The sequence below is a fragment of the Hyaena hyaena genome, unplaced genomic scaffold (genome assembly GCF_003009895.1).
Source record: "Hyaena hyaena isolate Hyena2069 unplaced genomic scaffold, ASM300989v1 scaffold_55, whole genome shotgun sequence".
Taxonomy (NCBI): domain Eukaryota; kingdom Metazoa; phylum Chordata; class Mammalia; order Carnivora; family Hyaenidae; genus Hyaena; species Hyaena hyaena.
In genome coordinates, this window is record NW_024080687.1 from 4,082,022 (window position 1) to 4,152,012 (window position 69,991).

At 48.2% G+C, this 69,991-nt stretch overlaps 3 protein-coding genes across 18 annotated transcripts in view; 1 reads left to right on the top strand and 2 right to left on the bottom strand.

Annotated features, from left to right (window-relative positions):
* Positions 1 to 9,064, bottom strand: part of TJAP1 (tight junction associated protein 1) — a 24,336-nt gene extending 15,272 nt beyond the window's left edge. For 9 of the 14 annotated variants that reach the window (XM_039231187.1, XM_039231190.1, XM_039231182.1 and 6 more), the window contains exon 1: positions 8,401 to 8,781. The gene's annotated coding sequence lies outside the window, so the exon portion shown is untranslated. The other 5 variants (XM_039231180.1, XM_039231186.1, XM_039231185.1 and 2 more) reach the window with 5 other exon arrangements.
* A 15,990-nt stretch (positions 9,065 to 25,054) lies between these two features.
* Positions 25,055 to 29,895, top strand: DLK2 (delta like non-canonical Notch ligand 2). 2 transcript variants are annotated; one of them, XM_039231204.1, is made up of 6 exons: positions 25,055 to 25,260; positions 25,757 to 25,886; positions 26,163 to 26,226; positions 27,208 to 27,338; positions 27,781 to 27,925; positions 28,985 to 29,895. In XM_039231204.1, exons 2-6 carry the CDS (start codon positions 25,811 to 25,813, stop codon positions 29,718 to 29,720), a joined length of 1,152 nt encoding a protein of 383 aa, XP_039087135.1. In that variant the 5' UTR covers positions 25,055 to 25,260; positions 25,757 to 25,810; the 3' UTR covers positions 29,721 to 29,895. The 2 variants fall into 2 exon arrangements, with proteins under 2 accessions (XP_039087135.1, XP_039087136.1); XM_039231205.1 differs by lacking the exon at positions 25,055 to 25,260 and having other exon boundaries at positions 25,472 to 25,886.
* ABCC10 (ATP binding cassette subfamily C member 10) lies at positions 29,824 to 50,560 on the bottom strand. Of its 2 annotated transcripts, none has more exons than XM_039231203.1 (22): positions 50,404 to 50,560; positions 49,927 to 50,098; positions 45,882 to 47,100; positions 44,330 to 44,557; positions 43,546 to 43,702; positions 43,154 to 43,263; positions 41,463 to 41,542; positions 40,656 to 40,827; positions 39,218 to 39,316; positions 38,639 to 38,828; positions 37,781 to 37,858; positions 37,408 to 37,602; positions 36,846 to 36,999; positions 36,471 to 36,660; positions 34,336 to 34,679; positions 33,860 to 34,029; positions 33,225 to 33,385; positions 32,650 to 32,903; positions 31,358 to 31,503; positions 31,176 to 31,273; positions 30,601 to 30,713; positions 29,824 to 30,306 (listed from the first exon to the last, which is right to left on the bottom strand). In XM_039231203.1, the coding sequence occupies exons 2-22, from the start codon at positions 50,085 to 50,087 to the stop codon at positions 30,153 to 30,155; spliced, it is 4,473 nt and encodes a 1,490-aa protein (XP_039087134.1). In that variant the 5' UTR covers positions 50,088 to 50,098; positions 50,404 to 50,560; the 3' UTR covers positions 29,824 to 30,152. The 2 variants fall into 2 exon arrangements, with proteins under 2 accessions (XP_039087134.1, XP_039087133.1); XM_039231202.1 differs by having other exon boundaries at positions 49,927 to 50,216.
* Positions 50,561 to 69,991: the final 19,431 nt, after the last annotated feature.

A 69,991-nucleotide genomic window follows, 5' to 3' on the forward strand; every position in this document is an offset into this window, starting at 1 on the left:
TGGCTTAGAGATGTCAGGGAAGACGGAGCTATAGTACTGGAGTCCCCGAACCCCACAAGATGTGACCCATGCAGCAGCAGGAGAGGAAAGCTACAGCAAATGTATCAGGAAACACTGTGCTTACGGAGAAGGGCAGCATGTTGGCGAGGAAAAGCAGGATTCCCCTTCTGTCAGGAAAGCCCTGCAGATGATGAGATGACTCAGGGCAGAGGAGAACAGCGACCACCCTGGTGCCACTTACGGGCCTGGCCCTTCTCCCAAGCTCCGGTTAATCATTCCCAACTGCCAACTCCTTGGGCTCCCTGTGTTACTCTGACAATAGCTCAGGAGCTCCAAAGGCTAAGGCCTGACCACAGAGGGGGAGATAACCATCCAGAAGAGAAGACAACTTCCTGTAGGCTCTGACCTCTTCCCTAGACTGGGAAGAATGAATGCATGGCCGTTGACAGGCTACCTTCAGAATCCTCACCCACAAATAAGACCAAAAAACACCAGCTGGGTCTGGCTTGATTTCAAAACACAGAGCAGCGAAAATCCGAGGAAACTCAAAGTTCCAGAAACCAGGACGCTCTCTGCATTGAAACAGAGCTTGAGAAATCAGGTACATTTACACTCTTCGCAGCCACAGATAACAGAAGAGTGAAGGGGAGAAACACAGGGAGACAGAAGTGGTGAGGCCCATGCCAAGTTTATAACCATCCCGATTCCCACTCAAGGGCACTCCTGCCAGACGACTTCACCTCAGAATAAAAAACAACCCCTCAGATAACCAGGGGGCCTGCTGTGGAGAGAACCTCTAGGGAAGATTCTCTGCCCCTTCCAAGGAGCCAGCCCCAGAGAAAGGCCCCATGCTGGGAAGGAGGCTACAACAAGGGGCTGGGGGTGGGGGTGGGAGCGCACCCTCCTCCCCAACTTGTTAGGTGAGCAGAGCAAGCTGAAGAACAGCATGTACCGCTATTGAGTCTTGTTTATTTTACAAAAGATACAAGATGAGGAATGTCTAGAAGCACACAAAAATGATCAGAAGGATACATGATAGCTCCTGGTCTCTGGGAAAGGGGCTTAGACAGGAGCCTGGGGGAAGGGAGAGAGGGTCCTTTTACTTTTTTGGTATATTTGTCCATATGGTTGGTGTTTTCTACAAGGACATATGCTTGTGGTGAAAACACAGAATTCCTAGACAAACAGGACAAACCCCTCCATCTGCCATGTGTTTTTACCATCCCGAAAACGCTTCCCTTTCCATCACACGTCCTTTGATCCTTGTGGCCTAGTGAGGCCCACAGAACAAGTGGCGTTCTTCCATTCTGAAGGGAAAGGACACGTGACTTCCCCAAGACCACAGACAGAACTGGAAGAGAACGCTCTGTGTCCAATCCCAGGGCAAAGCTCCCTCCTCTAGGGAGCCAGAGGAAAGCCATGACAATTCTGCCCTGATGGAAAGGCTTCTGAGACTGAAGTCCCCATGGGCTCACTCACCTGTGAGGGTAAAAAGAGGTTCAGTACCCAAAATTGCCAGCCCAGCGTTTGATCCTACCATCACCTGAGCGAAGGGCACCGCAAGGCTAGCACCATCTAGTCTGCTTCCCACCAGGTGGCCCCTGCCCTCAGGGAGTTCCCCCCACGGTTCACTGGGAAAACACAGAAGCTCTTCACAAATAGGCGGCACGTCCTTTACAGATGCCAAATGTTAGACAGCCGGCACCTATGAGATAGTAACTAACAAAGAAGAGGTCCCACTCTCCCACTCATGGCCAGTCCAGGAGACTCAGCCTCTTTGAAGCCTAAAAGCACACAGCACAAGCCAGTCCTGCTGGCTCGCCCAATCTCCTCTCAAATCTGCCAAACATACGATGCTGCCTACCGGCCCTGCCGAGATGCCATCAGCGAAGAGGTGCCACACTGCAATGTGCACTCCCACACTGAGGGACAAGGAGTGAGCCCGCGGAAAGCCCTGTCCCTCCACTTTCAGCTACAGGTCTCATCCTTCTGATTGGTCTAGGCATTAACAAGGTCGTAGTAGGCCCTGGCTGTGAGTGTGGAGCACACCTGGACAGTACGAGCAATACAGCCAGAAAAGCAAGCAGGTTATGGGGCACGAATAGGAGCTTAATGAATAACAAAGAGGATGCGGGCAGCCAGCCTTTAGAAAATAGTGATTAGCAAGAAAATATACTGGAGCTACTTCACCTCTGCTTTTAACCTTTCCTGCTGGATGTGTTATTAGAAGATAACAAGGCTAAAAAAAAGAATATAAGGCTGAAAAGGGAGAAAGCTGAAGCCAAGCACCTGGAAGATGGTTTAACTACATTAACTTAACTTTGGAAAATAATTAGTAATGCTATTGCTAATACTATTACCTTTTGTTTATGCAGGACCTTCCTTCCTAAGAGTTCAAAGGGTTTTGCCAGATGGATCCTATCTGCTTTCTGTTTCAAGAAGGAGGGAGGGTTTGGGTCACACAATAACCAGGACTGCTCAGTACCTACTACATAGGGCCCCTAAGAGGCTTCCGAGATGAAAGATCTTACCCCAAGTGGGGGAGAGACAGGTTAACGGCCACTTGTATTACAGTGTGTACGCCTTGGAGAGCCTGGAGGAGAGACTCCTGGCTGCGGCAGGGGTTCAAGGACCAGCCAAGAAGGCTGCCCTTATAAACTCACACTGGAGCGCCACCTGGCATTACACAATGAAGAGGTCTAGACCTCTGGAAACACACTCCTTTGGTGTTTGTTGGGAACTGGTGCCCTAAGAACTACCCCCATGAACTACACTAAAAACAAAAAGGCAAAAAGAAGGGACAGTGAACTCCCAGCTACCAGTCCTGTTTCTGGGGAGCATCTGAGTTAAGCCTGTTCTGTGAAACAAGATCATCAAAGCCCTAAGAAAACTAGGGCCAAGACGTCTAGCTTCCTGAATACCTAGACGTGTTCTACCAGCTTCATCCAATATTTTTCAATCCATAAAATACCAGGGAACATGAATTCCTTAAACAGCCCATCCAGTCATCCACAGACTTAACTACATTACAAATCTACCACCTACCCACCCCCACCTGTATCCACCAAGGTCACCACCAATTCACGTGTAAAGGTGACCCATCAGAGGAACAATTACAAACACAAAAGATGGAGAGAAGCACCAACTGTTTTTGCACAGGCTACTCATTGATGATGTCCCCAACCTCACCTTTTATTATTGCTTCATCACAGGAACGGAGACTCTCTCAATTTTACTCCCACCTCAAAATGCTCCTGGCTACCTGGCAGAAACCAAAAGGCTGATTCTAGCTTGAATAAAACAAAGCCTTTGCTTATCCGTTGTGTTTTCCAAAATGGCATTCATTTATTCAACAAATACTGAGTATCCTTCACATGACAGGCCCTAGGCTACATGCTCAATACTCCTACAAAAAAGATAATGTCACCCTCATTTTATAGGGGACGATACCAAGAATCCTATCAGTCAAGCAACTTGCCGAAGTCACACAGCTGGTAAGTGCCAGAATCAAGATTTAAACCAGGCCTTCCTCAGAAGTCAGACTGTTTCCCACCCCTCTCCCTCATCCCATGATCAGGGAGGGACCCTCCTCTACAGAGGGTCAGCTCGGTGACAGAGGCCAACAAATAAACAGAGAAATTACTACACAACATAGCTTATGCCAGAACTGACACTGCTCACACAAAGTGCTGTGGGGGCCAAGAGAAAGAAAGGAAAGCAGGAAGTCTTCTCATTGGAGGTTACACAGGCGCTGGGCCAGCCTTAGGGGATAAGCAGAGTTTTGGAGACAGTGAGCATTATGGAGGGAGCGAAATGCACAAGCAAAGAAGAATAAAGTAAACGATGGCCATAACAGGCCCAGGAGCAGTGGGACATTTAGGAGCAATGAAGCACAGGACAGAAGTGGAGGTGACAGCATCCAGGCCAGAAGCTGGAGTCTGGGCCAGAGTGTAAACAACCTTCCTGCATGCTGAGGTAGAGTGTGGACTTTATCCTAGACAAGGCAGAAACCATGGCATTTTAAGGGAACAGAACATTGTTTTTCACAGGAAAATAATTCTCACAGCAGCTTGGAAGCTAAGACTGGCCGCCACATTTCATTCATTCTCTGTGCTCCACCATACTGTAAAGCGCCTATTAAGTGCCCCACACTATTCTAAATGGTAGAATACAATAATGAATAAGACCTAGTCTCTGTGGTCAGGACACTCACAGCCTGGTGAGAGTCAGACAAGTAAACAGACAATCATAACGCAGCCTAAGTGTTAAAACACAAGCACAGAAGAAAGGCAGGAAAGGAGTGAGGCTCCCCATACAAAGTGACATTTGTCTAAAGGACAAAGAGGTAGGTGAAGGGTGGAGGGGGAATGCATCCCAGAAGGGCCAGCATGTGCAAAGGCCCAGAAGCTAGAGAGAACAGGTTCAGAGAGCTGTTAAGAGGCTGAATCCAGGTGAGAAACAAAAACCTGTTTTACCCAGACATCCTCAGCACTCAAAACATGGTGGTGAGAATAAGGTAAAGGGATTAGATGCAAAGATTACACATGATTAAGGGGTCTTAAGAGAAGAAAGTGACTTTAAGAGTGACAAAACCAGAACAGTAAAGGCAGAGAACTGGCTCCAAATCTTATCAACCTTCACACCGCAGTTCATTCATTTGCAAAAATGAGATCTGAATCCAGAAAGTCTGAGGACTTCTAACAAAACACAAAGGTGTAGGGACACCTGGGTGGCTCAGTCAGGTAAGCATCTGACTCTTGGTTTCTGCTCAGGTCATGGTCTCGCGGTTTCGTAAATTCAAGCCGCATGTCGGGCTCCGGCTTTGCGATGGCAGCATGGAGCCTGCTTGGGATTTTCTTTCTCTCTCTTTCTCTCTCTTCCCCTCTCTGCCCTTTCCCAACTGGAGCTGTCTCTCTCAAGATAAATAACCTTAAAACAAAAACAAAAACACAAAGGTGTACTCTATAGAGATTACACGTTTCAGCATGCTGACTGCAGCACAAATCGAGATAAAGTACATTCTCCTGAGATATATGACTCCTCAGGTGATGGTGGACGGGAACAGACACTGACAGATACTAACTCCAAATATGATGTGCCATAACAATAGAAAAAGGTCATCTGGGGGCTGGGTCAGAATTCCCAGAAAAAGCCCTAATCTGGTCAGACTTCAGGCGCGTGCCTAGTCTGGTGGCAAGGTGGAGAGTCATTTACTAAAGAAAAAGATGGGCCCTGAGGGCGTATTAAATAGACAGGACATGACTCAGAAGGAGGGGAAGAGTGAGTCTTAAGTGCAGGGCAAAGGAAAAGCCAGTCAATCAAGCTTTGGGCACACCTCTGCCCCAAGGCTACACACCAGACTTCAGCTTGGCTGAAAGGAAAGAGAGGAGCCTGGCCAGGACCTTCCAGAACTACACAAGTTTCAGCAGAAGCACATCTGTTTTCCATTTCCCCTCAAGCTGGGGGGAGGGAGGGAAGGGAGTGGGTATTTAAAGTGCCGCCTTTTTTTTTTTCTGTAGTTTGCTACCTGCTATTTTTAAAACAAAGATGACATCCAGATTGTCTATGAATTCAACACTATGGTTACTTCAACTGTTCATGTCAGTAATCAAAGTCAGAAATGAGCCTTTTATTTTTGTCTACATGAATACACACACACCCCTTTAAGGTATGCTAAGAGTGGATCCTCATGTCAGTCTGCTCACCCAACCCAGGCCCAAGGTTTTCCAAAAGACAGTCACCAAAGCTGAATCATGAAGAGAGAGTCCAGATTTGGCTAACAAGGCAAAGGCTCCCTCACCACAGCCCCTGCAGCGGTTTTTACCTCTGGGGAGAGAGCTGTGATGAGCTCAGCATCTACAACATTTTTTAAATAACTAAAAAAAAGTTTACTACAGTCTAACAATCATGACAAACAAAAGCTACAAAATGCCACTGGGCATATTTAATAAACAGTTCACTTCATACCAACCCCCACTCCCCAAAAAAGCTCAATTGCTGAAGCCAGACAGTCAAATCCCAGCTCTGCCCCTTACTAGCTGAGAGACCTGAAACAAATTAACCACTCTTCACCTCTATTTGCTGATCTGTAAAATGGGGACAATGAAAGTATTTTCTTCATAGGGTCGTTATAAAAATCAAATTAGTTAATACATTTAATGCACTTCCAACAGTGCCAGACACACAGAATGTGCTCAGTAAGCACTGCTATTATTATCGCTCAAATGCAAAGATAATTCTTTTTTTTTTTTTTTTTAAATGTTTTATTTATTTCTAGGAGAGAGAGAGAGAGACAGCGTGAACAGGGGAGGGTCAGAAAGAGAGGGAGTCACAGACTGAAACAGGCCCCAGGCTCTGAGCTGGCAGTCAGCACAGAGCCCGACGCGGGGCTCGAACCCACGAACCGTGAGATCATGACCTAAGCGAAAGTCGGACGCTTAACCGACTAAGCCACCCAGGCGCCCCTCAAATGCAAAGATAATTCTAAAGCCTCACAACTTCAAACAGGAAACCATGGGTATTTTAACGTCACTTTAAATAGTTTGATGAAGATGATCTCGCTACATCCAAAAGCTAGGCCCCATTTCTCTAACATCAAGACAGCAGCCCAAACCAGGACAGGGCCTCCACACAGAGACACCAGGTTCAATCGTGAAGCAGAAGTTAGTACTGAGATCTGACCAGAACAACAACAAATATGTACGGGGTGTCAGTCGCTGTTCTAAATACATTAATGTATTTAGATTAAGGTTGTCACCTTATGAGATGGGTACTCTTACCATCTCCATCTGATTGCTGAGAAAGCTAAGGTATAGTGAGCTATGCAATTTCTTTTTTTTTTTTAATTTTTTTTTAATGTTTTATTTATTTCTAGCAGAGAGAGAGAGAGAGAGAGACAGCGTGAGCAGGGGAGGGTCAGAGAGAGAGAGAGAGAGAGAGAGTCACAGACTCTGAAACAGGCTCCAGGCTCTGAGCTGGCAGTCAACACAGAGCCCGACGCAGGGCTCGAACCCACGAACCGCAAGATCATGACCTGAGTGAAAGTCGGACGCTTAACCGACTAAGCCACCCGGGGGCCCCTGAGCTATGCAATTTCTAAAGGTCACAGAGCTACAAATGGCAAAGCCAGTATTTGAACTTGGCATTCTGGCTCCAGAGTCAGTGCTCTTAACCTCTATGTTTATGCTCACCACAGTCCTTGCTGCTCAGTTCCCAAGGGGGCATCCACAAATCATCCTTAGAGAAAGTTCCCAACCTTCTAGAGTCACAGTTAAATAACATCAGTTCTTCAGATACCTGAAGGTATTTGAGTTGGCCTGTAGCAAGCCTTTTCTTTTTTTTCTTTTTTTTTTTTTTGCAGGGTGGGGGTGGGTGGGGGGGAGTAGGAGATGCTTAGTGAGGAGTCCTGGATCAAATGAGACCTCCCAATCCAATCATGCAGCAGATAGCAGTCATGAAATAAGCTTTGGTAAGACCTGTCCCCAGCCTTGGCTTGTGCATAACCACAGGGCACAGAAGGAAGTGAGGACCATATTCATGGCACTTTGTGGCTCCAGACCCCTTCCCTTTCCTCCAACCCCAAATCCATCGTCTCTTAAGCATGCTTAGTTTGGTTAGTGAAACTGATTTTTTTTTTTATGTGGTTTGACAGGGAAAATACAAGGGAAGAGAAGAAAACTATCAGAAAAGTTCTACAATCCTTTCCTTCCAACACTACACTGATCCATTCTGTAAAGCAGCTCTCAAATATCAGGGATCTCAGGGACAGAGATTGATATAATAAATATTCTCAGAGCCTTATACAAGTCAATTTGACCCCTTACCATAAACTGATCCGGGCTTCTCCCTAATCCCCACCTGATTTTCCTTCTCCACTGACCCCACCTACCCACTAAATCCACATTCCCAAAGGAAACACTAATGAGCCCTTCTTACAAAAAGATGAAAAGTAGACTTGCAGCAAGAGTGAATTCATGAGTTGGTGACAGGACATAATTAGATTTTTTTTTCTCATGACTCCCCCTGCCCCCCATCCATCACCACAAATCTCTACTTCAGGTAGGACGACAAACTGAAGACGTGATGGGAGACTTAAAGTTTCATACAGTGAGCATGTAGGAAACTGCTTGTGACAGGGATGTATTAAAGTACTTTCTGCCTGATCTCTTGGCTCCTGACCATGTTCATTCGCACAGGCGAAGGCACACAAGGCTCAATTCTACACCCAATTCTCAAAAATCACCATACAATCTAAACAGAACACTAATTTACAGACTACGGGCAAAGGGTAACCTCTACAGAAGAAAGCCCTTTTCAGATTAAATGATTCTTAGTATCACTCTGAACTCATGCATCCTGCTTGCAAGGAGCATGCCAGCCTGTCACTGGAGGCCACCTTACCCGCTCTGGGGTTGAGCTGGGGCAAGTCGCTATCTCTTCTTCTTTCCAAGCAGGCACTGTGATTTCTTCCAGTCCCTGGGACCCCTGAATCTTCAGCTGAAATTGGGGCAGATGCTATAGGAACTCTGGAAAGGCTGATCTAAGTCTGGAGAAGGGTCATCTGACTGGCTTTCGTTCCCTCCTCACCAAACCTGCCCAGCATCTTCCAGGTCTCTCTTCTCCCCTTCCCCACTATCCTCCTCCACGGGGAAGACTTCTTTCCAACCGGCCGGGTACAGTCGGGCCTCGGCCACAAGCTCCAGACTTCTTTCTTAATTCTTGGTTAAGAAAGTCCCCTCCAATTCGTGACTGCTTCTTCAGGGCCTGCACGCCTACTTCTGGTTCCCCTGCGCTAGACCGTTCCCCCAGGGCCGCCCCTGGATCCTAGGCCCCCTCCCCTCCGCCCGTCTCCCTCTTTATTTCTTTCCGCCTCCTACCTTCCCCCATTCCATTTCCTCTTCTTAACCCCGGAGCTAGTCCCTCCTCCGCCCCTACTCCGAGCTAGTGTTCCTACGATTCCCCCCAACTCCAGCCTCCCGACCCAACTACTCCAACCCCACAACAAACTTTCTGCCGCTGCCCGCTGCCTTCAAGCCGCCATCTTGCCGCGGGGCAGGCCGGGTAGTGGCCACGGCCGCGGGAATCCCCACGCACAGGGCGCCGCGCGTCATCAGGGGCGTGGCTAGGGGCGTGGCTTCGTGATGAGGAATTAGGGCACCAGGTGATGAGGAAAGATGGGGATCTCCTCAGAATAAGGTTTAGAGGCCGGGCGGGCGGAGAAGGAAGGAGGTGTCAAGGGTAGGGCAATAGCGGGAAGGGTCAGGAAAGATTCTGATACTAAAGGGGAAAAAAAAGAGAGAGAGAAAACACAAAATTATGGTGGAATAGTATTAGCACTGGTTCCCCGTCATCCGATGGATAAAAGCAGCTTCTCAGTTTGCCACGCACGGAGGTCGGTGTGACCCACCCTCTTCCCCTTCATCAGACTAATTTTCCACCTCTCCCAGAGACTTCAGGTTCCCAACTGTCCTGTGTTTTCAGGCCGTTAAGCCCTCAAAGGGTCCAAGCCCTCTCCTCCCCTATTCTAGTCAGGTCTTGTGACTCCCATAGCCCTCAGCTCAAATTGTCACAACCTCCAGAAAGCCTTCCCCAAGCCCCAAGACTGGATTTGGCGTTCCTTTTGCTGGGCATCCCTAGCCACTTGCACATAACTTCATTGTAGCTATCCTATGCCATAATTATTTAAAAGGTGCATCCATCACTAAGCTGCTGCTCCTTCAGGGCAAAAACTGTGTCCGATTTTATGTTCATATTTCCTAGCAGGTGCCTGGCACACAGTAAATGCTTAATGAATAAATAGCATGGCATCCTCGAATGCACTAAGCATACTCGGGGCTTTTTAGGTTTGCTGTTCCCTGTGCCTGGAATGTTCTTCCTCCAGATATTCACTCCCATTAGTATCTCTGCTCAAATGCCAGTGTCTTAGAGAAGTCTTCCCTGGCCACTCGACCTAAAACAGCATCCCCAGTCACTCACCATTATCCTGCTTTACTGTTTCCTTTCTCAGCACTCATTATCTGATATTTGTTTATTGAGCATCTCCTGCTACAATGCAAACTCCAGAGATCTAGGACTTTTTCTCGTTCATCGTTGTATCCTCAGTGTCTGAAACAATGCAAGGCATAGTATGTGCTTAATAAACATTTGTTGAATGAATACATGGTATGGAGAGGAGTGATAGAGGGATTTTGGAATGTCCTGGTGGGGAGGAGGGGTTGAAAATACTACAAAATGGGGAAATGCATGGTTGGAAGTTACAGACCTCCAAGACCAGACTTGGCCCTATCAGGAATGGTAGGAAAGACAAAAGCCAGGCTCGGCAAAGGAGAGAGGGAGATGAGAGCCATGTGGAACTCTGGAGGTGGGTACTCAGGGAGCAGAGCCCTCTTGGGAAAGCCACAGTTCAGGTAGACAGAATGGGGTGGGCTGGAAGCCGAAGTTTACTCAGATCTAAAGACAACATCCACCCCAAGCCCTGGCCTCTCTTGGCCAGATGGTTCCGGAGAAGCCTTAGCATCTGTTCCTCTGTAAATTATCCAGTGCTCCCTCCTGCCTGTCCTCTCTGGTGACAGCTGGAACAATTGTCCAGGAATTCCATCTGCTCTCTTGTCCTTCTCCCCTGCACAGCTCATCAACATTTCAGAACGGAGAAGTATCCCATTTCCCTGGGCCTAGGGGTGGGAGCCGGGTCTGTCCCTTAATGGAGCTGGCCTCAAGCCCTCAGTTCTCCACCAACACACACAAATAAAACCTTGGCAGAGGCTCTCAGGGTTGATCATGTTTATTTGCCCTTCTGTCCATACTTTTCAGTCCCATACAACTTTTTATTATTGTTAAATTAATAAAATTACACTAAATGAATCAATCATATTGGTTCTTGCAGAGCTTAAAATAAGGACTCCCAATCATTATATATCTCCACATGTTTTCCCCTTAAATTGCCCATACAGTACTTTGAAAATGTGACATTCATTGCACTCCCAGAGCACAAGCTCAATGTTATTGTTGTTGTTGTTTAAATATGACTTTTACCGTTTTACTAAAAGAAATATGTCTGAAAGGAAGAACGGAGGAAGTTGGTCTTCTTTTTTAAATAGGTACAACTTTCAGATTCCCTGCTCCCCCTTTCCAAAAATTGTGTTGGGGTCCACAGCAGGAGGGAGGCCCGTGAATTCTCAAGGAAACAAACTTATGGTATAAAATTTGAAAAGTAATCCAAGTTTATATTTTGTAAACAGGAAAATTATCAATAAACGTGAGCATACCTCTGAAAAGAAAGGGAGCCACGGTCCTCCACAGTGTCAAGCTTTTAGGATAGGGGAGATTAAGTTCTTTTTACTATGAGGCTGGTCTACCTCATCACTCCCCACTCTATGGATGTAAAAATACAATGTATGCCTATATACTCATTGAGCCACAATTATGTCATTGTTCACCATCACACAAGATACCTGTGAGGAAGGGGGTGAAGATTACAGACCCCTTCTAGGCTTTCAGGGTTTTACGAACTAGACGCAATTTACAGAAGAGTCAGGTTCACTATGTTTTGATGGCAGTTTTCATATGGCTGTGCCTTGGTGTCCACAGGGCTGTGGGGCCCATCTGTACAAGCGTGATCGAGTATTTCCTACCACATGATCCACCTAGATCCAAGACAATTCTTTCTCCTGATTTCTTTTATGTAGACCTAATTTCCCAGCTGGAAGGGACGTGTTAGTGCGGAGCCCAGGGTTGGCCTGACAGACTGCATAGGTGCAGAGGGCCTTGGGCTAGGACTGCCATCTTGGACAAAGACAGCAATTTGATCTCCAGGTAGTGGAGGAAACTGTTGGGGAAAGACTTGAAACTGTCCAGGGCTCAGCCCCAGAGTCTTTTGAACTGTTCGTCATCAGAGCTAGAAGGGCCATAGGCCGTATATAGCTGTTTTGGTTGCAGTTGACATTATCTACTAGTAGTTTGATGCCTGTATTCTTAATTATGACCCTGATTGCACATGCTGAACCATGTTTACATGGTTTTTTGGAGAATGATTTAAAAGCTTCAAGAGGTGATAACTTAGCGTGCTTCCCTAGATTTAAGTTAGACACATTTCCTGAGGCGCTTGAGTGGCTCAGTTGACTAAGCGTCTGACTCTTGGTTTCAGCTCACATCATAATCTCACTGGTCATGATCTGGCCATTGTGTGTTTGAGCCCTGCGTCAGGCTCTGGGCCACCAGTGTGAAGACTGCTTGGGATTCTCTCTCTCCCTCTCTCTGCGCCTCTGACACACTCTCTCAAAATAAATAAACTTTTTAAAAAAGTTATACACATTTTCTAATTCTTCTGTTAATAGAAATCCACCACTGCCACCCTGGTGAATAAGCTTTTATTATAGATTAATTGTCTTTTCCTAACTCAGGATATTGAATTTGATGGGAGCCTAAGAAATATCATTTTAAAGACCTTGAAACGTGGTGGGATCTTGAATTCTTTAATATTGTTAAAGCCACTTAACTCTTGGAAAATACATAAGGGAAGCAGAAATTCAAATGAATATTTCTACACCCTGGGGTGCCTGGGTGGCTCAGTTGGTTAAGTGTCCAATGTCAGCTTGGGTCATAATCTCACAGTTTGTGGGTTCGAGCCCTACATCGGGCTCTGTGCTGACAGCTCAGGGCCCAGAGCCTGCTACAGATTCTGTGTCTCCCTCTCCCTCTGCTCCTCCCCAGCTCATGCTCTGTTTCTCTCTCTCTCTCAAAAATAAATAAACCCTAAAAAAATTAAAATATATATATATACACATTCCATACATTTTATATGACACAAAGTCTTATTTTCTGGCTTCTAGTGGAATCTTACCTTTCCCAACTCTAAGTCAGGGATTCCCTGGGGCAGACTTTGGGACTCTCCTTTCAGACTTTGGGTACCCTGAAATAAAATCCTGTGCCTCCCCTCTCAGACTTCAATTTTGAGTCCTGGGGAATCTCAGAAAGTACAGAAGAAACAGCTTATCTCTGTCTTCTGGATGGTGTCAGGACCCATTCGTCAGGCCCTGGTTCACTCTGACCCATTAGGGGCTGGACAGGTCTGGAGCCCCTGGTCTCTTTGTTGAATCAGCACTTGAAACTTGGCCTTGAATGCATGTGCTACCCCATAGACTGAGCAACTGTTTATACATGAAAGCTTAAGAGAGGAGGCTCAGGTTCTAGAAGCAGCAAATAAATCTCTTTTAGCAGCTGCTGGAGGGGCTGGAACATGACCTGCCTGGGCTATTGATGCCTCTCTCACCCCATCATGGGCATTGGGTGGTTCCAGGGTAGCAAGGACTTTACAAGCGTGTGCATGTGAACAGTGGGTACTGTTATACTTTACACCCACAGCTCTGGATATGGGTAAACCTCCTGCCTTTCCAGGCCTGTGCTCATGTGTCAGCACACTCACATGGTTCCAAATGGACATGTTCTTTCTCTTGACATTTCTAAAAAAATTTTTAGCGTTTACTTATTTTTTTAGAGCATGAGAGAGAGAGAAAACTGCGAGGTCAGGGAGGGAAACAGAGGATCAGAAGCAGGCCGTGCACTGACAGTAGAGAGCCCAAGGTGGTGCTCAAACTCACGAACCGCAGGGTCATGACCTGAGCTGAAGTTGGATGCTTAACCAACTGAGCCACCCAGGTGCCCCTACATGTTCCCCCTCTTGACATTTTGGACACTAGCTACAGGACTCCACACTGGGTTCACCAGCAGGCAGAGTATCCCCCCTCTGCCATTTTTCAAGTAACCCCAGAGCACACAGTCAGTATCTACCTTGCCCAGCTTCTTTCCTTTTGTATGCAGGTATCTCCTGGTACCCCAAGCATGGCATCCCAGGGCCTGCGACATAGCATTCCAGCCCCTGAGGCACACAGCAGACCCTGCCAACACACACACACACACACACACACACACACACACACACACAGTCACACATGGCCAAAAAGTGGGACACAATGACTGGTTTGGATTTTCTTTTTTTTATGTTTTATTTATTTCTAGGAGAGAGAGAGAGAGACAGCGTGAGCAGGGGAGGGTCAGAGAGAGAGGGAGTCACAGACTGAAACAGGCTCCAGGCTCTGAGATGGCAGTCAGCACAGAGCCCGACGCGGGGCTCGAACCCACGAACCGTGAGATCATGACCTAAGCGAAAGTCGGACACTTAACCGACTAAGCCACCCAGGCGCCCCTGACTGGTTTGGATTTTAGCCCTTGAGCTGCCGGCTCCGACTCGTGCTGTGAGGTAGGGGTGGGGGTGGAGGACAGGGAACAACCAGTGGGGAGGACATTGGTTTTAGGACCTAAAGGTCCCTGCTCTGGCAGAAAGTATCAATGGAGGGTAGACTATTTGGATATGCCTGACTTCCTCTCTGCACCAATTCAGCTCCCACTTTCAGCCTCCCCTTTTTGGGCCGGTGAGACTGGCTCAGAGAGATGGGAGTAGGACGAAACAAACAGGTGGGTGATTGGCCCTTAGTTGGTGAGGACTAGACCCAGGCCTGCACGCCCCCAGGTCTCCCTAAGGTCCAGAGCCCTCAGGTGTGTCTGGTCCCCCTTGATTTGAAGTGTATGGCAGTAAGTGGGTGTGCCTGCCCTACTAGACTGTAAGCTTCTTGAAGGCAGGGTCCAACACTTTTTTCAATCATATTAATTCATTTGCTTATTTAACTCACGTGTATTGAGCTTCTGGGGTCCCCTCCTAACCTCTGGCCACACTGCTTATCATCATGCCAGGCTCTGAGAGGGATGAGGAGAAATATTTGTAAGTGGGTCGATGAATGTGTGAATGAATGGCTGCCTCCCCATGCGCACCATTCTCTTCTCTCTGCACCCCCATTTGGTGTTGGTAATACACAAAACTCGTGTGGAAAGGAGGCTAGGGAGAGACGAGGGTAACTTGAGAACCCACTCCTCAGGTGATCAGCAGAGAGGCCATGGAAGATGAATCCATGTGGCTGGGAGCCCTGGAAGAAGGATTTATTGGCAGGTACTCAGGAAAGAAATGCTAGGAAAGTGGAGAACCCCACAGGTTTGGGAGAATGGGGTGTTCTAGAGCAGTAGTTACTGTTCATGTCTGGGATGAAACCCAGAAATGAACCTCCTATGTCTATCGGCACCCCACCCAAAACAGAGGCCACTCTTAAGGTAGGCTTAGGAGGACCCCAAAATGATAATCCACTGCCAAAGTCCTCCCTAAATTGTATTGCGAAGCCAAAAATAAAGCTAAGATTCAGTTAGCATCAGCCAGAGGGCACTCACCACCACATAGCCCATGCCAGTCACTTCTCTCAAGATGAGGACAGGGCTTAAGAACAAGATCTCTGAAGTAGGCTGTCTGGGTCTTGACTCTATCACTTAACTAGCAGTATGAACATAAGTAAATGACTGAAGTTCTCTGTGCCCCAGTGTCCCTGTCTATAAAATGGGTTAAGCATAACGCTGTTGTGAGGCTCAAATGTGTCCATGCATGTAAAGTGCTTAGAACAGTGCCTGGTGCAGAGGATACCCATCTATTTATCAGCAAGAACCTTGGGGCTCAGAAAAGCTGGATGTCTCCCAAAGGCCACCCAGCTATGGATGATGGAGCTAAGATCTGAAGCAGCTTGTGGTACACTTGCCTGGACATCGCACAGCCTGTAGGGTAATAGGAGGCATCCGGGGCTGCTCTGAGCCAGGGAGTGAGATGGCAAGGGTGGTGTGAGAACATTTATCCGCAATATGCCTGGCAGAATGGATGCACCAGAGAAAGGGGAGGGCCTGGACCTGAGAGACCATGTAGGAAATGCTTGTCATGTAGTGAGGAAGGTGTTAATAAGTCCTGAGGCAGTCGGATAGAATGAACCCAGGACCACAGGAGGAAGACCCAATGACACTAGGTTGGCAGCCGGAACAGGGCAATTGGAAAGAGAGGAATTAGGGGTGGCCTTAAGATTTTAAGCCTCAGTTATCCAAAACATAATGAGGTCTCTGACAGAAACAGGTGACTGGTCCTGGGGGTTCTTGGAAATTCAAGCAGTGAGACAAGCTCTTTCCTGGGTCATTGTTAAATGAGGGAGGAAGCGTGAGTTAGAAGCAGTTTTGCAGAAAAAAGGGGGGAGGGGGGCGCCTGGCATGTGGGTGGCTCAGTTGGTTAAATATCTGAATTTGTCTCAGGTCATGATCTCATGGTTCATGAGTTTGAGCCCCGCATGAGACTCTCTGTTCTGACAGCAGAGAGCCCACTTTGAATCCTGTCTCCCTCTCTCTGCCCCTCCCCTGCTTGCACAAGTTCTCTCTCTCTCTCTCTCAAAAATAAATAAACATTTTTGGGGGGCGCCTGGGTGGCTTAGTCGGTTAAGCGTCCGACTTTCGCTTAGGTCATGATCTCGCGGTTCGTGGGTTCGAGCCCCGCGTCAGGCTCTGTGCTGACTGCCAGCTCAGAGCCTGGAGCCTGTTTCAGAGTCTGTGTCTCCCTCTCTCTCTGACCCTCCCCTGTTCACACTGTCTCTCTCTATCCTAGAAATAAAATAAAAATAAAAATAAATGAATAAATAAACAAAACATTTTAAAAAAGCAGTTTTGCAGAGACTAAATGCTGCCTTTTATATCAAGGGGCTTCCATCCCTAGTTGTGGATGGATTCTCGAAGATACTGGATCAGATACAGTTGCTAAGAGACAAGCACAGCTCAGAACAGCCCAGTTCAACTTCCCATCGTTGCTCTTATTGCCAACCCCCTCCCTGCTCCAGGGCAGGAAACTGACTTGACCAGGGACCCGCAAAGCCTCAGCAACCACTCACCCCAGGCCCCACTCCCCCACCACCTGTTCACATACCTGCACTTTCACACTCACTATTCTATCCTTACAGCCACCCTGAGAGAGAGTAAGGCTGGTATTATTCTCCCCATTTTACAGATGAGGAAACTGAGGCTCCAAAATATTATGAGACTTTCTCAGAGGTCACACACTCGATGTCCATCAGTGGCCAGATTTCAAATCCCATTCATTTTCCTTCAATACACCACACCTCCACTTCAAGATATCTCAAGCAAATTGGGTCCAGAGCAGCCCACTTCTTTTCCCAACAGATCCATAGACATCCCTTGGTGTCCAGGGCTGTTTGCTTCTCTCTGGAAATAATAGAATGGGGCATATGACCTAGTAGTAATGGGTGGGGGTGCGGGGTAAAAATGGACATTGGAGGGTGTGGTAACATTATAGATAAGCACTAAACATCAGTGCTGGAACCACTCTTGGAGATCACGGAGTTAATGCCTACTGTTTACAAGGGAAACTTAAGCCCTGAAGGAAGGGCCCACTGAATACTTCTGACATTTTGACAGCCCTTTGTTCCAGTTATTTACCATTGCATATAACAAATTACCTCAAAACTTACTGGCTTAAGACAACGATAATCTTTTATCACTCAGGTTCCTGTGGATCAGGGATTTAGGAAGGGCAGTTCTGACTTTGTCCCTCGTGCATGCAACTGTCGTTAGTCAGTGGCTGGAGCTAAAACAGCAGGAGCTGGAGCACTCGAGGACTGTTTGGGCCTCTCTCTGTGGCCTGTCCGCTGGGGCTGGTGGGCGCTTCCTCATAGACCAGTGGCCTCACATGCTTTACACGCAGCCAGCTCAGATCTCTGAAGGCAAGTGTCTCAAGAGAATCACATCAAACCTGGATCATCTTTTGTGACCTACCCTAAGAAATCACACAGCATCACTGCCACCATGTTTACAAGACCGATTGAAGTCAAGGAACAGAGACACAGAACCTTGCAACAGATAACCATCTCACGCTTCATGAGTTTGACCCCCAAATCGGGCTCTGCGTTGACCGTGCAGAGCCTGCTTGGGATTCTCTCACTCCCTCTCTCTTTGTCCCTCCTCCCGATTGCTCTCCCGGTATCTCTCAAAATAAATAAATAAACTTAAAAAAAATTTTTTTTAAGTCACATTATACGGAGAGCATGAGGGGTGGGAGATCTGTGGCAGCTATCTTTGGAAAATACAGTCTGCCACCCCAATGCACAATTGCCTAAAAGAATGACGCAGGAGCAATTAGACCTGTGTCTGACACCTGGCTTCATCACTCACTAGTTCTGTGTCCTTGTGGAAGTCGCCTAGCCCTTCTTATCTTCTCCCTCATCCACAAAATTGAAACAACAGTAAGGCCCGTTTGCAGGGCTGTAGTGAGGATGCAATGGAAGGCCTGGCCCAGAGAAATTTTGTTTTTTCTTCTTCCAGGTTATGAGAAAGCAGGGAGCACACCATCAGCCTAAATCCTTCGTCCTGCCCATGAAATAGACTCAACTCTCAATAAAGACAAAAACTAAGGCAAATAAGAGTGCAAAATCAGTGCCCAACGATACAGGACGTGAAGTGATAGATAGAGAGCTACTTAGAGCAGTAAACAAAACAAAGCTGGGCCCCTGGCTGGCTCAGTCAGAGGAGCATGTCACTCTTAATCTCGGGGTCATGAGTTTGAGCCCCATGATGGGTGTAGAGATAACTTACATAAATAAATAAAAGTTTTTTTAAAAAAATCTTTAGGGGAGCCTGGGCAGCTCAATCAGTTGATCATCCAACTTCGGCTCAGGTCATATCTCACGGTTCAGGAGGTTGAGCCCTCCATTGGGCTCGCAGCTGTCAGCATGGAGCCCGCTTCAGATCCTCTGTCTTCCTCTCTCTGCCCCTTCCCCTCCCCTCAAAAATAAAACAAAACATAAAATTTTTTTTCATCTTTGAAGAAAAATAGCAACCAAAAAACAAAGCCCTTGCCCTCAGAGTGGAGGGAACCAGTCCATATATAATAGACGTGTATGCCAAGTAGCGAGAAACGTTGTAAAGAAAAATAAAGCAGGATAAGGGAAATATGCCAGGGGGGAGGGTGGGATTATTATATAAGGTGACCAGGAAGGGCCTCATTACTACAATGAAACTTGAGCAGACAACTGAATGAAATAAGGGAGTAAGCTATGAAAATATCTGGGTAAGAGCATTCCAGGCAGAGGAAACAGCTAGTGCAAAGGTCCCGAGGGAGGGGGCATGCTTGATGTGTTCAAGAATCAACACAGAGGCCAGTTTAGCTGGAGCAGAGTAAAACAAGGCGAATATAGGGGATAAATCCAGATGGGATCCACTGGAAGCTTTTGAGCAGAGATGTGACATAATCTAACTTCCATCTTTTAAATAAACTTTATGTTCAAATACATTTAGATTTAAAATAAAGCTGCAAAGATAATAAAGACAGTTACCATATACTATTTACCCAGATTCTCCTAGTGTTAACATTAGACACAAATTACTATGGTACATTTGTCAAACTGGAAAAGCCAACAGTGGAACCTTAGTGTAGACTAAACTCCAAATTTTACTCAGACTTCACCAGTATTTCCACTGATGATACTTTTCTGTTTCAGAATGTGATTTAGGATACCACATTGCATTTTGCTGGCTTCTTCTTTTATCAGGATCACCCCGGCTACTACACAATAATAAAAGACTCATTAAGGAGCTGTTCCTGTAGTCCAGGCAAGAGATGATGGGGCTTGGACCAGATGTCAGACGTCAGATCATGAAAAGTGGTCAAAATCTGGATGAACTTGAAGGCAGAGTCAATAGGATTTGCAGGATGTGGGATGTGAGAGAAAAACAAGAGTCAAGTATTATGCCAAGGGTTTTGGTCTAAAACACGGAATAGATGGAACAGACTAACATAGGAAGCCTGTTTGAGGCTGCAAATCAAGAGTTTGTATTTGAACATGCCTGTTGGATAATGCAAGTGGAGGTGTCAAGTAGGCTGTCAGATACAGGAGTCTGGATTTCAAGGAGAAATCCTGGCTGGAAGTAGGAACTTGGGAAATAGGAACTTAGCTTATAGCTAGCACTTAATTAAGACTCCGTTAGGCTGGATGTCATCATGATGGGGTGAGTGAAGACAGAAAAGAGTGAGTGAAGTTCTGAGGGTTGAGCCCTGGGGATGCAGAAGAAATTGGAAAGATGGGGAAAAAGCAGAGAAGACTGGGGGAGAGGGCACAGCCATTGAAGTAGGTGCAAAAGCCAATGAGAAGGATCCTAGAAGCCCAGGGGCAACTATGTCAGACGCAGCTTACAGAGCCACTGAAACGAAGCCTGAGAAGTCATCATTGGATTTGATAATGGTGAGGGCATTGGTGACCTTGACAAGAGTAATTCTGGTGGAGTGGTGGGATGAGAGGGTTCAAGAGAAATTGAGAGAAGAAGAGGTAAAGACAAGAAGCAAAGAAATTTTTTTTAAGTTTATTTATTTTAAGAGAGAGAGAGAGAGCGAGCCCACGCAGGGGAGAGGCAGAGAGAAGGAGAGACAGAATCCCAAGCAGGTTCCACACCATCAGTGCAGAACCAAATGTGAGGCTCGAACCCACAAACTGTGAGATCATGACCTGAGCTGAGGTCAACAGTCAGATGCCCAACCGACTACGCCACCCAGGCACGCCAGACAAATATTTTTGAAGAGTTTTCAGTAAAGGGGAGCAGAAAAATGTTGCTGGAAGAGAACATGGGATTGAGGGAGGACATTTATTTATTTTAAGATGGGACAGAGGTTGACGGAAATGATCCCATAGCAAACTGCTGATGCAGAAGAGATAGGGAGAACTGGGGAGCCTTGTAGTTACACAGGAGAAGGATGAGAACTAGTGCCCGGGTGGAGGGGCTCACCTCGTCGGTAAGTACGTAGGCAGCGCATCTATGGTAACAGGAGGGATAGGAGTTTATGGAAACAGCTGCATGTAGGCGGTAGAAGCATGTAGAAATTCTCTTCAGATTGCTTCTATTTTCTCCATGAAGTTGGAAGCAAGACCACCAGCAGAGTGAGGAGAAAGGAAGAATGGTTGGAGGTTGGAGGAGAGAGGAGAAGGTAAAAACAGCTTTCGGGGAAGATGGGAGAGTGCACAGAACGGAGGAAATGCGGGAGCATTGGTGGTTAACACAAAGGATCTTTGAGGGGCATGAATTTAAGTGAGACCACTCAGCCTGGTTTTCCAGCACGGTCCTTTGTTCCTTGGGCTACTTGGGTACAGGCTGGAGAAGCCACAGGGGTGGGGTTTTGCTGGATGAATGTGAAGGGAGACAGGAACCAGGAAGTTGGTGTGTGCAAGGAATTGGTGATAGTGATAGATCGCAGAATCAGAGCAGGGTAAGGAGGGAGAGCTGAATGTGATGAGCAACAAAAAGGAGATAGTACCAGTGAATAAGAGACAAGGCCAACTTATTCACAGGAGACACAATGCCTGAGGTCCAGGTTACTTTTAGGGGTCTACAAAATGTTTTAATTTTATTTTAAAATTAGAAGAAAAGATGAATATAATAACAATGAGTACACAATAATGAATCCAGCCAGGATTGTGTTCATCTTTATACCAGTGCAATCATAAAATATAATTTTTATTTTTATTTTTATTATTTTTTAAATATTTTATTTATTTTTGAGAGAGAGATAGAGACAGCATGAGCAGGGGAGGATCAGAAAGAGAGGGAGGCACAGAATCTGAAACAGGCTCCAGGCTCTGAGCTAGCTGTCAGCACAGAGCCCGATGCGGGGCTCGAACTCACGAACCGTGAGATCATGACCTGAGCCGAAGTCTGACGCTCAACAGACTGAGCCACCCAGGCACCCCTTAAAATATAATTTTTAATACCCTTTTGCAGAGGGACCCATGAGGATGAAGTGCCCAGAACCCACAAAAATTGTAATGTGGCCCTTATAAGTGATCCCAGCGGATCCAATTCAATACTGGTGGAATGCATTTGTAATGGCAAAAAAGTAAACATAATCTAAATATCTAGAATTGTTTGAGTCCTGGTACTAAAGGTCAGGAGCTGAAAACAGAAGAGTTGATAATAAGAAAGCATGGTACAGGGTGCCAGATTGGGTCAGTCAGTAGAGTGTGTGACTCTAAATTTCAAGATCATGATTTTAAGTCTCATGTTGGGCATGGAGCCTACTTAAAAAAATAATAATAATATATTAATTTTAAAATAAAGAAAGTATTATATTTAAAACTGAGATTATAAAGTATGTGAAGCTACTGATAGTATAAAGGTTTTGATGACCATCCTTCCCATTGGTGGAGAAGAAATCAGGAAATGGAAGCCATTTTTATCAGTTATCTATTGCCATATTAATGAGCTACTCCTAAATACAGTGGCTTAAAACAACCACCATTGGGGCACCTGGGTGGCTCAGTTGGTTAGGTGGCCAACTCTTGATTTTGCCTCAGGTCACGATCTCATGGTTTATGAGTTCGAGCCCCAACTGGGGTTCTGTGCTCGCAGTGTGGGGGCTGCTTTGGATCCTCTGTCTTCCCCATCTCTGCCCCTCCCCCACTTGTGCTCTTCTCTCTCTCTCAATAATAAATAAGTGTTAAAACAACCACCACTACCACCACCATTTATCTGCTCATAGTTTGGTAATATGGGCTCAGCGCAGTAGTTCTTTTGTTGATCTTGCCTGGGCTCATTCATGTGGCGGCTGTCATCTGGATGCTTGACTGGAGATGGGTAATATGACCTCATATGTCTGGTGGTTGTTGGCCAGGGCACCTCAAGTCTCCAGGGAGCTTCTCAAGTTCCAGTAGGTCAGACTGGACTTCTTTACATCATGTGGAAGTTTCTAAGAGGGCAAAGAGGCAAGCTGCAAGGTCTCTTGAGGCCCAGACTCTGGGGACTCACACAATGTCATTTCATTAGTCGAGGCAAGTCAGAAGACCAGCCCAGATTCAAGGGGTTAAAGAAACAGACTCCACTTCTTGCTGGGAGGAGCAGCAAAATCACTGCAAAGGGTCATGTGGGACAGGAGGAAGTGGAGTGGCCATCTTTGCAAACAAACTTATCACACTTGTTGGAAGAATTGTCTATGTGATACTGAGCCATCAAGAATCACCAAGAATTTGATGCCAGTGGGAGTAAAGAGAGTGGCGACAAGCCAGGTGCTAAAATCTTCAAAGCGCGAGGGAGTAAGCGAGTTATGTAATCTGATGCCATGGACTTCAAATATCTGTATTGTCTCATTGGTGAATGTCCATGAATTTCATTAATGAAAAGGAACTGTTCATTTTTCACAACCTCTTTGACTCACTCATCCATTTAGACTCCATCTTAAGAAAGGAACTTAACCTTGGAAAAAACTGTATGCGTGAAAATTTGTGGTGCTACTATTTATCTGGGAGCCATATTCCCAGTGTGACATTGATGCCTGGCAGTAGTAGTAGCGCATAGATGCTCAGTAAACATTTGTGGAATGAATTCATAATGGCAAAAAATGTGTAACCTAAATATTCAATAATGAGGGCTAGATTAAATAAAAATTGCGGTATATCTATTTAATGGAATACCATGCAGCCATAAAAAATTATACCTTTGAAGCTATCATTATATGACACACAGTTTAAAAAAAGCAGGATACAATATTGCAGGTACTATATAAAAACATCTGGACAGGAAAAGTGTTCAAAACAACAGTGGCCAGGAGGATAATGGATGATTTTTCTCTTGACTTTATTCTAAAAGTTTTTTAAACATTATTGCATTTCTTTTATAATAATAAAAAAAAGTACGTTTTCATTGTGGAAAAGGGGAAATGCTTCAAAGCATCAATAAGAAAAAATAATCTCTCATTCCATCATTCAGAAAAAAAAAATCACTGCCAACAACGAGATAGGTTCTGCTTTGTTCTTGCCCCCCTCCCCCCAGCACACACACTTAACATATTCTTAGCTCTCTGGACGTCTTTGGACTCCAAAATGTGATTTTTTAGTAGTCACATAGTGTTTACATACCATAATCTATTTGGCCTACAGTGTAGGTCGTTTGCAATTTTTCACGGAAACAACAACAGCAACAACACTTAAATGAATAATTAGAGCCATGGCATTACTTAAATTCAGAAAGCTCCTCAGAAAAGAGATGATCAGAGTTTCGGGGAAGTTGCCTAGAGAGATGGTGTGGGTGTGGCTGTTACGTCCAATGGAGGCTGCAAGAAAAATTCGTCCCCGGGGGGCTCCACCCTTGTGTTGGGGGTGTCTGTAGGCAGCTGCTCTACTTGGGCTAGGGACTCCTCCTTCCAGTGTTTTGAAATTAAAGATGGTGAAATCTTGAGCTGAAGCACTAGAAGATGGGCCACGGCGTCCTTGCCCTCTGCCCTCTTGCCCTTCAAGAACAGGAAATTGTTTCCTTGCACAGGTGTCTCTGCGCCATCAGCCTGGAGTGGTCCTTCCCCCACCCCCAGATTAACTGTCTCAGTGTGAGCTCCGGATTGGGCAGTTGACAATTAGCCTGAGTTCAAGAATGGATATGACCCGAGTACAGAAGTGGGAAGTTGCTGGGGGCACATCTACAGAAGTCAGGGGCGTTCCCAGTCCCAGTAGTGGTCGTAGAAAGGAATGGAGCGGAAAAGACAGACTTGACGGAGGGAGGGATGGAGTGGGGGCGCGGTGCGTCAGGCTGATCCTTAGATTAGCAAGGGTCAATCCTGGAAGGCTGTGGATGGCAATGAAGAAAAGCGGAGGGCGTGGAGGAGGAGTAGGGCAGACCGACGAAGCAGGTGATTGATGTAGGATTTACAAACGGAGGAGGCGTGGGCTGGTGACAGGAGGAGGGCCTGGAGCCGCAAGGGTGCCCTGAGCGTACATGGGATATAAAAGAGAAGCGTGATGGGAAGCTGACTGGCGAGAGCAGAGGTGGGGCACTGGGTGAGGGGCGCGGGTCAGGATAGCGGGGATGCAAGATGGGAGAATAACGGCTGTGCACATTTGGCCGGCACTTGGCAGTCTGCTTCCATCTAGATCCCTCTAATTTCCTCCTTTCGTTGAAGAAAGCGAGGTTCGGAGAGGTTAGGTGGCAGCGGTGGGTGGAGGCCCCGGGGGGCGCGGGGGCGCCGGGGAGCCGGCGAGCGCGGGGGCGAAGTGTGCGCCTTGCGTCGCCGGGGGTGGGCGCCCTACGCGGGCGGGTGGGGGGCGGGCCGGCGGCAGCTCTGGGAGGGGGAGGCGGGCTCCGCCGGCACACGCCGCCCCTGGCAGGCGGCCTGATCGCTCGCGAGGAGCGGCTGCAGCCGCTGCCGCTCGGGGCCGCCTTGAGCCCCAGATTCCCGAGCGCTCCGCTCGCATGGCAGCCGCCTCGGCGCCCGTCCCCGAGGCCCGCTAGGGGCGGCCCCGCGCCGCGGCCCCTCGGCGGAGCCCGTCGGATCCGGCCCGGCTCTGCGTCCCGGGGCGCGCTGCCTCCCAGCCCGAGGTGAGCACCGCGAGCGCAGGGGCGCGCAGGGCTAGGGGCGCTCTGGGGAGTCCAGGCCCCGCGCCGCGGCGGAGTCGAGCGCGGCGAAGATAGGAGGGGAACGTGGGAGCAAGTCCCGGGGCGGGAGAGGGGGGAGGTGAGGTGAGGGGCGGAGACTGCTCGCTGCCCGGAACCGGCCCCCGCGTCCCCTTCGTGCCCAAGGCCATCTCTCGGCGCTGTCCTCGTCCCCGCGGAGTCCTCCGTGAGGACTGCGTTCACAGCCCGGGCCCCTCCAGCGCCTGGACCTCGCTCGGCGCTGCCCATCCTTCGCTTCCTTCCCACAGAGCCCGCTCTCGGGCTCCTGTCTCCAGTCTCCTCGCCTGCTCAGTCTTCCCCGCCTCCGCCCTCCCGCTGCCCCCCACCTCCTTCTGTCCGGACGCCCCTCTTCCTCCTCGGCTCCCATCACTTGGAACCGGAATCCAGGTCCGGCCGCCTCCCAGCCTGTGCCGTCCCACAGGTGTCCGCAAGTCCGGCCGTCCATCCGTCCGTCCTCCCGGGGCCGGCGCTGACCATGCCCAGCGGCTGCCGCTGCCTACATCTCGTGTGCCTGTTGTGCATCCTGGGGGCACCCGTTCAGCCTGCCCGAGGTGAGCGCGCCCCCGGACTCAGGTCGCGGCCCTGCCCGGCCATCTCTCGCTTGCGCGTTGACCTCTGCCGGCCAGAGACGGCACTGCAGCCGCTCGACCCTCGGGGTTGGCGAGACCTAGGTAGTCCCGTTGCGATTCGAGGAGTCTCTGTTCCGCCTGAGCCCAGAGCGAGCCCACCCAATTACTGAGACCCCTCGTCCTCCAAGCCCCGCATCTCAGGGAGACGAACCCTAGCCCCTCCTACGGGCTCACTCCTCCTACGTCAATCTCTTGCAGCCGATGACTGCAGCTCCCACTGTGACCTGTCCCACGGCTGCTGCGCGCCTGACGGCTCCTGCAGGTACCTCTGTCGAACACGTGCTCCCAAACTCCTTTGCTCCCCATTTCCCAGCAGGCCCACACCCACAACCAGGTCAAGCCCCATGGCAGAATGTCTAGGGACTTAGGATCCTCCTGTTCACTCCCTATCCCCTCATGGCCATAGGGCAGACTGGCCAGCCTCTCCTTCACCCCCAGTTCTTCTCTGCTTTGCCTCTCTTATGCTTCTTCTCGCTTATGCCTCCCCACTTTTTTACTCTCCCAAGGCTGATCCAGGAATTCTGAAATGTTCCTCAAGATACTAGGAGGAACATCTGAAGCTTGAGAGAGTTTGGAGATTGGAGCCCATGAGGAAAGGGGGTGCGGAAGATAACGATATAAAGAGAATAGGTTTAGCCTGAGAAAGAAAGGCTGCGGAGGGTTGCTGGGGCGAAGCACTCAGGAAAGAGGATCTTTCTTTATGAATCTGAGTAATTGACTCACTGGGGTGGGGGATGGGCAAATCCTGTAGCAGGAGAAAAGTGTTTCTGCACATAAGGAAAAATGAGCTGACAGGGCAAGGTGCTGGCAGTGTTTGGGCCACTCTGAAATAGTCCAGACTTAATAGGATGGGAAGATAGTCCTGATGACCTTTCAAGGTCACTCTTTTTAAACCATTTCGGAGCACCTCAGACATGCCAGGAATGGTACTGGGGTTATTTACAAATATCTTCATTTCTTCCTCAACCCATCCCTGCCAAGCGCATCTCCAGTTTACAGATGAGAACACTGAGGCCCAGAAAGGTTAGACAAAGTGCAGAACGAGGACTTGCATGCTGGTGTCTGATGGTCTGATTCGTATGTGTGTCTGATGACCCTGTACAGCCCTGCACCTACCTGGGATAGGCCTGCTTTCCCTTTAGGGGCTCTCACATGTCCCGTTTTCTAGATGCTCCGGTCCTGCCTCCTCCATTTCCTCAGATCCCCCTACCCAGATCCCTGCCCCTGTGCTTCTCCCCATCAGGTGTGACCCAGGCTGGGAGGGGCTGCACTGTGAGCGCTGTGTGAAGATGCCTGGCTGCCAGCACGGTACCTGCCACCAGCCCTGGCAGTGCATCTGTCACAGTGGCTGGGCAGGCAAATTCTGTGACAAAGGTAGGGGAGTAGAGAGGTTAGTTGTTGGGCTGGGGACCCTGTGTGTCTTAGGGGAAAATCCATTTATCAAGTACCTATTGTGTCTGGCTCAAACCCTCAAATACGTGGGATTTAATCATCTTAGACTTTATAATACCTGTTACCTAAATTGGGCCTCAACACAATCCTGTGAGGTGAGCGAGGCAGCTGCCGAAAATGTACTCGTTTTACAGATGAGGAAACTGAGACCCACAGATGAGATACAACTTGCCCAGTCACTTTGAGACAGACCGGCAGTGCCAGGGCCTGACTCCAATTCAGTGTTGTTTCCCCGCACTACACCATACAAGCTCTGGGTGGGTTTGTAGTGCGAGTCACGCCCACAGAACTTTGGGTGGGGCCTGGGCAGGTCTGGGTGCCAGGTATGAGGGGTGATCCCAGAACCTTCCCGATCTCTCTCCAGATGAGCACATCTGTACCACGCAGACCCCCTGCCGGAATGGAGGCCAGTGTGTCTATGACGGGGGCGGTGAGTACCACTGTGTGTGCCCACCAGGCTTCCATGGGCACGACTGTGAGCGCAAGGCCGGACCCTGTGAGCAGGCAGGGTGAGTGCTGGCCTGGGGGGGTAGTGGGAGGTTAGGGGAAAGTCTGGTGACAGAAGGGAGAAGGAGGACTGTAGAGAGAGTAGTGGTGAAGTATTAGGGCTGAGGGTCTGAAGTCCCACATGGGGGCACCTGAGGACAAAGCCCCAGCCTGCCAAAGTGTCTCCGGTTCAGTGTTTCCCAACTTTTTGGGTCCCATCTGAACTGCTCCCCAAAAAACAAAAACCTGCAGGAGCTGGAGGTATAACCATCAATGTGTGACTGCTCTGGTTGGGAAGGTGAGTGTGGGGAGGTTGAGGACCTAGGCCTCTCCCTGGGGAAAGCTGGCATGCAGCCCCTAAAGATGTTCCACGCAGCAGCCTGTGCCTCACTGTGAACTGAGGAAATGGGGCTGCAGGGCTGGACTTGTCCTCATTTCTGCCTCAGGCCTGAGAGCCTACGCGGATAATAATAGCACTCTTGTCTTCCGCCTGGCCTTCGTTTGACATTGGATTATCTCATTTAACTCTCACAGTTTGGGAAGCTGGGTACTATTCTTCTCACTTAAAAAAAATTTTTTTTAATGTTTTATTTATTTCTGAGAGAGAGAGGGGGAGAGAGAGAGACAGTGTGAGCAGGGGAAGGTCAGAGAGAGAGGGAGACACAGAATCTGAAGCAGCCTCCAGGCTCTGAGCTGGCTATCAGCACAAAGCCCGATGCGGGGCTCGAACCCACAAACCGTGAGATCATGACCTGAGCCGAAGTTGGACGCCTAACTGACTGAGCCACCCAGGCGCCCCTCTTCTCACTTTTTAAAAAAGATTTTATTTTTAAGTAATCTCTACACCCACTGCGGGGCTTGAACTCACAACCCCAAGATCAAGAGTTGCATGTTCTACCACCGGAGCCAGCCGGGAGCCCTCCTATTCTCATTTTTAGAATGAGGTGTTCAAGGCTCAGAGAGAGTGGCTCAAGGTGACATAGCTAGCAAGGGGGTAGAAGGGTGGCAGTGGTCAGGATGCTGACCTGGGCTACCCTGCAGATGCAAGTTGCCATCAGTGGCGTCTTTCACCCCTACTGCAGCTCTCCATGCCAGAATGGTGGGCAGTGCCAGGATGACCAGGGCTTTGCCCTCAACTTCACCTGCCGCTGTTTGGCTGGCTTCGTGGGTGCCCGCTGTGAGGTCAATGTAGACGACTGTCTGATGCGGCCTTGTGCCAATGGTGCCACCTGCCTGGACGGCATAAACCGCTTCTCCTGCCTCTGCCCTGAGGGCTTTGCTGGACGTTTCTGCACCATCAACCTGGATGACTGTGCCAGCCGCCCATGCCAGCGAGGGGCCCGCTGTCGGGACCGTGTCCATGACTTTGACTGTCTCTGCCCCAGTGGCTATGGTGGCAAGACTTGTGAGCTAATCTTACCAGTCCCCGATCCTGCCGCCACAGCGGACACGCCCCTGGGGCCCACCTTGGCTGTGGTGGCACCTGCCACGGGGCCTGTGCCCCACAGCGTGGGGGCAGGTCTGCTGCGCATCTCCGTGAAGGAGGTGGTACGGAGGCAAGAGGCTGGGCTAGGTGCAGCTAGCCTGGTGGCCGTGGTGGTATTTGGGGCCCTCACTGCTGCCCTGGTCCTGTCCACTATGTTGCTGACCCTGAGGGCCTGGCGCCGGGGTGTCTGCCCGCCTGGGCCCTGCTGCTTTCCTGCCGCGCACTATGCCCCAGCACGCCAGGATCAGGAATGTCAGGTTAGCATGCTGCCAGCAGGGCTCCCCCTGTCGCCTGACCTGCCCCCTGAGCCTGGAAAGACCACAGCACTGTGATGGAGGTGGGGGCTTTCTGGCCCCCACCTTCACCTCCTCGGCTTCTCAGACTGGAGTAGGCCTTTCTCGCCACCCCTCTCCTGGGGTACACACACTGAGGGACCTCAGCCTCACACCAGAAATACTATTTTTTTAATACATACACTGTAAGGTGGAAATGTTATCAAATAAAACCATGAAAGTGCGCACGGGCTCCTTTGCCAGAGAAACCTGCCTGGAGTCCCAGCTGCAAGAGGGCCAGAGCAGAGGCCTCGCTCCAGGGAAGCCTCAGCACTGTGTTCCCCAAGAAAGCACAGTTTCCAACTTCCCTTTTCCCCTCTGGGAAGTGAGGGAGAGGTAGAGTCACAAAGGAGACTGTAAACAAGAACCCAGCACCTCTGCACCCGCTCCGGGGTGGGGAAGACTGTAGGATGGGGCTCAGGCTCAGGGCCCTCAGGGAGAGCAGCGGGACCCCTGATGGCTGCTCTGCAGCAGCTGCTGGAACAGTGAGTGGGGCCGGCTGCGCAGGGCGGCAGGGGAGTCCAGCTCCACGACCCTCCCCGCTTGGAGCACCAGCACCCGGTCAGAGTTCAGGATCGTGTTGAGCCTGTATGGGAGAAGGTGGTCAGTGGGGGGTGGGGTAGGGTGGAGGACAAGGCCCTAAGGAAGAGAGCTGACCTGCTTGTCCCTCCTCTCTTCCCCTGGCCAGCACACGTCTGTTCCACAGACGTCAGCCCCTGGCCGGAGATAGCCTCGGACAATGTCCTATGTAAAGGAGCTGAGATTCATGGGGGATTGGAATCTCTAGAGCCCTGATCCCTGGGGTCCCTGAAGGAGGGGAGGCTCTGGGTTCCTGTCACCATGGTCACTGATTAGATTCTCGCTGTGGACATGTGCATACCTGTGGGCGATGGTCAGCACTGTCTTGTTGGCAAAGCGTCTGCAGATGGTCTCCTGGAGTAGTTGGTCTGTCTTCTGGTCCACACTTGCCGTGGCCTCATCGATACACAGGATCTGGAACACGTGGAGAGGGTTGGGGAAGAAAGGGAGGGAGAGGGTTAGCCTTGGCTCCTACCTATGCACCATCCCTCCTGGCCAGGCCCAGCCCAGCCTACAGCTCCCCACCTCCAGCTCTAAAAGGAAAAGTGTCTTAGTCTTTTTTTTTTTTAATGTTTTATTTATTTCTAGGAGAGAGAGAGACAGCATGAGCAGGGGAGGGTCAGAGAGAGAGGGAGTCACAGACTCTGAAGCAGGCTCCAGGCCCTGAGCTGTCAGCACACAGCCCGACACGGGGCTCGAACCCACGAACCGCGAGATCATGACCTAAGTGAAAGTCGGACGCTTAACCGACTAAGCCACCCAGGCACCCCGAAAAGTGTCTTAGTCTCTTGAAACCTCTCCCCAACTCACTTCCTCAGCCTGACTGTCTACTGCCTTCTTCCTGGCCCTCTTGAAGATCTCCTCCTATTGCCTTACCTTGGCATCTGTGAGGAGAGCCCTGGCCAGACACAGCAGCTGCCTCTGCCCCAGGGATAAGCTCCGGCCTCCCTCGCCCAGCTCACCGTCCAAACCACCTGCAAGGCACACCATCCTCACCCCCAGGGCCTGGGTCCCTCCCTGCTCCTTCCTGCCACCACAGGGGAGGCCCTAGTACTCACCCATGGACGTGATCACCTCACTCAGGTGGCACTGCTCCAGGGCCTGCCACAGGGCCCTATCCTCATGCAGGCCCTGGGGGTCCAGGTTTTCCCGAACAGTCCCACTGAACAAAAAGGGTTCCTGGGGGATGACAGCCAGCTGGGATCTGGGGGGCAGGGTGGGGACAGGACATGGAGTTCTGACTCGAGATGTGGCTACTGCTGTTCCTAGCACAGGTTTTTAGCTAGCCCTTCCAGGAAAGTTTGGGGCAAGATACAAACAGAATTCCCACTTTGCTCCCGAATTGGCCAGCCACATACCTAGATCTGTGCCAGGGCTATGGGGAATATCAAAAAGACACCCAAGGAGTTACTCTCAGTGAGGTACAAAACACTGAGAACAGGAGTGGAATAAACTGTATGGGCCTGACTCCAGCAGCCACTGGGGCAGCAGTGGCAAGGAATGACCAGAGTGTGAATGGGTAGGGGACACTTCAAGGTCAGAGGTGGGCCTGGAATTGGGCCCTGAGGAGCTATATGGTCGAGCTTATAGCTTATATAGGTAGTAAAGCCACCACAGGTAAGAGAAGACAGGAAGAGGGGCACCTGGGAGGCTCAGTCAGTTAAGTATCTGACTTTAGCTCAGGTCATGATCTTGCGATTTGTGGGTTTATGCCCCACGTCGGGCTCTGTTCTGACAGCTCAGGGCCTAGAGCCTGCTTCAGGTTCTGTATCTCCCTCTCTCTCAGAAATAATAAACATTAAAAAAATTTAAAAAAAAAAGAGAAGACAGGAAGAGCAGGTCCAGGCCCTGGGATCAGTAATGGGCCTTGGAAGACAGAGCTGCCCTACCTTGTGCATGTCATGGAACTCAGAAAAAGATACTAGCTAAACCTGGAGGTGGGAGTGAGGAGATGATCAGCCCCAGAAGAGGCCACTTGTGGCCAGGAGCAACTGGCCCAGGTCTCGAGCTATCCCAAGCACCGCCTGCTGAGCATCAAAGCTGAGGGCATCAGTATGGGGCACTGCCCCTGGTTCAGGAGGCAAAGACTGGTGGGTCTTGACCAGAGGCTGTGTGCTGGGAAATATGAGGTGAAGCTGGACGGGTGGGCCTGGGTCAGATTGCAGACCTTGAGACCACAGCTATGAGTCTGGACCTGACCACTAGGAGCTCGCTATCCTCACCTGCCTGTCCTATGCTCTATCCTGCCCCTGACCAGGCCTGGCCGTCCTGAGTTGATAATATAGCCGTCCTAGCTGGACCTTCCTCCAAGTGCCAGTAGTCTGGTTCCCTTTTTCTCCCTCCCCCAGACCTGAGCTCGGCCAGCTCCAGCTGGCTGGTGTCCACACCGTCCAGCAGCACTCGCCCCGAACTGGGTTCCAGCAGCCGGAAGAGCACCAAGAGCAGGGAAGACTTGCCAGAGCCCGTGCGGCCCACGATGCCCAACTTCTCTCCAGGCTGCACGCGGAAGGTCACCCCGTCCAGGGCATTTGGCAGCCCTGGCCGGTACACCAACACCACATCCTGGAACTCCACGCTCCCCTGGGTCAGCCAGCCGATGCCCAGCTGGTGGGTCCATGGGTGGGAGAGAGAGGGAGATGGGTAAGGTGGGAGAAATCAGAAAGAGAAGGGGGGATGGAGAGTGGAAAGAAGGAAGAATTAAGAGAAAGGACTGGTGCAAGAGGAAAGGGCACATGCCACAGAGATGAGGCCCTCTCCATGGACACAAAGATGAGGCACGCCCTGAAGACTGCGGGATCACATGAGGACCCGAGGGGAGCCGAGATAGTGAGGAGCGAAAGGAAAGAAAGCAGGGGAGAGACAGGGCACGTCAGGAGGAGCCTCCAGGGTGCCGTGCCCTGGCCTGGGGCAGGGGTGCAGGCCTACCCGTGGCAGCTGGCCCTGGGGCTCTTGGGGCAGGTCACAGGAGTACTCCTCCAGCCGCTCGACGCTCACCAGCATGGCTTCCGTCTGCGTGAAGCTGCTCACCAGGCCCGAAAGCAGGCCCGTCAGGGACAGGGCGTAAGACAGTGCCAGGCCCACCAGTCCTAGGGGAAAGGAGCACAAGCCACTAAGGGATTACTGCACATGGGGGCGCATGTGGGAGCAGGGGTGGGGCGAGGTGGGAGAATTCCAAACTGTGGGCTGTGGGTGTAAAGGAAGCCAGCTGAGAAGCAGAAAGACACCAAGACCTAGACAGGGACCACAGGAAGCTGGCCACAAGGGAGCGCAGTGGGCCTGGAGAGGCTGTGAGGGAAGACACCGGAAGCCGGGCCTGGCAGAGTGCTGGGGATGGGGCAGAGCAGGGAAGGGGTGAAGATCAGAAAACAAGTCCCACACCCACCACCACTTGGGCGAGTCTCTCCCTAGGACTTAGTTTCCTTGACTCTAAAATGTGGGCAATGAAAATCAAAACACCTCCTCCCAGGACCCCCTGGGTGGGAGGTGAAATGTTGGGGGGGACAGTGCAGGGAGAGGTCTGGGGCGGGGGGATAACATGCTTCTGAGGTGCGAGGTGGCACCTGGGTTGGCGAGGCCCTGCTGGTGCTGCACCAGGGCGATGCCCGCGATGGCGCTAACCACGGTGGCCCCCATGAGCTGCAGCCGAATGTCCAGCCACTGCATCGCGGCGCTGGCCGCAAACTGGCACCTCTGGTTTAGCTCCAGGAGTTTCTGGTTCTCCTCTTCAAACCTGGGGAAGGCCAGGGGGAAGCGAGGCCATTCCATTGTTGCACTGACCCATCCAGACTCCTTCCCCGAAACGTGTCCTTCTTGGAGCTGATCTATACACCCATAGGCCTCTACTCAGGGGTATGGAGGGGCCAATGTTTAGCCTCACTATCCTTTTATTCTATCTCCTTCCTCTTTCTCCCAGGGCATTGCACTCACATGCCCTTCTTCTCAGTGGTCCTACCCTCCCCTGGCACCTCACCCCCCAACCCACCCCCACCTCCCATCCTGCTCCCCTCCGTGGCTGAGAGAGGCAGACTTCATACACCTGTAGGTGGCTCCGGCGGCCCGGAGCACAGTGAGGCCAGCCAAGGTGTCAGCCAGGTGGGTGTAGAGGGGGGACAGCGTGAGGCTGCTCAGGCGCCGCAGCTCCCGGGACGAGGCCCTGTAGTAGCGCTGCACACGGTAGTAGATGATGCTCAAAGGCGGCAGCAGCAGTAGCAGCCAGGGCAGGCCGGAGCCCAGCACAGCCAGGAGGCCCAGAAGGCCTACTGCGTTGGCCAGCAGGATGTTGAGTATGAAGGGAAGGCTGTCATCTGCACAGGCCACGTCGGAGGAGAAGCGGTTTAGGACCCGGCCAGCGGGTGTAGACTCGAAGAAAGTCACTGGTGCCTTGGAGAGAGGGTGTGGTTACGCGAAGGTGGGGCCTGGCAGAAGAGGGGTGGGGACAGCACTGGGGGCAGAGAAGAGGGGCATGTGGAGCTTAGAGGGAGACTATCCCAGGGTGGGAAAGATATTCTCCCATCCCTCTGGCCAGTGGTGACCCTAAGAGGCCATGCTGGCCATTCCTCTACCCCCTTGCAAGACGTGCCTACTCCCCTCTCAAGGGCAGGGAGCCAGTCTCTCTCTAGAAGACGGGGACTTCAGGCCAGTGTGTGTTAAGTTAGATGTCAGGAGAAATATCCTAATTGCCTATGGCTGGACAGAGTGGTAAGGACAGCAGTCGAAGTCAGTATCATCTCATGGCTAAGTACTTGGATTCCAGTTACATCTCGTAATTGGGAGACCCCAGGCAAGGAGCTTAATCTCTTAAAGGCCCCTGTTTCTCATCTCAGAAACAGGGATAATACAGAACAGCAGCTCCCAGGGCTGCAGGAGGATTGAAAGCCACATACAGCAGTCACGTGCTTAGCACAGTCAACCTGGCATGCAGTAAGTGGTCAGCAACTGCCAGCTGTTTAGATGGCTACTGTGAGGGACTGTCTCAAAGGCAGCCCATCCCTTTCCTCACCTTCTCCGTCCCCCAACTCTCTGCCTTTACTTGGGGAACAATCCTCTCATGGCAAGGGACTAGGGCACAGGACTTTCAGAAGCAGCTCCTAATGCCAGTTTATAAGAAATGAATTCCATCACAGCCTAAAGATGCCCTGCTCGAGGCAGAACAGTGGGCAGTTACTCCCTGACAGGCAACAGGAAGACCTGTGTAGTACTGGGCTCACGGCCTGGCTCTTCACGGAACTAGGCTTGCCCAGATCTCTTACACTTTCAGAACCTCAGTTTCCGCATCTGCAAAATGGGGATAATAGTACCTACTTCACAGGGTTATTATGAGACCCAGATAAGATAACAAACATGAAAGGGCTTTATAATAATAACATCATTAACAATAATTGCTAATTGAGTAGAATGTGCCAGGCACTATTCTACGCACTTTCCATGTGCTAATTTAATCCTGATAAGTCTATGGTGTCTGCCACAGACTAGATATACACATAGCAACAGGGATCAATCTTAGAAACAGCCCTAAATAAAAATAGTAAGAAATGGAACGTCATTTATAAAAATGCCGGCACACAAAACATAGGCATTTGCAAAAAGACAAACACAAAGATACACACTGGGGTGCCCAGTTCATGAGATCCAGCCTCACATTGGGCTCTGCACTGACAGCTCGGCGCCTGCTTAGGATTCTCTCTTGCTCTCTCTATCCTTCCCCCATGCTCGCTCTCTCTTTCTCAAAATAAACAAACACTAAAAAACTTTTTTCCAAATCCCACAAAGATACATACTAACCACACTTAGAATGGTACTTATCAAGGAAAGAAGAGAAATGGAAATAGGGTATGCAGATAAAAGGGAACAGATAAACAAACAAACAAAAAGGCATCTTGCATGATCTAAGGGGTGTCCTGTGTCCCATGAATAAGAGGTGAATAACTCAGGCCTCTGCACTTGAAGTCCAGAACAGAAGTGATTCTGAGAAAGATTCTCTTCTCCCCATTTTACAGATGAGAAAGCTATAGGCTTAAGCAACTGGGTTTGAACCTAGGTAGCCGCTCTGCTCTCCAGGCCTCTCTCCTGAGAGGGCTATCTTCTGAGGACTAGGAGGTAGGATGGGGCCCCAGTGGAGCCTGGATACTGGGAGTGCTCCCCCATGCCACCCCCACCCTCCCCTCTCCTCACCATAAGGACTCGACGCAGCAGGCGGCGATGCAGGGTGGCAGCAGCTTGGAGGGTGCCTGCGGCAAAGAGCACTGCCCGGAGAAGGGTGCAGAGGGAGTTGACGCCGGCAATGGTGGCATATACGGTGAGGTAGAAACGGATGTCTGAGGAGTCGTTGGGGGCAGCTCTCGGCAGCGGGGACACTGAGGTGCTGAGTGGTGAGGAAGGGGCTGTGAGTAACCAAAAGTAGGGCCCCTCAGGGGTCCCCTCCCCTCCCCCATGCCAGCTCTCCCCACCAGAAGACACACCCCTGGAACACTAGCCCCCTACCTCTCAATCCCTGCCTGGCAACACCTCAGTGAAAGTGCCAGGCCTGCTCTAGCCCCAGCCACTCACTAGAGGCTTCCTGAGGAGAAGAGAAGCAGCTGGGCAGAGAGGAGCCCCGTGGGTCCGGGGCGGCTGGGGGCTGGCGCCTCCTGGGAGCTATTCTTGTCTGCCTTCAGCTGAGAGATCCAGTGGGAGAGCCACCAGTCAGCAGCGTTCCTTGTGGCTGGGGGAGGATCCGAAGGGAAAAGCCGTGAGTGAGACCCATTCTTTTGTTCCATTCAAACACCCCCTTCCTCTGCCCGTGACTCTGGTTTCTACTCTTCTTCACCCCCCTGGCCCTCCCCACCTTGCCACTATCCCATGTCCTCCTTAGTGTGCACTTCTTTCCTGGGCCCATCACCCTTTTGCTCTGAGGAGTGCTTGATCTGGTATTTGCAGGATAGGGGCTAGCTGGGCGGGGGGTACAAATCAGAAGATGGCTGCAGAGTACACCCCTCCTGCCGCTGGGACTCTCTCAGCTGCTGCCCCAGCCTGGGGAGTCTCAGGGCTTTGTAAGTATCAGGACAAAGCAATGGCTGTGAGGGGGACCTTGGGCTGTGGTGGGATGAGGGGCTCCGGGGTTCACTCCAACCTTGCATGAGGAGCAACGAGAGGAGAATGGCTAGGGCCAGGCCCTGGCCCACGGCCCTCCAGTATGCTTGGTACACGTGCAAGGCCACAGCGCCCTCCTTCTTGCTTTCTTCCTGCAGCAGGCGGCCACATGTGTTCTCCTCCACTTCCAGGCCCGACTCTGTTTTCTCTAGGTTCTGACCAGACTGCACTGTGTCTGTGAGGATCAGGGGAGGGGGCAAGGGAGGATTGCAGGGGGGGAGGGGGGATGGTGGTAAGTTTGCAGGACAACAGTTAAACCTCAGGGTTTCAGACAGGCAGGGGAGCTTTGAGGAAAACGTAGCTCTAAAGTATGGTGGTGATGGGCAAGTCCTTTCCTCACCCCTGAGCCATACCTGAGTCAGACTCTTGTCCATCCTCAGCCCAGGCTTTGGGGATAGCCTGTACCAATGGCAAGATCTCAGAGGGAGGTCCTGGAAGGCAGCAGGGAGATCAGCATGGGGTTGTCCTGGGTATGTACTCTGCCCTTCTCGATGCGTCTGGAATCCACTTCCCATTCTTTTTGGACTCCTTCTCTGACCCTCACTAGCAGGGCCCTGCCCTGGACCCCCAGACTCTGAGCAGGATCCTCAAGTCCATCCCTCTGTGTCTGCAGTCCAAGCAGCACAGACAGAAAATGTTTACCCCTAGAAGGAGAGTCCTAGCCTCCCAGGAGCACCCGGTACAGAGTCACCTCTCTTCACTACAGAGCTTTCTCCTCTTGTTTCACGAAATTTCTAAAAACTCTGGTGGAGCCTCATTTCCTCCTGTTTCTCTCCTAGTGAACTTGCCAGATGGTCATTTCCCTCTGGATAATAATCCATCAGAGGTGGGTTTTTAATTTTTATTTATTTGTATTTATTTGATAAAAAGACTATTCTAAACCTGACTGCTTTCTCGTCTCAAAGGACAAGAGTGTTCTCAGAGATCTTGGGCCTCTGTGTTCCCTAATGTGTGCCACCCAGTCACACAGCCCAGGTCTCAAATCCACTGGCATTGCACCAGTGTGCTCCTTTCTCTCCTCCTCTCTGTGGTCTCCCACCAGTTCTGTGAAGGCAGGACAGGGTCTCCCAGGAGACGGGATGACGGGGCCCAGGCCACACACGGAGGTGGCAGAGTCTACATGTGACAGTCCGACTGTCCTGTTCCCCTGTTACACCTGGGCAGACGGCTGTCTCCCTTGGCTGGTCTCCCACCCTGGAGGTCCACATTACCGGCATGTACCAGGCGCCCGGCCTCCATCAGTAGCACCACATCTGCCCTCTCCAGGTACTCCGTGCGGTGGGTGCAGAGCAGCCTCGTGGTGTGGCTCAGCACTCCCAGGATGCACCGATGCAGCAGGTGGTTGGCCACGTCTGCATCCACAGCAGCCAGAGGGTCATCGAGGAGATAGAGCTCCTTTTCCTGGGGAGGGGGAGGGGCACCACGGGCACCAAGTTCCAGGTCCTCTGGTTAGAACCCAGACCTCTCCTAGGACATGATCCCCAGGTAGTCAGAGAGAACAGCTGAGAGGAACTCCAGGGGCTCCTAGAGCAGTAGAGACGGAGGTAAGATCTAAGGGTGAACTTCCCTCCAGTCAAGCAAGGCCAGTGCTCAGCTTTGCTGGGGCCCAGTGATTCAAGTTACGCAATGCTTTTTAAAGGGCCTTTAATTCTGCCTTCAATCTGCAAAAGGGGGATGGGGTGGCCAACACCTGAGGAACATTAAATAAGGAGTAAAGATACCAAATGCTAATGAAAATATCTCCATCCCCCCTCCCTCCAAGGCTGCAGACTCCGCCATCTTTAATTTACCTGATAGACAGCACGAGCAAGGGCAATCCGGGCCCGCTGTCCCCCGCTGAGGGTCACACCCTTCTCCCCCACCTCTGTCTGGTCCCCAGCAGGCAGGATCTGACAGAATATGCCCCCCAGCATTGGTCAGTGGGCTCCCCAATACATTCTATTGCATCTCTTTGCAGGGAAGAGGTGGAGGGGGTCAAGAGAGCCAGGGAGCTTGAGGCTTGAATTTTGGGTGAGCAAGCCACAGGGGATAGCCCATAATTCCAACAATCCAATCTCCATGGCATGAAGTTGGTATTTCTTGTCTCTCACAGATGAGATCAAAGTTCAGAGTAGCCTTGCCCAAGGTTGTTCCACAGCTAGTAAGCAGCAGGACATGAATGTGGATTTTTAACAACCCCGTCACACTCACTACCCTGCCTTTTTAACAGGCAAGGATGATGACGGGCAAAATCAGCGTGAAAACTTTAATAGGCTTTGCCAGAAGAAATGAGAAGGAATGTACCCCAAGCCTTCCTGTGGCCTCAGGAGTGATCTCCTTAGCTAAGGGGTACCCATACCAGAGGAAGCTCCTGAGGCCTACCAGACAACTTTTCCCACTAAGGGAACAGCTTTGTAATTCATCTTTTTCTTAGTGCCTAGAATTCATCTTTTTTCCCAGTACCTAGCAGACATTTGAGAAATCCTTGATGTAGAAACAAATGAAATGAGGCACCTGGGAGGCTTAGTGGGTTGAGCATCTGACCGTTGATCTCAGCTCAGATCATGGTTTGTGAGACTGAGCCCTGAGTTGGGCTCTGCGCTGAAATTGCAGAGGCTGCTTGGAATTCTCTCTTGCCCTCTCTCTCTGTCCCTCCCCATCCTCAAAATAAATAAATTAAAAAAGAAAAAGAAACAAATGATACATGGGCATAGGATACCCCGTGGTCAATGTTAAAGGCCCTTTGTCCAGGGAAGTTCACAGTTACCTGGACAGGGTGGTGGTGATAATAGTCCTACAGGGGACATGAGGATTGGGTGGGAAAGTCACAGGAGAAATCTGAAATCTCATCCCCCTAAATTTAGTACATAGGATGTAGGGGATCTAATGGACTTGCCTTGACTCTCTTAAGCCTCCCCAATGGGAAGTGGGGGAGCCTCTTGAATCAGAATCAAACCTATGTAGAGCTAAGCCTCAGGGGGAACCCTCCCTTAGCCTCAGAGGCCTCAGAGTTCCCTTAGCTGCTATGCGGAACACCTCATCACTACCACCCCTCTGGGTCCCACAGAAAAGGGGAAACCACACAGCTGGACACTCTGGGAGGACCAAACCTCACAGCCAGTCTTTGGTTAATGGTGCTTGAGTAGAAGCAACCCCTTCCCAGAGAAGCAAGTCTCTGACTAGAGCAAGTCTCCCCATCAGGGACATGGGGAAGGAGGTAGCCAGGAGGTTTCAGGGCCAGGCACTCACACTGAGGTCATCACTGAGGGCGCAGGCCTCTAGCACTTCCTTGTACAGCTGGGCATCAAATGTCTTCCCAAAGAGAATGTTGTCCCGGATGGTGGCAAACTGGATCCAGGGCTCCTGGGTGGCTAGGCCAAAGCCTTTGGACAGCCCCCACACGGCCACCCGCCCACGCAGCCTGCAGGGAGCAGGGCCAGCAGCATGGGGGAGCCCGCTCCCACCGGGACCCTCCATACCCAGCCCTTGCCCCCCAGAAGCTTCTCCAGACTGCCATCTTCTACATCAGGTCCCTCTTCATGTCACATGGGATTGGCAGCCACTGAAGTTGAGGGGTCCTAATGAGGCTGGGGGTCTTTCTGGACTGGGAAGGGAAGAACTCGTTCTTTGGGTACAGCCAAGCAGCTGTCAGGGCTGGATGTGCTCAGAAGCTCAGAGGAGAGCATGGCCACCACCCTGCACTCACTCATTCTCACTGTCAAATAAGAAGGCCTTCCTTCATACCTCTGCTCCTTTCTGGATCCTCCCTGCACAACCACATTTTCTGAAACAGCGGCTGATGCAGGATGTTTCCATTTATTTCTTCACTCACTATTATACCACTTACAACACTCTGGTATGATAATTATCACTCACTTTCTTGACTGCCTTTCCCTTTCCAGAATGAAAACTCTCCCAATAAAGAGACCATGTATTGTTCATCTCTGACCCTTGGCATCTCTGGACCCTAAAAAGGTGCCCACCACCTGGCAGGGGCTAGGCAAGTGTCTGCTGAAGGTCAAAGCTGAGGACAAAGGGGCACTAGAGGTTGCTCACCTGTGGAGCTCCCCAGCAATGGCAGCCAGCAGCGAGCTCTTCCCACAGCCCACCTTCCCCACGATGCCCACCAAGACACCCTGCAAGGAAGCCAGACAGTAAGCATCAGGTCTCCCTCCTGAGGCCCTGGGCTGCCAAACATTCCACAGAGGGCTCTCTCTGGGCCCCTGGTAGTCTGTAAGAAAGAATGCTCCAGTCCCCCGGCTGAGCTATGCCTCAGGGAGTGACACCGTGCAGGACCTAGAGAAGTACAGTGCTTTACTCCCCACTCAGAGGAGCGATCAGTTTCACGGTCTCTGTGAAGGGCCTCTGGAGAGAAGCTAGAGAGTGTGCCAGAGAGAATGGGAGGAAAACTGCCCAGAATTTCCAAGGAGAGGTCAAGGTAGGGAGCTCAGAAGGAGGAGAAGGGAGGGAGGGACTCCTGGCTTTGGGGCCTGGATGCTGGGCTAGCTAAGTCCACCTGTGGTTAGACTTTTGCTATCTCAGAGTAAAAGTGCCCATTTCTGTGATTTAGTTTCAAATCTTCTGTTCTCTCTTCATTTCTCAGTTGTAACATACATTCATGGGGCTATCACCCTGCACAAAAAGGGGGGAAAATCCCTATTTTAGAAAGAAGTGGAGCTCTTAGAAGCTCTGTGATGCCCCCAATCTGTCAGCCAGGATTGACCCATCTCTGAGTGGCCACCAGACCAAGCTGAGACCCTCCTCTGAGAATTCTCCTTCTTTCTGCCTGTAGCCTGTAAGTGGGAGGGCTATCTGCAGTCACATCTTCTGCTCAGTGGAGAGCAGGTCCACCGAGAGAGAAGCAGGAGGCATATGAGAGAAGCAGACAGAATGAAGTTCTAGGGGCTGAGTCCTGGTTCTGGGCTGCTAAGATCCAGCTGGATGCATGCATGCCCTTGGATTGTGCAATTCATCTCTATATCCTTATTATAAATTCTTGTTTGCTTAAGCTAGCTCCAGTGGGTTTCTATGACTTATGTCCAAAAAGCCCCAACTGACACATTAGTAAAATTCCTTTGAAAAATTCCAGCCTTGTCTTGCCTGAACTAAGAAGAAAAACAAATATACAGCCCATGCCAGAAATGTGAGCCAAATGTGGTAGAGACTAGAGAATACTGGGTTGAGCTGTGGGGCAAAGGGTTGGATAGGGGTCAGGAGAGAGGGAAAACCAGGACTCGGGTAAATAGAAGTCACTGTCCTGCCAGGAATATTCTCTCAAGTGCTTGTCTGAGGATGTATGCTGTGGTATGAGTCACAAGGTGTGATTCCTTTGCACCAGGCTAAATAGAGGATTATCTACCTATTTGCAAAATCCTTCTCAGAAGAGACTGCTGGGCCTCTCCCCTGGTCCCCAGCCTGGGGCAGATGCTGAATAAGCTCTGGGGTCTGTTCTGAACTTGTTGGCCCCTGAGGGACAATAGAGAGACAGACATACTTGTCGGCCTGCAGTAGGTGGAGATAACTGTCTAAAGACCAGGGAGAAAGTGGATGACTCTGAGAAAGCTGTCTTAATGGGAGGACAGTCAGAGAGAAGTGTAGACCGGCTCGCCACAGCCCCTCCAGTCATCCCCTCAGTGATTAGAGAGGTAGGCCACCTAGCTACGATTGGCTCCGTCCTTGCTTCTCTGTCACTGAGTCTGCCTCTCTTGTTCATCTGGGGACTGCCCTAGGTTGTCTACCCAACGCACCTTCTTCACTTCGAGGTGACTGATGAAGGTCTCCTGGCTGGTTCCAACTGGGTCCCAGGAGAACAGGGCTTCATGCAGCTCCAACACTGTAGATGGCTCTGTGGGGGGATCTGAACAGGGAAAAAGGCACTCAACTTGGGCTTCTAATGCACAATCGACCTACTTGGGGGAGGGTAAACCAGGAGCGTGCCATTGGCTTGCCTCTCCTGCATCACCTGCACAGTGCTAATTCAGCCTGTCTTGGTCTGAAGGTTCTCTCCCAGGAGATGGCCACTTGCTCTGCCTGGGTTCTGCTCCCTCTGGCTCGTCTTGCCAGCACCTCTGTATAACATCCTTGGGGCTACAGCTCCCTCCTCACTTGTGCCAGGTTCTTCCCTCGAGCTTCCCATTACCTGGGCTGTAGTAGGCTTGGGGGTTCTGGTTGGGAAGGTCCAGGAAACGCTGAATCCGGTCCAAGGATACTTTGGCTTCCAGGAGGCCATTAATCACCCAAGGGAAGTTGTTCAGGGGAAGAATGAGCATGCGCACCAGTGCCAATGCTGTGAACACCTAAGTAGGATAGAAGGGGGATAAATCATCACCTGAAGCCCAGGGGCTACCTGGAGGCCTGCGCTATGGGTGGCCCTGTGGACAGGTGTGTGGACGGAAGAACAGGGCAGCAGCAGAACTGAGGGGTTGGCTAGAAAATCCCTGGGTTAGAGATGGCAAACATAGCCATTTCAGAATGCTAGAAATTCCAGATGCTCCTCCAGGGATCCAGGTTGCACCTTGATAAGCACTGAGGCCTGGCGCATTCTGAGACCTGCTCAGAATTTCTATGGACAAACATCATTTGGCCCTGGCCAGAGCCAGCACTAGATCATGGACTTTTTTCTCCAAGGCCATCAGAATGGGGATCAGGAGACGTAAATGGGGATTTCAGAGCCTGGGCCTGCAATCAGAGAAGAAGGAAGAAAGGGAAAAATAGGAATTCCTTCACAGAGGAAAGAGTTATAGATCTGAGGCCCCAGAAACTTCAGAGAATCCCCCCTTGGTCAGAAAAGGGTAAGACAGCCAGGGATCCTCCTTCCCAGTAGCCCTGAGGGCCTGAGCCCACCTCCCAACTCCATGGCAATCTCTGGTTGCTGCCTCTCTCCATGCTTTGCTACAGCCATCCCCTCCTCTCTTGGCCCTTACCTTGGTGGCAGTGAGCTGGTGCCCCATGAGAACATAGGTGATGAAGATGACGATGGAGATGACAACCGGCAGGGCAGCCCACAGGTACACACAGGCTGCATCCAGGTATTTGATGACCCTGAGTCGCCCCAGTTCTCGAGCTCGACAGGCCTCTACTCGGGCTCCCAGGGCCTGCTCCCACCCGAAGAACTTAATGACCCGAATGCCACTCAGCAACTCTGTCATGAGCTAGGAGTAGAGACCAGAGAGCAGTGTGAGGTGGAGATACTGCTCATGTGTGTTCATTCTCCTCTGCCCAGTCTTCCCCAGGCAACTAACAGAGGAGGCTGAGTACTCCGAGCTCCCGGATACTCTGTACTCTGTACCTAGCCCTGGTTTGCTTGCCCCCCTCAGCCCTAACTTGAAATCCTGCCTTCAAATCCGCTTCAGCCCTGAGTTGCTTCCCTGCCAGTCTTTTACTTCTCCACCAGCAGGGAACAAGTCAGAGCTGGAATCCCCCCCACCTTCCTAGGAGATAAAGTGATAGAAAGCACAGGAGTGTCACCACACTGGGGTAAAAGCACTCCCTCCATGAGATGAGGGACTAAGGACTCTTTCCCAAAGCCAGAACAGATGGCTTCAGGAGCTAGTCACTAGTCTGGCCCATGGCTAGAGTACAGATGTAGGAGGCGACACCAAAGCCCAGGGTCAGACAGGTTGGTGAACCCAGGCAAGATGGGCAAGGGCCAGAGAACCTCTTTAGATCCCCACACTCACACATCCCCAGCCTACAAGCCAGGTTGGCGCTAGGTGCCTTCCCAGATGGCACTGGAGACCTAGTCTGTAGCTGTCATGGGCAGGGGACGAGGCCCTGGATCATAACCAACTATGAGGGATCCCCTCCCTGTTAGCACTCTAAGCTACTCCCAGAAGAGGCTGATAACTATGCTGTGAGGACCTCCAGACCTGCCATCCCCCAGTCACTGAAGAACCCAGAATTGATGCTGCCAGACCCTCCTCACCTAGAGCTGGCCTAGGCAGAAGACTGACCTACTCCCTTCCCTACAACCCACCACCCCTTAGAGGTAGCTGGGGTTCTCCTAGGCTTCTGTACACGTGGCTACGAGATGGTTTGTGCCCTTAGATGAGGAGAGGGGGGCTCAGGTCCTAGCACTAATACTAAAAACCCATTTGGTCCTAAACAGGATACTTCCTACCTCCTAGGATTGCTATAGGAGCTAATACTATAGTATTACTAATGGGTCATGTTCATTTAGTGCTTACTTTCTGACTTTCCCTGTACCCAGGGTTACCTAATATAATTATGGTCATTTCACAGATGAGGAAACAGAGGCCCAAAGAGGTTAAGTGGCTTGTCTGAGGTAATTAAACTAGTAAATGGTAGAGTTGGGATTTGAACCCATGTCTGTCTTTCTCCGGTCTGAGCTCTTTAATTATTAGTTCTTAGCAGTCGGATTTTAACACCCTCAGGCACTGTGTATGGGAGGACCTGGGGACCAGGATACTGGGTGGGGGTCTCTGGATTGCTGAGGGACCCCAAGTAGCCCCTCACCTTAACCCGTGCATCCTTGTACTGTAGCATCTTCTGGTTGCTGGCCATAATGCGGGTGGCAATCACTTTGTTGACAGGGACCAGCAGCAGTGCCAGGATCAGACCACCCACGAAGGCCACACCCACCTGGTGGTGCAGCAGGTAGAGGGTGATGGCCAGCTGCAGGGGTAGGCCCCAGGCCTCGTGGAAGCTCCCAGCAAAGTTGAGCAGTCGCTCAGAGTCAGTACCTAGCAGGTTCAGGGCCTCCCCAGCAGGAGGACGTCTGGGCCCCAGCTGTAAAGCCTTTCGGTACAGAATATTCAGCACAGCCCCTCGTGCCTGAAGCGTCACCTTCCGTATCTCATATCCATACTGATTCTGCAGCACAGCACCCAGTACAGCCCCACCAGCTAGCCCCAGGGCATAGAGCAGGCCATTGCTTAGTGGCTCTTGCCCCTCCTCCAGGAAGCCCACCAGTAGGGAAAGCAGCAAGGGCCCTGAGAATCCCAGCATGGTCCCCACCAGTTTTAGCAGTCCAAGCACCAGATAGTGCTTCCCAAAGGCCCCATACAGGGCCCTCCACAGCTGGGCCCCTTGCTGCCAGTGTGCTTGGAAGACACGAGCCAGGTAGGTGGGGTGCAGCCTGTGTGGAAGGCGGCAGGTGTCCTGGGGCTGCCGGAGCTCTCCACGGGCCCCTCGGGCCAGCAAGGGCATCAGCCAGGCATAGGAAAAGCGTGACAGCCAACTCTCCCCATCTTCAGCTATCTCAGGCTCCTGTTCCTGGGACAGGAGGGGCTCCTGGGCCCAGGGCTCCCGCGGCTCCCCAGGGACTGCCCAGCCCAGTCCATAGGCCAAGAGTGCAGCCAGCTGCAGGATGAGAAGGCATAGGCGAGATAGGGGCCCGGGTAGGAGTGGGGGCAGAAGTGTGCCTCGTTGGCAATGCCATAGCAAGGTAAGCACTAGGGCTGGGGCTGGCAGGAAGGCAGCCAGAGCCAAGGCCAAGGGTCCCCGGGAGTGTCCATGAGGGGAATGAGCCAACGCCCACAAGGCCAGGCAGTGGCTGATCCAGGCCACAGCTGCCACGCCCCCTGCCAGCACTTCTAATCCTATTGGCCCTGGGCCTGCCCCTGGTGGCAAAGCAGCTGGAAGGAGGTCTAGCAATGGAAAGACGGAGAGCAGGAAGGAGGCTGCAAGTCGGAGGCGCCAGCCTGGACTGCAGTGCAGGATGTTATCTGGATTCCTAGGGACAAGGAGGCAAAAGAAAAGGAGGCACATTATGGCTGACTCAGACCCAGACATTAAGTCTAATAATTCACTTACCTAGAGGCAATCAGCTCCCTTTCCTGCTTTGTACACCTTACTTCCATCCCATTTTACCCTGAAATACAGGGCTTTTCCTCCAGGAAGTCTAGCACAACCTAATCTATTTTCCAGGCTACCCGTACCATTTCTGACCATTATTCTGCCACAGAAACTAGCAATTTTTAGTTACAAGTTGTGTGGAACATGAAGACTAATTAGAAAAAAAAGAAAAAAATCCCAGGGGCATTTGGCTGGTGTCAGTCGGAAGAGCATGCAACTCTTGATCTCGGGGTTGTGAGTTTGAGACCCATGTGGGGTGTAGAGATGACTTAAATGAAAATAAAACTTTTTTTTAAATCTTAAATTTTCATACAGATAACAACTAAGGAATGAGTATTCATTTTTATAAAATTAGCTACCTAAAATAACCCTTAAATTCGCCTGAGGCACTGTTAGATGAACTTATATATGGCTTCTACACTCTATACTATAGCCTAAATTTTATGAAGCCTCAGAATATTCTACTCTTGGGGCGCCTGGGTGGCTCCGTCAGTTAAGCGTCCGACTTTCGCTTAGGTCATGATCTCACGGTTCGTGGGTTCGAGCCCCGCGTCGGGCTCTGTGCTGACTGCCAGCTCAGAGCCTGGAGCCTGTTTCACTCTGTGACTCCCTCTCTCTCTGACCCTCCCCTGCTCACGCTGTCTCTCTCTCTCCTAGAAATAAATAAAACATTAAAAAAAAAATTAAAAAAAAAAAAAAAAGAATATTCTACTCTTTCCAATGGTTGTAGAAGGTGGTATAGATCATATTCTGTGATTCCATTTGCTGAAGAAAAACCTCTTTTTAGTTTTGTCTCTACCTTCTTGGCATGCAAAAAACTTTTTTAGTGAACAAAAGTGTGATCTGTCTACACTGAAAATCAAGTACAGGATAACACATCTGTAGCAGCGAATATTAGAATGCCTTGAAGGTTCACACAGTGAGATTAAATCTATTATTCCCTTAGTTGGTAAGGCTGGGTTACTGAAAAAGTTTAACTATAAATTAGCATGCTTTGGATTTCCTCTAAAAAGTCCAACTAACCACAGTTATCTGGAGTGCTTTACACTGGAATAAAAGGCTACCTTTAAGAATTGTATTTCTGGGGCGCCTGGGTGGCTCAGTCAGTTGAGCATCCGACTTCGTCTCAGGTCATGATCTCACAGTGGGTTCGAGCCCTGCGTCAGGTTCTGTGCTGACAGCTCAGAGCCTGGAGCCTGTTTCGGAGTCTGTGTCTCCTCTCTCTGCTCCTCCCCAACTCATGCTCTGTCTTACTCTGTCTCTCAAAAATAAATAAAATGTAAAAAAAAAAAAAAAAAGAATTTTATTTCCTAAGATGTGGGGACAGAACTTTTGGGCCTTTGGAGGCCCCAAGATGGCCATCAGTCAGTCTTATGACCTTGGGCAAGTCTCCTTCCCTTTCTGCATCTCTTTTTCTTCATTTCTACAGTAAGCAATAAGGAGTCTGGACTCCAAGCCCTCTAATGTCCTTTCTTGCCTGAGATTTTGGATCCCTCTAACCTTTTCAGCAGTGTACAAAATGTCCGGTAAGTAAGATACAATAACCACGGTTTCTACTGATTATACGATGGTCTTTCTTGCCTGTTCCTTAGACTGTGAGTTCCCAAAGAACTGTGTTTAATAGATACTCCTCTGAGCAGGTTTTGGATGTCTGTGCTAACTGACTAACCCTCTCTACACTTCTGTCTCATTCTGTGTAAAATACAAATCAAGAGTCCCCCAGACCAAGCAGGTCCCAAGTTTCTCCTCCTGAAGGAAGGGATTCATATGCCCCTGATTCATCTTGGATAGGGACACATTCCATCTAGCAGACTAGGGACTCTCAAAGGCAGAAACTAGATTTCTCTCCTGCCTTGTCAGAAGCCAGAGTAAGACATATCTAGCCATAGACGAAATAAATACAAAATCAAAGTGGGTTTGACACTTGCACTTTAGAGCCCCAAACCAGAAAGATTAGTTTTGATTTTGCTCTTCTCTTCTACCTACTGCTTCTTCTCCAGCTGGTTACATATGCTTCCCTTAGTCTAGAAACACAGTTTTCTTTTTTTAATTAAAAATTTTTTTTAATTCATTGATTTATTTTTCAGAGAGCATGAGTGGGGGAGGGGCAGAGAGAGAAGGTGGAAGGAGGGGAGAGAGAGAGAAAGAGAGAGAATCCCAAGTACGCTCTACACTGTCAGCGCAGAGCCTGATGTGGGACTTGAACTCACTAACCATGAGAACATGACCTAAACCCAAAATCAAGTCGGAGGCTTAGCCGACTGAGGCGCCCCAAGGAACACAGTTTTCACATATGGAAGTGGTGAGAAATTGATCCTACATCTTCAACAAGTTATCCTTCTTGGCTAAAAACATGTTCACCCATTTTTGCCTTCAATGCATGACAGTTGTCATTGGGCATCTAGAAATCTACAGAAGAGATGCTTTCTACGACTCATCCGGCCTTTAAAAAAGTACCAGCCACTGCGCTATATGCTTAAATGCATTATCTGATTTAAGCCTCCCAACAATGCTATGAGGCTCAAAGATAGGTGACCTGACCCAAAAGAGCCACATTGCTGCAAAGTGCTAATGCCAGATGCTATTCTATTTTTGCCCGGCTTCAGAGACCTCACTCTTCTGGTTAGACTACCTCGGAGATGTGGGTTTCGGGTGAGGTCTGCAGGCACACATGGACAGATGTCTTGCACCTGTTTCTACCCACCTCGGAGCGCCCCAGTGGCAGGCACTCAGCACGGCGAGGAGCGCGTGGGGCAGGGCGCTGAGCACCAGCTGGGTGAAGCAGTGGCCCGTGGTGTCCCCCTCCCACACCGGGAGCGGCTGCAACACGCTGGTCTCGCACAGCTGGGCCAGGAGCCGCTCCATGGAGGCTTCACCTGTGGAGAAAGCCGAGGTGGAGGGGGGAAAGGTTCTTCCCAGACACAGGGGGAATCCGTGTTCCCAACGACGAGGTCCAGGCTGGGAGCTGGCACCCTGGAAGACGGGATGGTGGCGCTGGCCAAGCAGCGGAGGTAGTGTCAGCGGACTCTGACAGCCGGGTCTCCCCGCCTCTAACCCCGCCCCCGGGCCGGGACCTCCCCTCGCTCTGGCGCCGAGGCCAGACCCCGCCCATTCTCGCGTTACCTCAAAGGGAAGTAGCTTGGCTCCCCCGGGCGGGTGGATTTCTGGGGTGGTCACATACCTCGCCTCGCTTTTCCTCCTTCCTTGCGTTTCTGCCCCCAGAGATCCGGAACTTCTGACCTGGAGAAGCTACCTGCCACCGGATCCCAAGATCCCAAGCACTGGTGAATGCAAAAGAGCCTGCTGCTGAGTTAGGGTGTCCGCCTGGCTCGCTTGGCACCATCTATAGGCGGGAATGACCTCTCAGGCACAGTTCGTCCCGCCCATTTGCCGGCTCCTGCGCGCGTGCGCACTTCTCTCTGCTGCTGAAGGGCTCATTGAGCCCGCGCGCGGCCGCTGCGGTCCCACCCTGCAGCGGGTTCACGCTGCCTTCTTTGCCTAGGAACTGTCGTCCGCTCTAGTGAGTAGAGTATTCGCTCCCATCTGTCTCCTGTTTACTAGCAGGCACGTGCATTGCACTAATTCTTTTTTTTAAATTTTTAAAAAATTTATTTCTAGGAGAGAGAGAGAGAGAGACAGTGTGAGCAGGGGAGGGTCAGAGAGAGAGGGAGTCACAGACTGAAACAGGCTCCAGGCTCTGAGCTGGCAGTCAGCACAGAGCCCGACGCGGAGCTCGAACCCATGAACCGTGAGATCATGACCTAAGCGAAAGTCAGAGCTTAACCGACTAAGCCACCCAGGCGCCCCTGCATTGCACTAATTCTTAAAGCTTACTGAACTGAGAAGCCAAACGTGCGAGATACACGGACGTATAATGTCACTTAAGGACTCTTAGGCCATTTCCTTCTTTACTCCAAGGCTGCATGAACTTGGGGAAGTTACTGACCTCTTTGAACTTCAGGGTTTTGTTGTCTGTGCAAAGTGGACAACAATACCAATACCAGGGTACTGTTGAGAGAGTTGAGTAAAGTGTTTAGGGCAATTGCCTTGCTTAGAGTAGTGGTATAAATAAATACATTTTAGAAAAACAGTGGGAAGAACATAAACATTGTAGTTAGGTGGACCCGGCTTTAAGTCCTGACTCCACCAATATTTAGCAGTGTGATCTCAGGCTAGTTACTTCTTTTTTTTTTTTCTTCTCTCTTCTTTTCTTTCCTTCCTTCCTTCCTTTCTTCCTTTCGATAGAAGTTTATTGAGTACACCGCAAGGGAGTGGCAGGCAGGGCAGCAAAGGAAAGACTGTCTGCCTTGAACAAGTTATTTCTTTATCTTAGTTTTATTATCTGTTTATTGGGCATGGTGCTGGTACCTTACAAAAGGGACACTGGTACTCCATACAGCAGGGACACCTGGTGGCTCAATAGTTAAGTGTCCAGCTCTTGATTTCGGCTCAGGTCATGACCTCACTGTCGGTGGAGCCCTAGCCCCACGTAAGGCTCTACATGAACAGCTCAGAGCCTGCTTAGGATTCTTTCTTTCTACTCCTCCTCCTCTGCTCACTTCCACTCTCTTTCAAAATAAGTAAACTTTTATGGGGCTCCTGGGTAACCAACTTCAGCTCAGGTCATATCTTGTGGCTCATGAGTTTGAGCCCCACATTGGGCTCTCTGCTGTCAGCTTGGAGCCAACTTTGGATCCTCTGTCTCCCACTCTCTGCTCCTCTCCCACTCGTGTGTGTGCTCTCTCTCTCAAAAATAAACATTAAGGGGCGCCTGGGTGGCTGAGTCGGTTAAGCGGCTGACTTTGGCTCAGGTCATGATCTTGCGGTTCATGAGTTTGAGCCCTGTGTCGGGTTCTGTGCTGACAGCTCAGAGCCTGGAGCCTGCTTCAGATTCTGTGTCTCCCTCTCTCTCTGCCCCTCCCCCACTGGCTGTTTCTCTCTGTCTCTCTCAAAAATAAATAAACTGAAATTTTATTAAAAAATAATAAGCATTAAAATTTTCTTAATGAACTTTTAAATAAATAATAGCTCAACAAGTAACTATGATTATCTCATTTAATCTCAGTAAGAAGCCTTGTATCTCTAATGTCAGGAATTAGTATTCCTATTTTTACAAATTAAGAAATATAGACTTGTGGGGCGCCTGGGTGGCTCAGTCGGTTGAGCGTCTAACTTCGGCTCAGGTCATGATCTCACGGTTCGGGGGTTCGAGCCCCACGTCCGGCTCTGTGCTGACAGCTAGCTCAGAGCCTGGACCTGTTTCAGATTCTGTGTCTTCCTCTCTCTCTCTGCCCCTCCCCTGCTCATGCTGTCTCTCTCTCAGAAATAAATAAAACATTAAAAAAATAAAAGAAATATAGACTTACATTTCACAACCAGTGATAATTAAAGCATATCATTTAGGCAATGATCATCAATGCTGCTAACCCACAAGAAGAGAGACAACCAGACATTGTATGCCTCCTTATGAAAAATAAAATATTCTTCTCAAAAAATCTAACTTGAATCTGATTAAGTCACTATATCTAGTTATCTTCTGGCAAGAAACATAGGAGACAGTTAAGCAATACAACAAAGCTATTTGCAAGTGGGCAGCTGTTAGCAAGTTTACATTAGCCACTGTAGACAAATCCATCATTCTATACAGACGCCTGAGCTAAAGTGTATTTCGTTGCCTGTGTACAAACCAAGATGGGGTGAAGTTAAGTGTGGGGATCTAAGCCAGAGGACCAAAGGACTCTTTTTTAAAAATTTTTCAAAATGTTGGTTTATTTATTCTGAGAGAGAGTGAGAGAGAGCAAGTGGGGGAGGGACAGAGAGAGACAGGGAGAGAGAGAATTCCAAGCAGACTCTGCACTGCCAACTCATGAACCATGAGATCATGACCTGAGCCGAGATGAAGGCGGACGCTTAAATGACTGAGCCACCCAGGCGTCCGAAGAGGACTCTTTAGGGAGGCCACTTCTGAAAAGAGGGTCAGAGGGGTAGTTAATGCTTCTGTTAAAGATTACTCCTCCTTTGCCATCTTCCACCCCAATCCATGGTCAACTTGGTGCTCAGGCACACTGGAAGGCCCAAGTTCTCACTAACCATCTGAAGAAGGTGGTGCAGGATATGGCTCCCTCATTTTCATAACCCTTCAGTGCCCTAATTTTCAACTGGAAGCTGGGCAAAGGAGTCACAGCTCTGACAGGATAATTACTGTCACAAGCAACCAAATAATTTACATTTTCCCCAGAACACAGGAGGAAAAATCATTTGAAACACATTATTTCTCCAGCCAGTGTAATTTGGCTGTATAGTTTCACCTAGATTCCCAGAGAAATTTTATCCCATGTTTTCTAAGAAATGAAGCCAAGTGTTGGAGAACAAGAAGCTGGAGGCACCGTGAAAATATCCTGAAGGAAAGGGATGGAGCAGCAGGGAACTGAAAGCAGTTCCATTCTCAGATAGGAAAGCTGCTGGAACTGTACATTCTCTCCAGAAGGACATCATACGGGCCCCAGGCCAGGGATAAGAATGTTTTATAGGGAGCCAGGTGTACTCATGACCCAGTATGGAATACACTGCAGATGCATGACCTGTCAAGATGACAAATACTATGTTGTATGTGTTTGCTGTTATCAGAAAAATTTGCAAAATAAAAGGCTTGAGCCAGGAGATTGGTGCTTTGGCTCCTGGAGAGTCCTAGGCCCCTGCTTTGTAATTTTCTCATCACTGCGTCTTTAGGCCCTGACTCTTTTTTTAATTTTTTAAAATATTTATTCATTTTTGAGAGAGAGACAGCGTGAGCAGGGGAGTGGCAGAGAGAGAGAGAGGGAGACACAGAATCCAAAGCAAGCTCCAGGCTCTGAGCTGTCAGCACAGACACGGGGCTCGAACCCACCAGCGGTGAGATCATGACCTGAGCCGAAGTTGGACGCTCAACTGACTGAGCCACCCAGGTGCCCCATTTTAACCAAGGGTACAAGTTTGTCTCTTTCTTTCCACTTTGGGGAGTTGTTGGTAAGTGGAGTGACATCCAGGTGCAAATATGAGGTGGCAAGGGAGAGGAGGAAATCAGTGGTCACTAGTGAATTCACAATCCTTACAATGGAAGGATGGCCAAATTTTCCAATATCTGGGTAGCTAAAGAAAGATTTTATCACTCTGAAAACTGACTTCAAACTCATCATACTCATCTGATGTTAACTGTCCACCTTAAAAATTAAACAACAGGGGTGCCTGGGTGGCTCAGTTGATTGAGCATCTGACTCTGGATTTCAGCTCAGGTCACGATCTCAGAGTTTGTGAGTTTGAGCCCCGCATCAGGTTCTGCACAGACAGTGTGGAGCCTGCTTAGAATTCTCTCTCTCCCTCTTTCTGCACCCCCCCCCCAAAGTAAATAAAATAAAAAAAAAAATTAAACAACAAAGATTATCAAGCAGCAAATGAATTTACCCGGGAATAGCAGAGGAATTGCAATTCAGGACACTCAAACTACATGGAACCAAAGGCAAGTATAGAGAACAGAAGACACAAGTGTCCTTTTATAAAGGAGGAAGTGGGGAGGGTGGTTTTGAACACAAGTCCATTGGTGGAAAATGAACATTTGAGGTGGTGGCAGCTTCTTTTTTTTTTTTTTTCTTTTTGTACTTTATTTATTTATTTTTTTTAGTGTACTGGTCTCTGGTCTCAAATTTATTTTATTTTATTTTATTTTTTTTACAAATAGTTTATTGTGAAATTAGTTTCCACATAACACTCAGTGCTCATCCCCATAAGTGTCCTCCTCTATGCCCATCCCTCCCTCCCCCCCCACATCCATCTGTCCTCAGTTTTTGTCAGCATTCAAGAGTCTCTCATGGTTTGCCTCTCTCCCTTTCCCCCACCATTTCTCCCCTTCTTCTCCCCCTTGGTCCTCCGTCAAGTTCCTCCTAATCCTCCTATACGTGCAAACATATGATATTTGTCCTCTGCCTGACTTATTTGAGGTGGTGGCAGCTTCTTATTGGCTGCAGGTGAGGGCAGCTTTCTGTGACCAGGTCCTGGAGGAAATCTTCTGTCTTCCTGCTGAGCTATACAAGCTTTCATGAGTGGTAGTACATGAGCGGTCGCCCTTCATGGCTTCCCTGGGGCTCGATCTCATGAACCGTGAGATCATGACCTGAGCTGAAGTTGGATGCTTAACCAACTGAGCCACCCTGAGTGGTGCTAGTCTTAAGGCTAGGAAAGGAATAGGAACTAAGGCTGCCCAAACCACCTGTCATCTGCTTCTCTTTGCCAAAGATCACCTTTCGTATAAATGAAATCATACAACGTGTGGCCTTACGTGTCCAGCTTCTTTCACTTAGCATAATGTTTTTGAGGTTCAGTGTGTATCAGTAGTTCATTCTTTTAACAAACAGCTTTATTAAGAGGTGATTGACATAAATAACTCACTTAAAGCGTACTGCTTAAAGTGTACAGTTCAGTGATTTGAGTTATTCACATACATGTTCAATCATCACCACAGTCAATTTTCGAACATTTTCATCGCCTCAGAAACCCTGTGCCCTTTAGGTACCTGTCTTTTACTCGTCACCTCCTTTCCCCCACCAGCCCTAATCTATCTGTTTTCTATAGATTTACCTCTTTCAGACTTTCATGTGAATGGAACCATAGATTTGAACTTTTGTGACTAGCTTTGTTTCACTTAGCATAATGTTTTCAATCTTTATGCAAGTTGTAACATGTATCAGTACGTCGTTCCTTATTTCTTCTTATTGTGGTAAAATACATATATCATAGAATTTACTATCATAAACATTTTAGGTGTGTATACAGTTCAGTGGCATCAGGTATATTTATATTGTGCAACCATCCCCACTATTCATCTACAGTACTTTTTTCCATCTTCCCAAATGGAAACTCTATATCCATTAGGTGCTAATTCTCTACTTCCCATCTCTCCAGCTCCTGGAAATCACTATTTAGTTTTGTCTCTATGAACTTGAATAGTCTAGGTATTTCATATAAGCGGAATCATACAGTATTTTTCTTTTTGTGAGTGGCCTATTTCACTTAACATATTTTAAAAAAGTTATTTCTGGATTGTTCATTGGAAGTGTATAAAAAATACAGTTTTTAAAAAAAAATACTGATCTTGGGCTCCTGGGTGGCTCAGTCAGGTAAACATCCAACTTGGTTTTGGCTCAGGTCATGATCTCATGGGTTCATGAGATCAAACCCCGCAGTGGGCTCAGAGCTGACAATATGGAGCCTGCCCCTTCCTCCTCTCCAAAAATAAATAAACTTAAACAAATATTGATCTTGTATCCTACAAACTTGCTGAGCTAGTTCATTCATTAGTTCAATTTCTAGTGGATTTCTTGGATTTCTTATTTATAAGATTATGTCATTTGTAAATAGAGATAAACTTTTTTCCTTTCAATTTAGAGGACTTTTATGTCTTTTCTTGCCTAACTGCCCTGGCTAGCACCTTGAGTGCAATGTTGAATTGAAGTGGTGAAAGTAGACATCCTAGTCTTGTTCCTGATCTTAGGGGGAAATCATTCAGTGTTTCACCATTAAGTATGATGTTAGCTCTGTGTGTGTGTGTGTGTGTGTGTGTGTGTGTTTAACGTTTATTTATTTTGAGAGAGAGAGAGTGGGGGGGAGAGGCAGACAGAGAGAGAATCCAGATCAGGGTTCGATCCCATGAACCGTAAGATCATGACCTGAGCCCATATCCAGAGTCTGATGCTTAACCAGCTGAGCCACCCGAGTGCCCCTAGCTTTGTGTTTTTAATGGATGACCTTTATCAGGTTGAAGAAGTTCCCTTCTATTACTAGTTTGCTGAAGTTTTTCTTTTTCTTTTTATCATGAAAAGGAGTTGGGTTTTGTCAAGTTCTTCTTTGTCTATTGAAATGATCATGTAATTTTTTTCTATTAACTGAATGTATTATGTGAATTGATTTTCAGATATTGAACTAATCTGGCATTGTAGTTTTTTCTTTTTTATTCTTGAAAGGTATTCCATTATATGAATATACCACGTTTTGTATATCTACTCATGTACTGAAGGAAATTTGGGTTGTTTCCAGTTTGGGCTATTATTAATAACACTGCTGTAAACATTTGTATAACTCTTTGTGTGGACATGGGTTTCATTTCTCTTGGGTAGATATACAGATGTCGAATTGCTAGGTCTTATGGCAAATTTATGTTCAGCTTTTTAAGAAACTTTTTAAGCAACTGTAAAGTTGCTGTGCCAGTTTACATTCCCAGTGTCTGAGATTTTTTTGTTTTTGTTTTCACATCCAGGCCACCACTTTTAATTGTCTCTTTTTATTTATTTATTTGTTTGTTTAATTTTTTTCTCTCTTTCTTTTTATTTTTTGCTCATTTATTTTGAGAGAGTTGGGGAGGGGTAGAGAGAGAGGGAGAGAGAGAATCCCAAGCAGGCTCCACACCATCAGCACACAACCTGATGCAGGGTTTGAGCCCATGAACCATGAGAATATGACCTGAGCCAAAACCCAAAATCAGACACTTAACAGACTGGGCCACCCAGGCGCCCCTAAAGACTTTATTTTTGTTTTTAATTTTTTAAATGTTTACTTTTGAGAGAGACAGAGTGTGAGCTGTGGAGGAGCAGAGAGAGAGAGACATACACACAGAATCTGAAGGAGCTCCAGGCTCTGAGCTGTCAGCATAGAGCCTAACATGGGGCTCTCACTCATGAACCATATCATGACCTGAGCTGAAGTCAGACATTCAACCATCTGAGCCACCCAGACACCCTGACACCTCCGCCCCTAAAAATTTTATTTTTAAGTAATCTGTACACCCAATGTGGGACCCAAACTCACAACCCCAAGACCTAGAGTCACATGTTCTACTGACTGATCCAGCCAAGTGCCCTGTCTCTCTTCATGCCATACTAATGGTGTGAAATGGTATCTCACTCACTGTAGTGTTTTTATTTTTTCTCATTGTGGTTTTAATTTGCATTTCCCTGATGGATAATGATGTTGAACATTTTTTCAATTGCTTATTTTCATGTGGTTTTAGTTATTCGTATATCCTCTTTGGTGACATATGTATTGAATTCTTTTGTGCTTTATTTTATTTTATTTTTTAACTTCTTTTTTTTTTTAGTTTATTTATTTATTTATTTAGAGAGAGAGAGAGAGAGCAGGAGAGGGGAAGAGAAATAGGGAAAGAGAGAGAATCCCAAGCAGGCTCCACAATGTCAGCGCAGAGCCTGACGTGGGACTCGAACCCACGAACCGGGAAATCAGGACCTGAGCCCAAATCAAGAGTCTGATGCTTAACCGACTGACCCACCCAGGTGCCCCTCTTTTGTGCATTTTTAAATTGTGTTGTTTGGACAAAATGCAGTTTTGATAGCATATCTGTCAGCATAGCATAACAGGCAGACTTGTGAAGTTACTATGTTGCATAACTGAAACTAATGTAACATTACATATCAACTGTACTTCAATAACAATAATAAAAAGAAAGAATGTACATGTTGAATGTGATATGGTTAATCAGCATAACCATATACTGAGGAGAGAGGAATGAAGCTTGAAAGGAAGAAATGTATTATATTCACATATCATGCGGGCATCTGGCTGGCTCAGTTGGAAGAACATGTGACTCTTGACCTTGGGGTTGTGAGTTCGAGTCCAACATTGAGTGTAGAGATTACACTTAAATTAAAACAAACAAACGTTTATACTCACATATCCTAGAGAGGTCACCACACACTATGCCGGGCCACAGAGCAGACACCAGGATTGGTCAGGAGGCAGAGCCACAGTTCATGGCCTTCTTTGGGCTTTCTGTGGAAAAGGCAAGGCAAGGCAGAAGGAACAGTTTAGGATTGGCTAGTTTGAAATAATTTTTGGTCAGCTGTAAGCTATAGGGGTGACCCCTAGTAACCTGGTACTGGGATGTGGCATGATTTAGAGCAAGGGAAATACAGTTTACTCTTGAGCAATGTGTGGGTCAGAGTCACTGACACACCCTATCCCCCACCCTGTGCACAGTCACAACTCTGCATGTAACTTTTGACTCCCCCAAAACTTTACTAATGGTCTCCTGATGACTGGAAGCCTCACTGCTAATGTGAATAGTCAGTTAACACATATTTTGTATGTTATATATTTTATATACTGTATTCACATAATAAAGTAAGCTAGAGAAAAGAAAATGTCATTAGGAAAAATATAAGGCAGAGAATATACATTTATAGAACGGTACTATATTCGTTGAAAAAAATCCATGTATAAGAAAACTAGCATAGTTCAAACTCATGTAATTCAAGGGATAGTACTATATTGGCTTAGTGTGTGAGATTTAGATCAGAAGGTATTTGGGAATATGAACCCTGGATGAGATGGTTTGCATGTGAAAGGCATGCTTGTAGGGTAGCCTGAAGAGGCAGTGTCTCCCCAGCGAGAAAGCTTTTTTTTCCCTTTTTTAAATTATTTACTTATTTTTAATTTTTAATGTTTATTTATTTATATTGAGAGACAGAGCGTGAGTGGGGCAGAGACAGAGAGAGAATAGACACAGAATCTGAAGCAGGCTCCAGGCTCCAAGCTGTCAGGACAGAGTCTGATGCGGCGCTCGAACCCATGAACTGCAAGATCATGACCTGAGCCGAAGTCAGACGCTTACCTGACTGAGCCACCCAGGCACCCCCAGAAAGGTTTTTTAATATGTTAAATGTCATATAGAAAAAATTTTAAAGTGTTTACAATACAACATGTTTATCTTATGACATACTTAAAATGTATTTTTTTTGGTAAAAATCTCTGAGCTATATATTATTAACTCATTAAGTGTATGGAAAATGTCTGCCATATAAATGTACTAACGAAGTCTGTCCTCAAATACTTCATCTTCCATTTGAAATAAACAGATTAATAATGACCCTGTAATAACAATATCTCACTCTGAAGTTTAAGCTAAATAGACTGAGAAGATACGGCATCTTGCCATGAATTTATCCTTGAAGGAAATAAAGTGACTTTATCTGCTGTACTTTTTAAAAATGTTTATTTATTTTTGAGAGGGAGAGTGAGCAGGGGAGGGGCAGAGAGAAGGGAGAACGAGAATCTGAAGTGGGCTCTGTGCTGACAGCAGAGAGCCCAAGGCAGGGCTCGAACTCAGGAACCATGAGATCGTGACCTGAGCCAAAGTCGGACACCTGACCGACTGAGCCACCCAGGGGCCCCTATCTGCATTTCTTACCTACATCCTCTCTGCTTTGTTCTCACAGGACCAAAGAGCAGAAGGGGGGACATTACTAGGTGAAAGTTTCTTTTATCCTTTCACTTGGTGGAAATTTGGGTTTTCATTTGTTTGTTTGATGCTGCTTCCTAATACAGAAAATTAAGGCACTCACCACCACGCCTACCACTGACACTCTGTCCGCTCTCCTCCTGCTGTGGCTGGCCTGTCTCTGCTCCCAAGGCTAACTCCTTGACTTGAGTACTGGGTCTCTTCTCCTCTCAACTATTCAGGGACACTGCATCTGCCAGCCATGTAGCCCTCTGTCTTCAGTTTGTCCTGTTCTCATCATCTCCATCAGCAAATACATAAGGCCATGTGATCTTCCACTGTAATTGTTCTCCTGGCCCATGGTATTATTGGAGAGACATAATTTATAGGCACAACAAGGCCTGTAAATAAACATATGAAAATGAAAACTTAGGGGCACCTGGGTGGCTCAGTCAGTTATGTATCCAATCCTTGAGCTCAGCTCAGTCTTGATCTCAAGGTTGTAAGTTCAAACCCCACGTCGGGGGGCGCCTGGGTGGCTTAGTCGGTTGAGCGTCCGACTTTCGCTTAGGTCATGATCTTGCGGTTCGTGGGTTCGAGCCCCGCATCGGGCTTTGTGCTGACTGCCAGCTCAGAGCCTGGAGCCTGTTTCAGTCTGTGACTCCCTCTCTCTCTGACCCTCCCCTGCTCACGCTGTCTCTCTCTCTCTCCTAGAAATAAATAAAACATTAAAAAAAAATTAAAAAAAAAAAACCCACGTCGGGCTCCATGCCCAGTGTGGAGCCTGCTTGAAAGAAAAGACAGAAAATGAAAAAGTATGAGGCAGCAAATGGTAATGTGCTAAGTTTCATGGATTCTTTGATAATAGGATAGAAATTTAGAAGATGGAGGGATAAGTGTGCTTTGGGGTGGTATAGAGAAACAGAACTGAGGACGGCTTTCTTAGAGCTTTCAGGCACAAGCAATGGAAATAGATTCTGATTTTTTAAGTTAAGCTATAAACAGCTCACAGAATCACTGGGAAAGCTGGAGAACCAGGCTCAGAGCCTAAACAGCTAAAACCGCAGCCAAAAGCACTCCACAATCAGTGTCTGGTGAGGACACCGCTGTCCGCTAGATGTCACTCCTCACACCATCTACACCATCAGGCTGAGAACTGAGATCCACTGACTGCCAGGGAAACTGGAAGTTCGTGCTGCCAGGAACACTCTTCCATTGATTCTGCTTCTTTCCACCAGTAACTCCAGAGTCAAAGTCTAAGATACCTGCATCTGGTCAGCCCAGCTTAGGTCAGTGCCAGCACCAGCTGCAAAACAGGGCTGGGAAAGCAGACACCTGACATTTGCAGCTTCTGTAGTGCCAAGTGGGGTCTGCATAAAAGATTCATAAGGTGGGAAATTCTCAGATGCTAAGCAGACTCCACCCCCACCCCTTCAAGGAAGAAATGTCCACCTACAGTTGGCCAAACCTAGAGGGCAGGAGAAGGAAACGGAATGGTCTTTCAAGAGATCGAGAAGTGGCCTAGGATGGTGGGAATGATTCTTGAAGAAGCCTGAGAGGAGAATTTACCGAAGGAAAAGTTAGGGGCCAAGTGCCTTGGGGAATTCTAGGGAGGGTAGAATTTGTGTTTGGAAAACCTCACCAAGGGCAATTTCAGTCAAATGTTGAGGTCAAATCCAATTACAGAGAATCAGGGGAGAAAATGAAGATAAAGACTGGGAGAAACCTGGTATCAAAAATATTGATAGGGGCACCTGGGGGGCTCAGTCAGTTGAGTGTCCAACTTCAGCTCAGGTCATGATCTCACGGTTCGTGGGATTGGGCCCCGCGTCGGGCTCTGTGCTGACAGCTAGCCTGGAGCCTGCTTCAGATTCTGTGTCTCCCTCTCTCTCTGACCCTCTCCTGCTCACACTGCCTCTTTCTCTGTCTCAGAAAAAAAGAAAATATTGATAACGTTGGCCTCTGTTCATCATCACAAAAAACGCAGTGTGTTTTAATTACTCATGAAGATCATTTTTCAGGGGTTGTTTTTGTTTGTTTGTTTTTTGTTGTTGTTCTTTGGACACTTGGATTCCTCTTTTGTGAACTATCCGCCCATTCATATATTTTGCTTATTTTTCTATTGAGGTGTTTGGTTTTTTCCCCCAAGGAATTGCAGGTGCTTTTCATTGATTACAGGTGCTAGCCCTTTACCTGTCATATATGTTGCAAATATTTACTCCCAGTTTATTGTCTTTGTGGTTCCTTTATAGTGTCTTTTGCTATTCAGTTTTAAATCTTATGTTAAGTGCGTCTTTTCCTTTTTTTCTTCAGAAGGTTGCCTCATCCTAAAGTTATACAAATGTTCGCCACATTTTTCCTCTAATATTTTTATTATTTTATCTAGATTTTCTTTATTTCACATGGCTTGTCAGTTAACACAAGGGCAAACGTTTCTTGAGTGGAATTGCTAGGTCATTGGTTCACAAGTGTTCAGATTCACAAGATGGTGTTATGTTGTTTTGCCAAGTAGTTGGACCAAATTACACACCCATTAGGAGTGGAGGAGGATTTCATATATTTTCTGACACCTGGCATTATGAGACAATAATTTTTTTTTAATATTTTTATTTTATTTCTAGGAGAGAGAGAGACAGTGTGAGCAGGGGAGGGTCAGAGAGAGAGGGAGTCACAGACTGAAACAGGCTCCAGGCTCTGAGCTGGCAGTCAGCACAGAGCCCGATGCGGGGCTCGAACCCACGAACCGAGAGACCATGACCTAAGCGAAAGTCGGACGCTTAACCAACTAAGCCACCCAGGCGCCCCTATGAGACAATAATTTTTAAGAAACCGGTGGCTAGGGGCACCTGAGTGGCTCAATCGTTTGAGCATTCTGCTTTGGCTTAGGTCATGAGCTCACCAACTGTGAGCTCAAGCCCCATGTCAGGTTTTGTGCTGACAGCCAGAGCCTGCTTTGGATTCTCTGTCTCCCTCTCTCTCTCTCTGCCCCTCCCTCATTGGTGCACTCTTTCTCTCTCAAAAATAAACAAACACTTAAAAAAAAATGGTGGCTATACATAGTATCTCCTATAATGTCTTAAAAATCCTTTTTGTTTTTGTTCACTGACTTATAATTTACATACACATCTATATGCACAGATCTCAAAAGAGTTTGAGCAGTTCTGACAAATACATACTATGATCACCCTAATCAGATTCTAGAACATTGACATCACTCCAGAAAGTTCCCTCTTAACCCTTTCTTGTCAATTCCTGGCCCCCACAGAGACAACCAAAGTTCTGGTTTGTATCACCATGGATTAATTTTGCCGGTTCCAGACTTTATATGAACACAGTGTGGATTCTTTTGTGTCTGACGTCTTTTCCTTAACATCCCATTTTTGAGATTAGTCTATGCTATTGTGTATATTAAGTAGTTTGTCCTTTTTGTTGCTAAGTAATAGCCTACTGCAAAGATACCATAATTTGTTTATCCTTTCATCTGTTGATGGAAATTTGAGTTATTTTCAGTTTTCCAGCAGAAATTACTAATTTTAATAAAGTCAATTTGTCTTTTTTTTTCTTTTAAGACCAATGCCTTTTACATCATGTCTAAGAAATCTCCATCTACCCCAAGATTGTGAAGACATTCCATATTGTATGAGTTTGCTAGGGCTGTATGATCTGTTTTTTACTCACAATACTTTTGACATCGAGTGAGTTTTTTCTCATACCAATCAACTTTCTGCAGACATCAACTGGGTGTCTTACAATTCAATTCATTTCTGACACTAACTACTTGCAGTGTCAGACTCCATAACTTTAAGGGCTAATCTCCCAAAACTGCCCTTCTTTCAAACATCCACTGAAAGTTCCAAGCTGCCACTCGCACTTCTGACCAACTGGCTATAACTTGTGAGGGTTCTCACTGCTCCCACCTCAGATTCAATAATTTGCTAGAAAGGCTCACGGAACTCAAGAAAACACTTTACTTACTATTACTAGTTTATTGTAAGGGTACAGCTCAAGGTCAGCCAAATGGAAGAGACACATAGGACAAGATATGGGGGGAAGGGCCATGGAGCTCTCTCTGGGCATGCTACCCTCCCAGCACTTCAATATGTTTACCAATCTGGAAGCTTTCCCAGCCCCATCATTTAGGGGTTCCATTACTTAAGCATGATTGATTAAATCATTGGCCATTAAGAATTAACTCAATCTCTACTTCCTTTCCCCTTGCTGAAGGTGCGGAGTGGAGGATGGGGCTGAAAGTTCCTACCCTCCAATCAAGTCTTACCAGCAACCAACCCCTTCCCCCCAAGCCATTTACAGGCTCCCAGCCACTAGTCATTCATTAACATACAAAACATACTTTACACACTTAGATGAGTCAGAAACTGCATCAGGTTGAGTTGTCACACAAAGTAAGCTTTATTTGCAGCACGTAGGGAGATCACGGGGAATAGCTTCCAAAGCCATGACTCCTGGAGGAAAGGTGGGTGGGTTTCTTTTATTTAGGATTAGGATGAATATATTGATAGGGGAGCCTTGTCATCATATATAGAGGCAGGCATAAGATCATGCATGCGCCTTAAGGAAACATGACTATATTGTATTTACCTAACATTGTATGTTATGTAAATAAGGCTTACGCTCCTCATTGGGTGGAGATTTTATTTATTCAATGTATTTATTTTAAAATTTATTTATTTTGAGAGGGGGGCAGAAAGAGAGGGAGAGAGAGACTCCCTGATGAGGGAGTGTGGGGCAAGCTGAGGGCAAAATACAGGCTAATGAACCCCCCTCCCCTAGGTGGAATATGTGTGATATTCCTTGGACACTCCTGGCTACCCAAGAACAAAGGAAAGGAAAGGGGTTTAAGTGCTTTCCATGGTAATATGGGAAACTAAGGCAAATGAAAAATTAAATTCCCTTACTGCCTACAGCCCATTGACAAGTCCTTGAAACAGGCAGAGTGACCTCCCTCTAGGAGCTCAGCGCCTTAAGGATGACATTTTGCTGGGAGCAAAAGAGAACCTTAGCTTAACATTATCCCAACCTCAAGCATCCTGCAGGTCTACTTCCTTTACCTCAACTGCCCCAAGATACATGCTGGCAGTCATATGCCAAGCTTATGGCCCCTGAAGGGTCTCATGACTGAGGTTTTATTAAACGGTAATAAATAGGGGTGCCTGGGTGGCTTAGTCGGTTAAGCGTCCGACTTTCGCTTAGGTTATGATCTTGCGGTTCATGCGTTCGAGCCCCGCGTCGGGCTCTGTGCTGACTGCCAGCTCAGAGCCTGGAGCCAATTTCAGAGTCTGTGTCTCCCTCTCTCTCTGACCCTCCCCTGCTCACGCTGTCTCTTTCTCTCTCTCTCTCCTAGAAATAAATAAAAAATGTTTAAAAAAATAACGGTAATAAATAAATGGTGTTTACTGAGCAAGAGCTAGCCCCTCAAGTTCCTGGAAACCTTGTTTCCAAAACACCTTAGAGACTTATTCTATCCCTGACCCTCCAATCTGAGAGTACATAATGAGTTATCTGTCAAGATCCAAGGGCAGCTCTTTCTAGGGCCCTGTACCCATTCTTTAATAAAATCGCCTTTTAACACCAAAGACATCTTCAATAATTCTTTCTTAACTGTCACCTCTGGACTTGCCCCCACCACCACCCCAAAACTTCATCAATCCCAAGCAGGCTGCACGCTGATAGTTGGAGGGCTTGAACTCATGAACCACAAGATCATGACCTGAGCCAAAATCAACAGTCAGACACTTAACCAACTGAACCACCCAGGTACCCCCAGAGATTTTAGTATTGTAATGAGGTAAAGGTAGTTGTTGGTCACTCTAGAGGTCATTCTGATGTGGTTTGGAATGTTGGAGTTCAGAGCTGATGGCCAAGAAAGAATTCTTGAGACATCTTAAGTGCAAAAGACGTAGTTTTATTAAAGCACAGGGACAGGACTTACAGACAGAAAGGGCTGCAATTGAAGAATGACTGATTATATAAGATTTTCTATCCTATGGAAGGGAGAGTAACATCAGGGCTCCAGGAAATTGAGTGTATAGGTTTCTGGAGGTTGTGTTTTTTCTTGCAAATCATCAGTTGCAAACTGATGGAGACTCATGTTGTAAAGGACTATGATTTCTACCAATTAATTATTTGTTTTTACCTTTCCTTTGTTCTTGGGCAGCCAGGAGTGCCTGAGGAATGTCACAGAGATCCCACCCCATCATTTCCAGGGTCCATCTGTGCAGGTAGGAGTGCGCGGTTAAGTTCAAACTGGTCTGGGTGGTCTGGGACAGCTGGGGAGGTCTGGTCAGAGCAGTCACTCTTCCTCCAGGGGTGGCTTTGCTTTCCCTTTGACTAAGAGATAAGCTGGAAGGAAAAGGAAAAATGTGGGACAAAGTTCGGTGAGTACAAGTAAATACGTAGTAAAGAAGAGGTGCTGAGAAGGAACTGGTGACAATTTCATTTAAATTTATTTTTGTCAACATGTTGCAAACAAAAGAAATCAAATACAAGATAACGCATAATGATTTTACTACTTATTTTGATGAAATACATTTATGCTTTCAAAAATAAGTATGATTCTTCTGTAAGTACATTGATTGCATTTATTTCTTGTTTTAACTTTTAGCTTTACTCAGGTATAATTGACAAAACAAATTGTAAGACATTTCAAGTGTAGGTCATGGTATTTTGATAAATATATGCGTTGTGAAGGGATTCCCCCCATCTAGTAAATGAACATATCCATCACCTCCCACATTTATCATTTTTGTGTGTGTGTTAACATTCAAGTTTTACTCTCAGCAGATTTCTTTTTTTTTTTAAGGAGATAATTTATTTATTTTAATTTTTTTAGTAAGTTCTCCACCCGATGCAGGACTCGAACTCACAACCCTGAAATTGAGAGCTACATGCTCTACTGACTAAGCCAGCCAGGCACCCCTCTCAACACATTTCAATTACACAATATAGTATTATAATCTGTAGTCACCATGTTTTACATTAGACCCTCGGAACTTAACTCCCCTTATAACTGGAAATGTGAACCTTTTTACCAACCTCTCCTTATCTTCTGCCCCTACCCTCCTCACCCCACCCCCGCTTCTGGCAACCACTTTTTTACTCTGTCTCTATAATTTTGATTCCCCCCCAATACACACACACACAAGTGACTATGCAGTATTTACCCTTTCTCCGGTTGTTTCTCTTAGCATAATGCCCTCACAGTCTATCCATTGTTGCTGCAAGTGGCGGGACTTCCTTTTTACCTGAAGGAAAGGTAAATTATTCCTTGTTATTATTCATGGCTGAATAATATTCCATATATACATAATCACGTCTTCTTTATTCATCCATCGATGAACACTTAAGTGGCTTTTACATCTTGGCTATTGTGAATACTGCTGCAGTGAACATGGGGGTGCAGATACCTCTTTGACATCCTGCTTTCATTTACTTTGGATATATACGCAGATGTGGGATTGCTGGATCATATGGTAGTTCTATTTTTAGTTTTTGGAGGAAACGTCATGTTGTTTTCCATAGTGGCTGTGATGAGGGGGCATGGGACAAGCTGAGGGCAAAGTACAGGCTAACAGCACCCCCACCCCCACTCCCAGATGGGATATGTGGGATATTCCTCAGACACTCCCGGCTGCTCAAGAACAGGGGAGAGGAAAGAAAGCAAACAGTTGACTGATAGAAATCTCAAGCGTGCCAGACAAGAGTCTCCTTCAGTTTACAGATAACTTAGTAAACTGTAAGAAAAAGGCAATCTTATCCATAGCCTAATCTCCAGAAACCTATAGACTCTGTTTCCTGGAGCCCTAATATCGCCCTCATCAAGACATAGGAGGATTAAGTGCTTGCCGTGATGATGTGGGAAACCAAGGCAAATGAAAAATTAAATTCCCTTACTGCCTACAAGCCATTGACGAGTCCTTGAAATAGGCACAGTGACCTTCCTCTAAGAGCTCAACTGCCTCGATGATGATACTTTGCTAGGGGCAAAAGGGAATCTTGGCTTACCATTATCTTGACCCCCAGGATCCTGTAAGTTTAGTTTAACATATAAAAATTCCTTTGGAAACTTCTTTTATCTCAACTTACCCAAGATATATGCTGGCAATCATACTCCAAGCCCCTGACATGAATCGATTATTAATATGCATGGGTTTATTTCTGAGGTCTCTATCTGTTCTGTTGATCCAGGTGTCTACTTTAATGGCAATACTGATATGAAAAACAAAGGCAAAAGGAATGTAGGAAAAAATTCAATTGCTTTACAACCTGCAGCCCATTGACAAGTACTTGAGACAGCAGAGTGACCTTCCTCAAGGAGCACAAAGTATTAACTGTCTCAACTTTAATACTTTGCTAGAGACAAAAAACAACTTAGCTTGACATTAGCCTGACCTCCAAGATCCTGTAAGTCTTCTTTAACATATAAAAATCCCTTTGGAGAGGCACCTGGGGGGCTCAGTCAGTTAAGTGTCTGATTCTAGATTTTGGCTCAGGTCATGATCTCATGGTTCTTAAGTTTGAGCCCTGTGTTGGGTTCCATGCTGGCAGTGTGGAGCCTGCTTAGGATTCTCTCTTTCTGCCCCTCCCCAGCTTGCTCTCTCTCTCTTTCTCTCTCTCTCTCTCTCTCCCTCAAAGTAAATAAATAAACTTAAAAAAATACCTTTGGAAACTTCCTTTACACCTACTGCCCATCCCCATATATGTTAGCAATCATTCTTCAACTTATGGCCCACCGGTATACATCTGAAGGGTCTCGTGACTAATATTTTACTAGACAATAGTAAATAATCTTACCTTAACAGTGGCTAGCCCCTCAAGGTCCTGGAAACTTTGCTTCCAAACTTCCTAGAGACTTATGCTACCCCTAACTCCTCCTAATTAAAAAGTATATAATCAGTCACCCTGCACAATCCTAAGTGCAGCTCTTTCTGCTCATAGGTCCTTTAATATGCTTTAATGTCCATCTGTTTGCACTGAAGACATCTCAAGAATTCTTTCTTGATGGTTCACACCCAGATTCCAACATTTCACATCAAATGCCAGACTGTTTTGATTACTATAGCTTTGTAATTTGTTGAAATTAAGAAGTGTGATGCCTCTCGCTTTATTCTTTCTCAAGATTGCTTTGGCTATTTGGGGTCTTTCATGTTTCCATATAAATTTTAGGATTGTTTGTTCTATTTCTGTGAAAAATGCTATTGGAATTTTGATAGGGTTTGCATTGAATCTGTAGATTGCTTTGGGTAGTATGGACATTTAAAAAAATGTTTAATTATTTTGAGAGAGAGAGAGAGACAGAGCATGAGCAGAGAAGGGGCAGAAAGAGAGGGAAACACAGAATCAAACCAGGCTCCAGGCTCTGAGTTGTCAGCACAGAGCCCAACACAGGGCTCAAACTCACAAACCATGAGATCATTACCTGAGCCAAAGTTAAATGCTCAACCGACTGAGCCACCCAGGTGCCCCATGGACATTTTAACAATATCAATTCTTC

Coding starts and splice junctions, on each gene's coding strand:
- DLK2 (XM_039231204.1), top strand. CDS start 25,811: ATGCCCAGCGGCTGCCGCTGCCTACATCTCGTGTGCCTGTTGTGCATC. Junction 27,339..27,780: donor AGGCAAATTCTGTGACAAAG/GTAGGGGAGTAG, acceptor ATCTCTCTCCAG/ATGAGCACATCTGTACCACG. Junction 27,926..28,984: donor GGACCCTGTGAGCAGGCAGG/GTGAGTGCTGGC, acceptor CCCCTACTGCAG/CTCTCCATGCCAGAATGGTG.
- ABCC10 (XM_039231203.1), bottom strand. CDS start 50,087: ATGGAGCGGCTCCTGGCCCAGCTGTGCGAGACCAGCGTGTTGCAGCCG. Junction 41,543..43,153: donor GTCACCTCGAAGTGAAGAAG/GTGCGTTGGGTA, acceptor GCTTCCTTGCAG/GGTGTCTTGGTGGGCATCGT. Junction 38,829..39,217: donor TTGCTCGTGCTGTCTATCAG/GTAAATTAAAGA, acceptor CCCCCTCCCCAG/GAAAAGGAGCTCTATCTCCT.